We start from the raw sequence: 72,089 nt of genomic DNA, 5'->3' as shown, positions 1-72,089 counted from the left end.
GGATAGAGTCCTACAGTAGGAGGAGGGAGCCAGAAAGAGAGACATAGGGATAGAGATGGATAGAGTCCTACAGTAGGAGGAGGGAGCCAGAAAGAGAGACATAGGGATAGAGATGGATAGAGTCCTACAGTAGGAGGAGGGAGCCAGAAAGAGAGACATAGAGATGGATAGAGTCCTACAGTAGGAGGAGGGAGCCAGAAAGAGAGACATAGAGATGGATAGAGTCCTACAGTAGGAGGAGGGAGCCAGAAAGACAGATATAGAGATGGATAGAGTCCTACAGTAGGAGGAGGGAGCCAGAAAGAGAGACATAGAGATGGATAGAGTCCTACAGTAGGAGGAGGGAGCCAGAAAGAGAGACATAGAGATGGATAGAGTCCTACAGTAGGAGGAGGGAACCAGAAAGAGAGACAGTGAGATAGAGATGGATAGAGTCCTACAGTAGGAGGAGGGAGCCAGAAAGAGAGACATAGAGATGGATAGAGTCCTACAGTAGGAGGAGGGAGCCAGAAAGAGAGACAGTGAGATAGAGATGGATAGAGTCCTACAGTAGGAGGAGGGAGCCAGAAAGAGAGACAGAGAGATAGAGATGGATAGAGTCCTACAGTAGGAGAAGGGAGCCAGAAAGAGAGACAGAGAGAGTCGAGTCCTACAGTGGGAGGAGGGAGCCAGAAAGAGAGACAGTGAGATAGAGATGGATAGAGTCCTACAGTAGGAGGAGGGAGCCAGAAAGAGAGACAGAGAGAGTCGAGTCCTACAGTGGGAGGAGGGAGCCAGAAAGAGAGACAGTGAGATAGAGATGGATAGAGTCCTACAGTGGGAGGAGGGAGCCAGAAAGAGAGACAGTGAGATAGAGATGGATAGAGTCCTACAGTAGGAGGAGGGAGCCAGAAAGAGAGACATAGAGATGGATAGAGTCCTACAGTAGGAGGAGGGAGCCAGAAAGAGAGACAGAGAGATAGAGATGGATAGAGTCCTACAGTAGGAGGAGGGAGCCAGAAAGAGAGACAGAGAGATAGAGATGGATAGAGTCCTACAGTAGGAGGAGGGAGCCAGAAAGAGAGACAGAGAGAGTCGAGTCCTACAGTGGGAGGAGGGAGCCAGAAAGAGAGACAGTGAGATAGAGATGGATAGAGTCCTACAGTGGGAGGAGGGAACCAGAAAGAGAGACAGTGAGATAGAGATGGATAGAGTCCTACAGTGGGAGGAGGGAACCAGAAAGAGAGACAGTGAGATAGAGATGGATAGAGTCCTACAGTGGGAGGAGGGAGCCAGAAAGAGAGACATCGAGATGGATAGAGTCCTACAGGGGGAGGAGGGAGCCAGAAAGAGAGACATAGAGATAGAGATGGATAGAATAGAGTCCTACAGTGGGAGGAGGGAGCCAGAAAGAGAGACATAGAGATGGATAGAGTCCTACAGGGGGAGGAGGGAGCCAGAAAGAGAGACATAGAGATGGATAGAGTCCTACAGTAGGAGGAGGGAGCCAGAAAGAGAGACATAGAGATAGAGATGGATAGAGTCCTACAGGGGGAGGAGGGACGGCTCCTAATAAAAGTCTTCCTGTCTCTGTGTCCCAGTCTGTCCCAGCCTCCGCTGGGTTTTCACTGAGGCCTGGCTGACACCAATTAAACCTGTTCTGAGCCTTACTGCCCCCCGAGGACACACACCAGACAGCCTGCTGCTACATTCACTACAGAGGGATGCCCCTCAACAGATTTAGGCCATCACAGACACACACACACACACACATACACACACATACATACACACGCACGCACCTTCATGCGTTCACATTTATGCATGTACATACACACAAACACATGCACAGTGGACAGATGGATGGACGCACGCACACACATATTGTACACTGAGTATACAAAACATTATGAACAGCAGCCTTTTCCATGACGTAGACTGACCAGGTGACTCCAGGTGAAAGCTATGGAAGCTATGATCCCTTATTGATGTCACTTGTTAAATCCACTTCAATCAGTGTTGCTGAAGGGGAGGAGACAGGTTAAAGAAGGATTTTTAAGCCTTGAGACAATTGAGACATGGATTGTGTATGTGTGCCATTCAGAGGGTGAATGGGCCGGACAAAAGACTGAATTTCCTTTGAACGGTGTACGGTAGTAGGTGCAAGGTGCAGGTTTTTCAACTGTTGGACACAATGGAGTCAACATGGAGTCAATATGGAGTCAACATGGAGTCAACATGGAGTCAACATGGAGTCAACACGGAGTCACATGGAGTCAACATGGAGTCAACATGGAGTCAACATGGAGTCAACACGGAGTCAACATGGAGTCAACATGGAGTCAACATGGAGTCAACATGGAGTCAACATGGAGTCAACACGGAGTCAACACGGAGTCAACATGGAGTCAACATGGAGTCAACATGGAGTCAACATGGAGTCAACACAGAGTCAACATGGAGTCAACATGGAGTCAACATGGACATCCATGTGGAACGCTTTCGCCACCTCGTACATTTCATGGCCCGTCGACTCTTGAAAATGAGGCTGTTCTGGGGAAAGTCAATATTAGGAAGGTGTTCTTAATGTTTTGTATACTAAGTGCATATACACAAACAATCACACACACACAACAGCACACACAAGAGAACACACACACACATACACACATACACACACATACACACATACACACACATACACACATACACACACATACACACATACACACACATACACACATACACACACATACTCAAATACACACACATACACACATACACACATACTCAAATACACACACATACTCAAATACACACACATACTCAAATACACACACATACACACATACACACATACTCAAATACACACACATACACACACACACACACATACTCAAATACACACACATACACACACACACACATACTCAAATACACACACATACACACATACACACACATACTCAAATACACACACATACACACATACACACACATACTCAAATACACACACATACTCAAATACACACACATACACACATACACACAAACTCAGAAAGGGCAACAGATAGGGCAAATGTTGGGTTTGTCTGCTGTTTTACTCACCACGATCCCTCCCTCCCACACAAACATACACACACACACATACACACACACACACGTATATAGACTCTCTTTTTTTCTACTGTGTTATTGACTTGTTAATTGTTTACTCCATATGTAACTCTGTGTTGTCTGTTCACACTGCTATGCTTTATCTTGGCCAGGTCGCAGTTGCAAATGAGAACGTGTTCTCAACTAGCCTACCTGGTTAAATAAAGGTGAAATAAAAAAAATTAAAAACACACACACACACACACACACACACACACACACACTCTCACTGACAACACCTGACTTTCAGGTAGTCAAGCATATCACACAACACCTTCACATACAGTACATCTACCCTGTCCTATTTGTCTGTTTGTAGGTCTGTCTGTCTGTTTGTAGGTCTGTCTGTCTGTCTGTCTGTCTGTCTGTCTGTCTGTCTGTCTGTCTGTCTGTCTGTCTGTCTGTCTGTCTGTCTGTCTGTCTGTCTGTCTGTCTGTCTGTCTGTCTGTCTGTCTGTCTGTCTGTCTGTCTGTCTGTCTGTCTGTCTGTCTGTCTGTCTTGTCTGTCTGTCTGTCTGTCTGTCTGTCCGTCTGTCTGTCTGTCTGTCCGCCCATCTGTCTGTCTACGTGGGGGAGTCCCTGTCTCTTTGTGAGTGGAACCATGAAGCTAGAGACAAGCAGGGACACATCCTGATCAGTACCAAAGCTTTACCTGCTATTGTTACCAAATCCACATGTTATCGTGACGAGACAGGTTTCCTGTGGCTGCTGTATAACTGTGTGATCTACCTGTAGAGCGGACAAAAATAATTTCCCCAATAATCACATTATCAGGCTTATTGCTCCTTAATGACTGGGAGAATGTCAAATTCCAACAGATGCATCATTGTTAGTGGTTCCCAATGAATACAGACTACACACGGACAGACACTGACACACAGACGCGTAACACAAACACACACTTTTCACAATCTGCCTTTACAATGATAGGATTTTTGTATATGATCTCCCTCTTCCTTTCTACCCCTTTCATTCTCTCCATTCAACCTCTCCCCCTTTCCTCTCCCAGCTCTCTCCTGTCTCTCTAAACTACCGTCCTCTCCCCCTTTCCTCTTCCAGCTCTCTCCAGTCTCTCTAAACTACCGTCCTCTCCCCCTTTCCTCTCCCAGCTCTCTCCAGTCTCTCTAAACTACCATCCTCTCCCTCTTTCCTCTCCCAGCTCTCTCCTGTCTCTCTAAACTACCGTCCTCTCCCCCTTTCCTCTCCCAGCTCTCTCCTGTCTCTCTAAACTACCGTCCTCTCCCCCTTTCCTCTCCCAGCTCTCTCCAGTCTCTCTAAGCTACCATCTTCTCCCCCTTTCCTCTTCCAGCTCTCTCCAGTCTCTCTAAACTACTGCGCTCTCCCCCTTTCCTCTTCCAGCTCTCTCCAGTCTCTCTAAACTACCGTCCTCTCCCCCTTTCCTCTTCCAGCTCTCTCCTGTCTCTCTAAACTACCGTCCTCTCCCCCTTTCCTCTTCCAGCTCTCTCCAGTCTCTCTAAAATACCGTCCTCTCCCCCTTTCCTCTCCCAGCTCTCTCCTGTCTCTCTAAACTACCATCCTCTCCCCCTTTCCTCTCCCAGCTCTCTCCTGTCTCTCTAAACTACCGTCCTCTCCCCCTTTCCTCTCCCAGCTCTCTCCTGTCTCTCTAAACTACCGTCCTCTCCCCCTTTCCTCTCCCAGCTCTCTCCTGTCTCTCTAAACTACCGTCCTCTCCCCCTTTCCTCTCCCAGCTCTCTCCAGTCTCTCTAAACTACTGCGCTCTCCCCCTTTCCTCTTCCAGCTCTCTCATGTCTCTCTAAACTACCGTCCTCTCCCCCTTTCCTCTTCCAGCTCTCTCCTGTCTCTCTAAACTACCGTCCTCTCCCCCTTTCCTCTTCCAGCTCTCTCCAGTCTCTCTAAACTACCGTCCTCTCCCCCTTTTTTCTCATTCTCTTTTGCTGTCATTACATTGTTTTTCAATGCCCCTTTTCTCTAAAGCTTCTCTCTCTTTATTCCCTCTCCCTCTCCCACCTCTCTCTTTATTCTCTCTCCCTCTCCCACCTCTCTCTTTATTCCCTCTCCCTCTCCCACCTCTCTCTTATTCTCTCTCCCTCTCCCACCTCTCTCTTTATTCCCTCTCCCTCTCCCACCTCTCTCTTTATTCTCTCTCCCTCTCCCACCTCTCTCTTTATTCTCTCTCCCTCTCCCACCTCTCTCTTATTCTCTCTCCCTCTCCCACCTCTCTCTTTATTCCCTCTCCCTCTCCCACCTCTCTCTTATTCCCTCTCCCTCTCCCACCTCTCTCTTTATTCCCTCTCCCTCTCCCACCTCTCTCTTTATTCCCTCTCCCTCTCCCACCTCTCTCTTTATTCCCTCTCCCTCTCCCACCTCTCTCTTTATTCCCTCTCCCTCTCCCACCTCTCTCTTTATTCTCTCTCCCTCTCCCACCTCTCTCTTTATTCTCTCTCCCTCTCCCACCTCTCTCTTTATTCCCTCTCCCACCTCTCTCTTTATTCTCTGATCCTCTCCCACCTCTCTCTTTATTCTCTCTCCCTCTCCCACCTCTCTCTTTATTCTCTGATCCTCTCCCACCTCTCTCTTTATTCTCTCTCCCTCTCCCACCTCTCTCTTCATTCTCTGATCCTCTCCCACCTCTCTCATTATTCTTTGACCCTCTCCCACCTCTCTCTTTATTCCCTCTCCCTCTCCCACCTCTCTCTTTATTCTCTCTCCCTCTCCCACCTCTCTCTTTATTCTCTCTCCCTCTCCCACCTCTCTCTTTATTCTCTCTCCCTCTCCCACCTCTCTCTTTATTCTCTCTCCCTCTCCCACCTCTCTCATTATTCTTTGACCCTCTCCCACCTCTCTCTTTATTCTCTCTCCCTCTCCCACCTCTCTCTTTATTCTCTCTCCCTCTCCCACCTCTCTCTTTATTCTCTCTCCCTCTCCCACCTCTCTCTTTATTCTCTGATCTTCTCCCACCTCTCTCTTTATTCTCTGATCTTCTCCCACCTCTCTCTTTATTCTCTGATCTTCTCCCACCTCTCTCTTTATTCTCTGATCTTCTCCCACCTCTCTCTTTATTCTCTGATCTTCTCCCACCTCTCTTTATTCTCTGATCCTCTCCCACATCTCTCTTTATTCTCTGATCCTCTCCCACCTCTCTCTTTATTCTCTGATCCTCTCCCACCTCTCTCTTTATTCTCTGATCCTCTCCCACATCTCTCTTTATTCTCTGATCCTCTCCCACCTCTCTCTTTATTCTCTGATCCTCTCCCACATCTCTCTTTATTCTCTGATCCTCTCCCACCTCTCTCTTTATTCTCTCTCCCTCTCTGACCTCTTTCTGTATTCTCTTCTCCTCTCCTCCTCTCCCACCTCTCTCTCTATTCTCTCCTCCTCTCCCTCTCTCCCACATCTCCTCCCCTTCCCCTCTCCCACCGCTCTCTATTTTCTCCTCCCCCTCTCCCACCTCTCTCTCCTCATCTCCACTTCTCCCACTGTCTATACCCCCCCCCCCCCCTCTCTCTTGTGTGTGATTCTTTTACATTCCTGGAACATTCCAGGAGGATTAGCCTCTAGCATTCTCAGGGGTCCTGAGGGGCCTGAGGGGCCACCAATAGCCCCCCCACTGTGCCGTTGTCAATGTGGGGTTGAGGTGGGGGAGGGGGGGGTGATACCCTCTGTCAACGCTGGTGGAGGGCCACACCCCTAGTATCTTGTTCTGTTCCCACTTAGGTAGTTGAAGGAAGCAGGCTAGGTATCATACATCTCTCACACATGCCTGCATGGAGTTGACAACAAACTCCTGATCTATACATCAAACCCCTTTCACTTTCTTTTGTATTGTCCCCCTACAGCTTCACACAGTACTTGCTGGATTAATGTTTAACCCACAACCTAATGACAACCTCCACACAACCCTTCCACCCCTAATGACCACCACAGACACAGGGGGTCCCCCTTATTGTCTTCCCCTCCCACTGTCTATCACCAACTACCAACTGACCAGGACCAATGGGACAGCCTCACGCCTGAACCAACCCACATACAAGGTAATTGATCCCTGATCCCCCCCACTGTTTCATGTCCAGTGGTATCTCCCTCATTGATCAGGTTTTATCATTAGGTTTGATGGATGCATTGCATGTACCTTCTATCTCCCATACGGACTAATGGTTAAAAGACATCTTGGTCTTGGTATCATCCACTATCTTCAATTGTGACAGAGAGACAGAGACACAAAGAGACACACATACACAGAGAAGAGAAAGAGGGAGAGAGAAAATGAGTAGTTCTTCAGTCTCTGAACCATCCACTCTGGATCAGAGACGAGGGTCTTTAAGACAGGGACTTGCTTTCACTGATACTTATAGGTTAATTACAGATGTAGGATCTTAATTTGATCACTCTTTTGTTGATGAGAATTTTCCTGCAGGAGGAAAATGCAAACTTGTAGTATAGTCAAGGACTTGATATGCCCTGACGTAAAATATATCAACACCTACAAACAACATGCACTAATTATAATCCACGTAATAATTCACATTTCTTGTTAGTGCAGGATTACTTTCCTGCTGTAGTAAACAGTTTTAAATGAAGATGATTCACCAGTAAGCATAGGACACACACTCATGCATGCCTGCATGTACAGGGAGGAGGGAGAGGGAAGGAGATGCACCCCTTCTCTCCATTCGTCGTCCCCTTTTCTCCATGCTCCTCCAATCCCCTTTTCCTCCTTTTCACTCTTTTTATGGGTTAACCGTGAGCTAGTGAGAGGTAATCCTCTGCTTTTTATGGGTTAACAGTGAGCTAGTGAGAGGTAATCCTCTGCTTTTTATGGGTTAACAGTGAGCTAGTGAGAGGTAATCCTCTGCTTTTTATGGGTTAACAGTGAGCTAGTGAGAGGTAATCCTCTGCTTTTTATGGGTTAACAGTGAGCTAGTGAGAGGTAATCCTCTGCTTTTTATGGGTTAACAGTGAGCTAGTGAGAGGTAATCCTCTGCTTTTGCCTCTTTTTCCTGTTTGCGGCTCCCTCTCTGAGGAGCCTTTGTGTGGTGAGAGTGAGAGAGAAAGAGAGAGAGAGAGAGAGTTACAGGCCAAACCAGTAGCACAGGCAGACCTACTGCATGTGGAAACATTCACATCACCACCTATGACAAGAGCTTGGCAGGGGGAGCTATAGGGAGAGAGGGGGGGCACAGGAAAAGGCAGAGGTAGTGATGGGAGAGCAGGCAGGCAGAGAGAGAGAGAGAGAGAGAGAGAGAGAGGTAGTGATGGGAGAGCAGGCAGGCAGAGAGAGAGAGAGAGAGAGAAGGCAGGCAGAGAGAGAGATAGAGACAGAGAGAGAGAGAGACAGAGAGAGAGAGAGAGACAGAGAGAGAGAGAGAGAGAGAGACAGAGAGAGAGAGAGAGAGAGAGAGAGAGAGAGAGAGAGAGAGAGAGAGAGAGAGAGAGAGAGAGAGACAGAGAGAGACAGAGAGAGAGAGAGAGAGAGAGAGAGAGAGAGAGAGAGAGAGAGCTCGTAAACTTTCCCCCCACTCTGGATGTGGGTTGAGGCCACTCTCACCTTGTCTGGATCCATCTGTATATGTCCTGCAGTGATGACGTATCCAAGGAATGAGATAGGGGATCGATGGAACTCAGACTTTGCCGCTTTAACGACAATCTGGTTCTCCAGGCGACACTGAAGGACTTGTCAGACATGGAGGACGTGTACTTGATCTGACTGGGAAAAGACCAGGATGTTGTCCAGGTACACAAACACAAACAGGTTCAGCATGTCCTGGAGCTCATAGTTGACCAGGTCCTGGAACACAGCGGGAGCATTGGTCAGCCTGAATGGCATAACTAAGGACTCATAGCGCCCACTAGACATGTTAAAGGCAGTCTTCCATTCATCTTCTTCCCGTAAAGGAACCAGATGGTAGGCCTTTCCCGAAGGTCCATCTTGGAGAAGATGGTCACTCCCTGAAGAGGTTTGAAAGCCGAGGAGATGAGTGGTAGAGGGTAATGTTTTTTTACTGTGATGTCATTAAGGCCCCTGTAGTCGATATACAGCCGCAGGGTTTGGTCCTTCTTCTCCACAAAGAAGAATCCTGCACCGGCGGGGGAGGTCGATGGACGAATACTCCCTACAACGAATGAGTTCTCAATGTACTCCTCCATAGTCTTGGTCTCTGGCCCTGACAGGGAGTAAAGCCGCCCCCGAGGGGGTTTAGTGCCCGGGAGAAGGTCAATGGCGCAGTCATAGGGTCGATGCAGAGGGAGAGAAGTAGCACGGGCCTTGTTGAAGACAAGGAGAGAGGTCCAGATACTCAGCAAAATGGTGGAGAGGTCTGAGGCTTCTCTCAAGGCTGCAGGGAGATGTCCCGGAGCAGACTGAGCCGACTTGAGACAATGAGCATGGCAGATAGCACCAGTAGCCCCATCGATCCGGGGATTGTGCTTCTGGAGCCGTGAATATCCCAAAACCATGAATACATGGGGAGATTCGATGAGAGGGAACTGCATACACTCACTGTGATACATGTAGGTCGATAGGAATTGTATTGCGGGTGACTCGGCCAATAGAACGCCCATCCAGCGCTCTGACGTCCTTGGGAATGGAGAGGGGCTGATACCAAGCTCCGCTACCAAGGTAGCATCGACAAAGCTTTCATTGGCCCCAGAGTCAATGAGCACCTTGAGTGATTTGACCTAGTCACCCCATAACAGGGTGGCATGGAGAGGGGCTGAGTGGTGATACCAAGCTCCGATACCAAGGTAGCATCGACAAAGCTTTCATTGGCCCCAGAGTCAATGAGCACCTTGAGTGATTTGACCTAGTCACCCCATAACAGGGTGGCATGGAGAGGGGTGTGAGTAATGGGAGATTGGAAAATTATCTTTATGGCTCACCAGAGTACTCGTGCCTAGTGATAAGCCTGGTGAAATATAATGTCCTGTAGTCCCACAATACAGACAGCTCCTGGTGTTCAATCTGGGTAAACATTAATCCGGAGACAATCGAGCCCTTCCCAGTAGCTTGGGCTCTGGAGGAGGCGAGTCGACCTCCCTTTGGCGATTCCCCTGAGCACTCGGTGACGTCGGAGTCTCTATGAAATGGGTTTCTGGCATTCCTCGGAGTCGAGGTGGGTATCGAGGGCGAGCGAAGGGGACAGATTCCCTCCTACGTTCTCGTACCCACCCATCAGTCAAAGCTATGAGGGAATCGAGGTCCAAGGGCAACTCCCGGGCTGCGAGCTCATCTTTGATCAACTCCGATAATCCGTGAAGGAACATGTCGAACAATGCTTTCGGGTTCCAGGCACTCTCAGCTACCAACGTGTGAAAATCCATTGCGTAGTCTACCACACTACGGGCGTCTTGATGTAGCTGGAGCAGTTTATGAGCAGCCTCTCTCCCAGACAACGGAGAATCAAACACCTTCCGTACTGCCACCACAAACTTCTCCAGACTGAGGTAAACAGCGAACTGTTGCTCCCACACCACCGTAGCCCAGGCGAGTGCCCTCCTGGATATCAGCGTTATGATGTACGCTATACTCGATCGCTCCGAGGGGAACGAAGAAGGCTACAGCTCGAAGACGAGGGAGCACTGGGAGAGAAAGGCCCGGCATGTTCCATAATCTCCAGCGTAACACTGCGGAGGAGGTAAGCAGGGTTCTCGGGACACTGGGGTAGGCTGGGAAGAAGCGCCACTGGTGGTGGGTTGCTGAGAGTTACTGGTGTGGCTTGCTGCCTAGTAGGGAATCCACAGACTTTATTCAGCAATGTATCGAAAGCCTGGTCATGGCGTTACACCAGGGTATGGAGTCCCTCCATAAGGCATTGCAGCAACTCATTGTCTCTTCCAATGGTGGCTCCTTGCTGGGTGACAGCATTGTGGAGCTGGTCTGAGTCTGCTGGGTAAGTCATGGCCAGTTCGAACTTTCAGAACTCAAGATAAGACCCAGATGCAGACAGCTAGAATCCCGGATATTTATTTATTGACCCAAACATGGGGCAGGCAAAAGAAGGCAAGGGAAGGCAGAGGTCCGTAATCCAGGGCAAAGTAAATTAGGTACCGAACAGCAGGTAGGTTCTGTGTCAGTGCTGGCAGAGATTTGTAATCGGGTCAGAGTCAGGCAGGTACAGAACGGGAGGCAGGCTCAGGGTCAGAGCAGGCAGAATGGTCAGAACCTGGGAAACAGAAACTGGAGAAAGCAGGAAGACGGGAAAGCACACTGGTAAGACCTGACAAGACAAGACGAAATGACAACAGACAAACAGGAAACACAGGTATAAATACACAGGGGATAATGGGGAAGATAGGCGACACCTGGAGGGGGGTGGAGACAAGCACAAAGACAGGTGAAACCGATCAGGGTGTGACACCTATAGCCCAGCTCTTGGCAATAGTACTGTAGACTACTTTATCACTGACTTCAACCCAGAGTCTCTTAGAGCATTCACAGTCAGTCCACTGACACCCATATCAGATCACAGCAAAATCACACTCTACTTGAACAGAGCTATGCTCAATCAGGAGGCATCAAAGCCAAAGGAACTAAATAATATTAAGAAATGCTATAGATGGAAGGAAAATCGTGTGGAAATCTACCAAAAACAAATTCAATCCCTTCTAGACAATTCCATGGACAAAATATTTCCCTGTAATAGTGAAGCTGTAAACTTGGCAGTAGAAAACGTTAACAGTATATTTGACCTCTCAGCTTCCCTATCAAATATTTTTTTCAAGCAGACAACCTAAGAAAATTAACAACAATGACAAATGGTTTGATGAAGAAGGCAAAAACCTAAGAAAGAAATGGAGAATCCTTTCCAACCAAAAACAGAGACCCAGACAACCTGAGTCTACGCCTTCACTATGGTGAGTCACTAAAGCAATATAGAAATACACTACAGAAAAAGAAGAGACAGCACGTCAGAAATCAGCTCAATGTAACTGAAAAATCCATAGAATCTTACCATTTCTAGGAAAATTGGAAATCTCTAAACAAACAACATCACAAAGAGTTATCTATCCAAAACGGAGATGTATATGGATAAACCACTTCTCCAATCTTTTTGGAAAAGACAGAACAGCAAAAACATTTACATGATCAAATACAAATCTTAGAACCAACTATTAAAGACCAGAACCCACTGGATTCTCCAATTACCTTGAATGAGCTACAGGACAAAATAAAAACCCTCCAACCCAAAAAGGCCTGTGGAGTTGATGGTCCCCTAAATGACATGATAATGATTATACAGACCACAAATTCCAATTGGTTATACTTAAACTTTTTAACATCATCGTCAGCTCTGGAATCCCCCCCAATATTTGGAACCAAGGACTGATCACCCCAATCCACAAAAGTGGAGACAAATTGCATCCCAATAACTACGCAACTTTGAGAAAATCCTCTGCATTGTCAATAACAGCCATCTCTTACATTTCCTTTGTGAAATCAATGTACTGAGTAAATGTCAAATGGACTTTTTTTTACCAAATTACTGTATGATAGACCACGTATTCACACTGCACACCCTAATTGACAAATAAACAAACCAAAACCAAGGCAAAGGGTTCTCGTGCATTGTTGATTTCAAAAAAAGCTTTTGACTCAATTTGGCATGAGGGTCTGCTATACAAATGAATGGAAAGTGATGTTGATGGAAAAACACATGACATTATAAAATCCATGTACATGAAGTGTGTGGTTAAAAATGGCCAAAAAAACACATTTCTTTCCACAGAGCCATGGGGTGAGACAGGGATGCAGTTTCCACAGAGCCGTGGGGTGAGACAGGGATGCAGTTTCCACAGAGCCGTGGGGTGAGACAGGGATGAAGTTTCCACAGAGCCGTGGGGTGAGACAGGGATGCAGTTTCCACAGAGCCGTGGGGTGAGACAGGGATGCAGTTTCCACAGGGCCGTGGGGTGAGACAGGGATGCAGTTTCCACAGAGCCGTGGGGTGAGACAGGGATGCAGTTTCCACAGAGCCGTGGGGTGAGACAGGGATGCAGTTTCCACAGAGCCGTGGGGTGAGACAGGGATGCAGTTTCCACAGAGCCGTGGGGTGAGACAGGGATGCAGTTTCCACAGAGCCGTGGGGTGAGACAGGGATGCAGTTTCCACAGAGCCGTGGGGTGAGACAGGGATGCAGTTTTCTTTAAAAGCCCCACCCTTTCAACATATATATCAACAAATTGGCGAGGGCACTAGAACAGTCTGCAGCACCTGGTCTCACCCTACTAGAATCTGAAGGCAAATGTCTACTGTTTGCTGATGATCTGGTGCTTTTGTCCCAACAGAGGAGGGCCGACAGCAGCACCTAGATCTTCTGCACAGATTGTGTCAGACCTGGACCCTGACAGTGAATCTAGGTAAGACAAAAAATAAGGGTGTTCCAAAAAAGGTCCAGTTTCCAGGACCACAAATACAAATTCTATCTAGACACCGTTGCCTTAGAGCACACAGCAAAATGTTACATACCTCGGCGCCACAGGTAACTTCCACAAAGCTGTGAACGAGCTGAGAGACAAGGCAAGAAGGGACTTCTATGACATCAAAAGGAACCTAAAATTCAATATATCAATTAGGACCTGGCTGAAAATACTTGAATCAGTTATGTAACCCATTGCCCTTTATGGTTGTGAGGTCTGTGGTCCGCTCACCAACAAAGAACTCACAAAATGGGACAAACACAAAACTATGACTATGCATGCAGAATTCTGCAAAAATATCCTCTGTGTACAACTAAAACACCAAATAATGCATGCAGAGCAGAATTAGTCCGATACTCACTAATGATCAAAATCCACTAAACTCTACAACCATCTAAAAGGAAGCGATTCCCAAACCTTCCATAACAAAGCCATCACCTACAGAGAAATGAACCTGGAGAAGAGCCTCCTAAGCAAGCTGGTCCTGGAGCTCTGTTCACAAACACAAACAGACCCCACAAAGCCCCAGGACAGAAACACAATTAGAACCAAATCATGAAAAAACTAATATATAATTATTCGACACATTGGAAAGAATTTACAAAAAAACTGAGCAAACTAGAATGGCCCAGAGAGTACACAGTCACAGAATACCTGACCATTGTGACTAACCCAAAACGAAGGAAATATTTGACTATGTACAGTACAGACTGAGTGGGCATAGCCTTGTTATTGAGAAAGGCCTCCGAAGGCAGACCTGGCTCTCAAGAGAAGACAGGCTATATGCACACTGCCCACAAAATGAGGTGGTAACTGAGCTGCACTTCCTAACTTCCTACCAAATGTGTGACCATATTAGAGACACATATTTCCCTCAGATCACACAGACCCAAAGAATTCGAAAACAAATCCAATTTTGATAAACTCCTGTATCTATTGGGTGAAATACCACACTGTGCACGAAAAGGGCAACCAGTGAAGAACAATTACCATTGTAATTACAACCTATATTTATGTTTATTTATTTTCCCTTTTGTACTTGAACTATTTGCACATTATTACAACATTGTATATAGACATAATATGACATTTGAAATGTCTTCATTCTTTTGGAACGATGTGAGTGTACTGTTCAATTTTGATTGTTTATTTCACTTTTGTTCATTATATATTTGACTTGCGTTGGCAATGTAAACATATGTTTCCCATGCCAATAAAGCCCTTTGAATTGAGTGGGGGTGGGGAGAAAGAGACCCAACCGTCACAAGTATTTCCTTACCTCAGCCAAAATAAAAGTGAGAGCGGAGCCAAACTCTCTCAGCTGTTTCCTCATTTTCTCCTGCCAACAAGAGTAATCTCACCTCCCTTCCACTCCCTCTCTCCTCTTTCCCCTCCCTCTCTCATTCTCTTCCCCTCCCTCTCTCCTTCTCTCCCCCCCTCTCCTTCCCTTCCACTCCTCTCTCCTTCTCTTCCCCTCTCCTTCTCTTCCCCTCCCCCTCTCCTCTTCCACTCCCTCTCCTTCTCTTCCACTCCCTCTCTCCTCTTCCCCTCCCTCTCTCCTCTTCCACTCCCTCTCTCCTTCTCTTCCCCTCCCTCTATCCTCTTCCACTCCCTCTCTCCTTCTCTTCCACTCCCCCTCTCCTCTTCCCCTCCCTCTCTCCTTCTCTTCCCCTCCCCCTCTCCTTCTCCTTCTCTTCCCCTCCCTCTCTCCTCTTCCCCTCCCTCTCTCCTTCTCTTCCCCTCCCTCTCTCCTCTCCCCTCCCTCTCTCCTTCTCTTCCCCTCCCTCTCTCCTTCCCTTCCCCTCCCTCTCTCCTTCCCTTCCACTCCCTCTCTCCTTCTCTTCCACTCCCTCTCTCCTCTTCCCCTCCCTCTCTCCTTCTCTTCCCCTCCCCCTCTCCTTCTCCTTCTCCCCTCCCTCTCTCCTCTTCCCCTCCCTCTCTCCTTCTCTTCCCCTCCCTCTCTCCTTCTCTTCCCCTCCCTCTCTCCTCTTCCCCTCCCTCTCTCCTTCTCTTCCCCTCCCCCTCTCCTTCTCTTCCCCTCCCTCTCTCCTTCTCTTCCCCTCCCCCTCTCCCTTCTCTTCCCCTCCCTCTCTCCTTCTCTTCCCTCCCTCTCTCCTTCTCTTCCCCTCCCCCTCTCCTTCTCTTCCCCTCCCTCTCTCCTTCTCTTCCCCTCACCCTCTCCTTCTCTTCCCCTCCCCCTCTCCTTCTCTTCCCCTCCCCTCTCCTTCTCTTCCCTCCCCCTCTCCTTCTCTTCCCCTCCCCCCTCTCCTTCTCTTCCCCTCCCCCTCTCCTTCTCTTCCCCTCCCTCTCTCCTTCTCTTCCCTCCCTCTCTCCTTCTCTTCCCCTCCCTCTCTCCTTCTCTTCCCCTCCCCCTCTCCTTCTCTTCCCCTCCCCCTCTCCTTCTCTTCCCCTCCCCCTCTCCTTCTCTCCCCTCCCTCTCTCCTTCTCTTCCCCTCCCTCTCTCCTTCTCTTCCCCTCCCTCTCTCCTTCTCTTCCCCTCCCCCTCTCCTTTCTCTTCCCCTCCCTCTCTCCTTCTCTTTCCCTCCCTCTCTCCTTCTCTTCCCCTCCCCCTCTCCTTCTCTTCCCCTCCCTCTCTCCTTATCTCTCCCTCCCTCCCTCTCTCCTTCTCTTCCCCTCCCTCTCTCCTCTTCCCCTCCCTCTCTCCTCTTCCCTCCCCCTCTCCTTCTCTTCCACTCCCTCTCTCCTTCTCTCTCCCTCCCTCTCTCCTCTTCCCCTCCCCCTCTCCTTCTCTTCCACTCCCTCTCTCCTTCTCTCTCCCTCCCTCTCTCCTCTTCCCCTCCCCCTCTCCTTCTCTTCCCCTCCCTCTCTTCTTCTCTTCCCCTCCCTCTCTCCTTCTCTCTCCCTCCCCTTTCTGTTCCCCCTTGTAATCATTCTCTGTCTTTTGTTCTGTCTCCATACCTACCTAGTCTTTATCTTTCCATCTCCCTCCATCGCTCTGTCCCTCTAAACCTCTTTCCCTCCCTCTGGGTTTACATCTATATCCTCTCTCCCTCTCTCGGCTCATGTTGCCTCTCTCCCTCTCTTCCTATCCCCCTCTCTCTCCCACTGCATATCTCCCTCTCTCCCTCTCTCTCAGCTCATGTTGCCTCTCTCCCTCTCTCCCTATATCACTCTCTCTCCCTATCTCACTCTCTCTCCCCCTCCATATCTCCCTATCTCACTCTTTCTTCCTCTCTCAGCTCATGATGCCTCTCTCCCTATCTCTCCCTCCCTCTCTCCCTCTCTCTCCCTCTCCCTCCCTCTCTCCCTCTCTCTCTCAGCTCATGTTGCCTCTCTCCCTCTCTCTCCCTATCTCCCTCTCTCTCCCCCTCTCTCTCCCCCTCTCTCCATCTTTCCCTCTCTCCCTCTCCCTCCCTCTCTCCCTCTCTCTCTCAGCTCAAGTTGCATCTCCCTCTCTCCCTCTCCCTCCCTCTCTCCCTCTCTCTCTCAGCTCAAGTTGCCTCTCCCTCTCAATTCAATTCAAGGGGCTTTATTGGCATGGGAAAGTGAAACGAAGAAGACCATTTAAATAAACAACAGAAAGTGGCAGTAAATATTACACTCACACAAGTTCAAAAAGAGTAAAGACATGTCAAAGGTTATATTATGTCTATATACAGTCTTGTAGTGATGTGCAAATAGTTAAAGTACAAAAGGGAAAATAAATCAACATAAATATGGGTTGTATTTATAATGGTGTCTGTTCTTCACTGGTTACCCGTTTCTTGTCACAACAGGTCACACATCTTGCTGCTGTGATGGCACACTGTGGTGTGCCATCTCTGTTTAGGGACAAATATCATTCTTCTTTGCTCAGGTTTTTTTGTTAATTCTTTCCAATGTGTCAAATAGTTATCTTTTTGTTTTTTCATGATTTGGGTCTAATTGTGTTGCTGTTCCTGGGGCTCTGTGGGGTCTGTTTGTGTTAGTGAACAGAGCCCCAGGAACAGCTGGCTTAGCCTCCCTCCCTCTCTCTCAGCTCATGTTGCAGTCCTTTTATATCACTCCGTTCCTCACACATCAATCTGATTGCCTTCTGTCATATTGAGCTGCTATATGGGGTCTCCGGGCCTACTCACACACACACACACACACACACACACACACACACACACACACACACACACACACAAACACAAACACACACACACACACACACACACACACACACACACACACACACACACACACACACACACACACACACACACACACACACACACACACACACACACACACACACACACATCCTCTCTTCCCTTACTACCCCACTGATCAGAGTCTAGCTTGTCTACCCCCCACCCCCTCACACAAAGCCTCTCTTTACATCTAAACATCTGTCCTTCCCATTAGACCCTCCACCATCCACCCAACCATCACCAAACTCCTCCCAACCATCACCACCCTCCCCCCAACCATCACCACCCTCCTCCCATCACCATCACCACCCCCAACCATCACCACACTCCTCCCAACCATCACCCCCTTCCCCCCAACCATCACCACCCCCAACCATCACCACCCTCCTCCCAACCATCACCACCTTCCCCCAACCATCACCACACTCCTCCCAACCATCACCACCTTCCCCCCAACCACCACCACCACCCCCAACCATCACCACCCTCCTCCCAACCATCACCACCCTCCCCCAACCACCATCACCACCCCCAAACATCACCACCCTCCCCCCAAACCCACCACCCTCTCCCAACCATCACCAACCTCTCCCAAACACCCACCACCCTCCCCCAACCACCATCACCCTCCTCCCCCCAAACACCATCACCACCCTCCCCCCAACCACCATCACCCTCCTCCCCCCAACCACCATCACCCTCCCAATGGCAATAATACTGGGATTCTAGGAAGAATGGGAATTACAGTGCCTTGCGAAAGTATTCGCCCCCCTTGAACTTTGCGACCTTTTGCCACATTTCAGGCTTCAAACATAAAGATATAAAACTGTATTTTTTTGTGAAGAATCAACAACAAGTGGGACACAATCATGAAGTGGAACGACATTTATTGGATATTTCAAACTTTTTTAACAAATCAAAAACTGAAAAATTGGGTGTGCAAAATTATTCAGCCCCCTTAAGTTAATACTTTGTAGCGCCACCTTTTGCTGCAATTACAGCTGTAAGTCGCTTGGGGTATGTCTCTATCAGTTTTGCACATCGAGAGACTGAAATTTTTTCCCATTCCTCCTTGCAAAACAGCTCGAGCTCAGTGAGGTTAGATGGAGAACATTTGTGAACAGCAGTTTTCAGTTCTTTCCACAGATTCTCGATTGGATTCAGGTCTGGACTTTGACTTGGCCATTCTAACACCTGGATATGTTTATTTTTGAACCATTCCATTGTAGATTTTGCTTTATGTTTTGGATCATTGTCTTGTTGGAAGACAAATCTCCGTCCCAGTCTCAGGTCTTTTGCAGACTCCATCAGGTTTTCTTCCAGAATGGTCCTGTATTTGGCTCCATCCATCTTCCCATCAATTTTAACCATCTTCCCTGTCCCTGCTGACGAAAAGCAGGCCCAAACCATGATGCTGCTGCCACCACCATGTTTGACAGTGGGGATGGTGTGTTCAGGGTGATGAGCTGTGTTGCTTTTACGCCAAACATAATGTTTTGCATTGTTGCCAAAAACTTCAATTTTGGTTTCATCTGACCAGAGCACCTTCTTCCACATGTTTGGTGTGTCTCCCAGGTGGCTTGAGGCAAACTTTAAACGACACTTTTTATGGATATCTTTAAGAAATGGCTTTCTTCTTGCCACTCTTCCATAAAGGCCAGATTTGTGCAATATACGACTGATTGTTGTCCTATGGACAGAGTCTCCCACCTCAGCTGTAGATCTCTGCAGTTCATCCAGAGTGATCATGGGCCTCTTGGCTGCATCTCTGATCAGTCTTCTCCTTGTATGAGCTGAAAGTTTAGAGGGACGGCCAGGTCTTGGTAGATTTGCAGTGGTCTGATACTCCTTCCATTTCAATATTATTGCTTGCACAGTGCTCCTTGGGATGTTTAAAGCTTGGGAAATCTTTTTGTATCCAAATCCGGCTTTAAACTTCTTCACAACAGTATTTCGGACCTGCCTGGTGTGTTCCTTGTTCTTCATGATGCTCTCTGCGCTTTTAACGGACCTCTGAGACTATCACAGTGCAGGTGCATTTATACGGAGACTTGATTACACACAGGTGGATTGTATTTATCATCATTAGTCATTTAGGTCAACATTAGATCATTCAGAGATCCTCACTGAACTTCTGGAGAGAGTTTGCTGCACTGAAAGTAAAGGGGCTGAATAATTTTGCACGCCCAATGTTTCAGTTTATGATTTGTTAAAAAAGTTTTAAATATCCAATAAATGTCGTTCCACTTCATGATTGTGTCCCACTTGTTGTTGATTCTTCACAAAAAAATACAGTTTTATTTCTTTATGTTTGAAGCCTGAAATGTGGCAAAAGGTTGCAAAGTTCAAGGGGGCCGAATACTTTCGCAAGGCACTGTATATCTGAGAGAATGGCGGCGTTCCCTCAAAGCCCCCTGATTATATGACCCAGCTGGCTGAGAGATGTCTGGAGTCATGGCATTCTGAGGAATACCAAAGTTTTGGAAGTTTTCAACATGGGATGGTTAAGTTCCTATAAAGAACTGTTACAGTGATCTGTGTGAAGACTAAGAACACCAGAAAGACATGCCTTGGACTCAGCCATTTGGGTCATTTGGATGGAATGTTGAGTCCGGAAACAGACAATGGATGTTATAGAAAATGGACATGAAATGTGGACTGTGTCCCAAATTGCACCCTATTCCCTATATACAGCACTACTTTTGACAGGAGCCTAAAGGTGTAGTGCACTATGTAGGGAATAGGGTGCCATTTGGGATGCATGGTGTTTTATGGTTGGCTCAGTTAGTTCCCAGTATTACTCCAATGTGGGCGTCTGCAGATGAAAAGGGATGGGAATGTGGATGATAACTATGATAATGATGATGATTGATGATGGCGAGGAGGATGAAGAATGCTAGCAGTCGCCTAATTGGGGTGAGATGAGTTAGAGATGGGGAAGGTAGCCCTGCTACACACACACCCATAGAGGTGGGAAGGACTGTAGAAAGATGGACCATCAGCAGTCAGTGAGGCATGAACAGAGACCAGCAGAAGCCAATAGTCTGTGTACCAGCGTGACATTGATGGAAGAGGAGGGAGGTTGTTTGTGGTCTAGAACGACAAACAAACACCCAGAGTGCCACTGGAATGAAGGATGCCCAAACATTGGTGACGAACTGGGGACAGATGGACCATCTATCATCCATCGCTTATTCATACCAAGCGATCACCAGATACACTAGAAACCTCTAGAAATTAGCTATTGAAAATAACCTTATATCAGGATAGTGTCACAACTTATCATAACCCCAACCTTATATGAGGGTAGTGTCATAACGTATCATAACCCCAACCTTATATGAGGGTAGTGTCATAACGTATCATAACCCCAACCTTACATCAAGGTAGTGAACCCCAACCTTACATCAAGGTAGTGTCATAACGTAACACAGCCAACCCCCGATGGTGCCCCATGGCCCTTTGACCCTTTGAACTCTGCGTGTTCAGTGGTGAGGTGGAACTAAACGGGTGGCTCCGGCGGCTTCATGAGATTGAGGCCCTCGCCTTGTCATTCGTGTAGAATGCGTATCAGGGGATTGAGGAACTCTGCTGCCAAGGGGAGAAAAGAAGAAAAGGCACAGACGGCACACAGACGGCACACAGACGGCACACAGACGGCACATAGACGGCACACAGACGGCACACAGACGGCACATAGACGGCACACAGACGGCACACAGACGGCACACAGACGGCACACTCTGCACACATTGTTGAAACAGAAGACAGCTCACTTACACAAGACACCAGTGTGTGTGTGTGTGTATGTGGGGGGGTGATGGGTTTGGGTGTGTCCTGGTCGTGTGTGTGTGTGTTCAGAAAGTAAACATAATTAGCCCAAGCAAATGACCCCTCATTACTCAATAGGCCACAATCTCTCAGGTGGAGGGTCAGGGTGTTCATGCATGTGTTGCTGCCTGCATTGCCTGCATGTCGGATTGTGTGTGTATTTGTGCATGTTTGCCTATGTGTCTCATTTGTCATGTGTGCTTTGTTCTTGCTCCTCTCTCTCTCTCTCTCTCTCTCTCTCTCTCTCTCTCTCTCTGTGTGTGTGTTGATTTTATTTGATTAGGATCTCTTTTAGTCCCCATTTGGACTAATCTTCCAAAAGTTATTGCCCTAAATCTAAATATTATTTTGCCGATTTCTCTTTTCTGTCTGTATAACGCATAGATGGTGGACAATCTATTCCTAGTATTTACTGAATGTCTGTCTCTTACCAACTGAATACCGTTGTGAATACAACTTGGCCATTTTAAAATATGTATATTATGAAATAAAATAAGCTTGTTCCTTTCAATTATCTTATCGATTGATGACCAACCAAGAACATTGCGCATGACTGCAACAGAAGAACCATATCTCTGTCAACAGCGAAGAAGCAACTCTGGGATGCTGACATTCTAGGCAGAGCTGCAAGGAAAAAGTCGTGTCTCAGACTGGCCAATGAAAAGAAAAGATTAAGATGGGCAAAAGTACACAGACACTGGACAGAGGAACTCTGCCTAGAAGGCCAACATACCAGAGTCGCCTCTTCACTGTTGATGTTGAGACTGGTGTTTTGAGGGTACTATTTAATGAAACTGCCAGTTGAGGACTTGTGAGACGTCTGTTTCTCAAACTGGACACTCTAATGTACTTGTTCTCTTGCTCAGTTGTGCACCTGGGCCTCCCACTCCGCTTTCTATTCTGGTTAGAGACCGTTTGCTCTGTTCTGTGAAGGGAGAAGTACAAAGCATTTTACAAGATCTTCAGTTTCTTTGCAATGGAATAGCCTTCATTTCTCAGAACAGAACGTTCTTCTGACGAGTTTCAGAAGAAAGTTATTTGTTTCTGGCCATTTTGAGCCTGTAATCGAACCCACAAATGCTGATGCTCCAGATACTCAACTCGTCTAAAGAAGGCCCGTTGTATTGCTTCTTTAATCAGAACAACAGTTTTCAGCTGTGCTAATGTAACAGTATAACTTTAGACTGTAGACTTTTGACCTCCACCTTTTCCGCAGCAACCAGTGATCCGGGTCAACAGCATCAATGTAACAGTATAACTTTAGACCGTCACCTCGCCCATACCCGGGCTCGAACCAGGGACCCTCTGCACACCTCAACAACTGACACCCACGAAGCATCGTTACCCATCGCTCCACAAAAGCCGCAGCCCTTGCAGAGCAAGGGGAACCACTACTTCAAGGTCTCAAAGCGAGTGACGTCACCGATTGAAATGCTATTAGCGCGCACCACCGCTATCTAGCTAGCCATTTCACATCCGTTACACTAACATAATTGCAAAAGGGTTTTCTAATGATCAATTAGCATTTTAAAATGATAAACTTGGATTAGCTAACACAACTTGCCATTGGAACAAAGGAGTGATGGTTGCTGATAATGGGCCTCTGTACACCTATGTAGATATTCCTTAAAAAATCTGCCGTTTCAAGCTACAATAGTCATAACAATGTCTACACTGTATTTCTGATCAATTTGATGTTATTTTAATGGACAAAAAAAACCAATGGACATTTCTAAGTGACATTTCTAAGTGATTTCTAAGTGACATTTCTAAGTAAACTATTGAACGGTAGTGTATATAACATGTTTTAATAATTTGTAAGCCACATCCTGTCTAGACACACCAACACACCTGTTTGTGTGTGTGCATCTGGCGTGTGTGTATGTTTTTCTGTCTAGCTGATTCCCACTTAACACACTGCTGGTATACTGTAACAGCCTATCAAATATTTAGACTAAACTGTTCATACTGAGACACATGTTCTGGCAGGGAGCTCCTAGACTCTCACAGCTTTATGAAACTATTATATAATCATAATCCATTGGTAATTAAAATAGTGGTTTGTTGTTGACTCAGGGGTATATTAGGAGGGCATTGTGTGTATGTGTGTGTTCACACATGTGTGTATGATATTGTTTATTACAAAGGGAAAATTGAACCAGTATGTGTGTATGGCTAGTTTGTTAACTGGCAGGATAGAAGGCAAATTTTGAGTGTTGGCACAAAGCTAGGTTGTTACCATGAATACTGCAGAAACACTAACTACTGCCTCTCCTCTTCCTTGACTCCTTTTCCTTCTCTCTAATCTCATCATCGTGTGTCCCTCTCTCTCGCTCTCTCTCTCTCTCTTCTCTGTTTAGATGTGTTACATCTGGAGCCTCAAGGAGGAAGAGAGGATGACAAGAGAGAAAAGGAAGAGGATAAGAGACACGGATGAACCAGAAAAACAGGGAATTTTGTCAGAGAAGCAAGTGCTGAAATAGTCCAGGAGGAGGAAGAGGAGAGAGAGAGAAACAGAGAGAGAGAAACAGAGAGAGAGAAACAGAGAGAGAGAAACAGAGAGAGAGAAACAGAGAGAGAGAAACAGAGCCCTCCTTGGATCCCATTGTCCAAACTCCTGCTCTCACTGCCGTTCATCCTTCATCCTCCCCTTCCTTCTTTCCTTCCTTCCTTCTTTCCTTCCTTCCTTCCTTCCTTCCTTCCTTCCTTCCTTCCTTCCTTCCTTCCTTCCTTCCTTCCTTCCTTCCTTCCTTCCTTCCTTCCTTCCTTCCTTCTTTCTTTCTTTCCTTCCTTCCTTCCTTCCTGCCTTCCTTCCAGAATTAGGCCCTATTCCCACTATGAGAAAGGAAGGAGAAGAATGGAGTAGCAAAAGAGATGTCTACTTTTCAATTCACATGGCATCCTTACCTTACCTTTCGTTGTGACTGGCAACGCCACATTCTTGGTCCACAGCTCAAATTGACCGTAAATATCAGTAGTCACTACCCAGTAAGCACAAACTATTCAACAATGACAGAAACATTTCTTCTAAAACACATTACACTATTGAATAATGCAACAAAACCATATTACACTCTTGAATAATGCAACAATCCACAAGCATGTGGAGACAATTAAAGGGTTTATTTTCTCGTCTGTAGGCTACACTCATTACATTTTAGCTTCAAGACAAAAGCACAGTTGATAACAGCATGTCTTCAAGTAATGTTAGCCTATATAATATGAAGGATTACGCCTCTCATGCCAATATTACAGTACAGTAGGCCTACATTACAACATTACAACAAACCTGTCTTCATTTTTAAGAATATCATGCAAATTCTGGTAGAAGCAAACTGCAACTGAAAACTTGAGTATAAGCGAATTGATTGTGATGAGCTGTTTTATACAGAAGCCCATACCCGCCACCCAATGTTTTTATAAAATACCTCACGATTGGTCAACATGCATAATTCGTCTGTGCTTCGTTCTGATTAACTGTGTCCAGTGGAGGACTTACCATTAGGCAGAAGAGGCATTTGCCTCAGGCCTTACATCATCAAAGGGTATAATACAAAAAGAATAATACTCTGTTTGAGCCCTCATGCTCTACTGGCATGTCATACTCTTTTTGTCCAGACGGCATCAGATATATGGGCTACATATAGTAAGACAGAGGGGCGCTGTTTCGCTCGATCAGATGCTTTCTCCGGTGAGGGCCACTTGCGAATTGAAGGGAAGTTGGAGTGTGAACAGTGCACTGTTCAGATGCTTGAACTATTTTGGATGAACGTGTGAAGATAACTTACCTTTTGAAGTGACTTGTTTGACAATCAGATGAAAACATCATGACTAGTTGTGTTCATGTCACATTAAAAGTTTATACAATTTTTATTGTTAAATTACATGTCTTTACTATAAAACCCATATAAATGGCCTCGGTCACTAATTCCGCCCCTGATTGTAGCCTACTGATAACAACCACAGCTGCAGATAATCTAAAGAAGTTGATGCACTCTGATCCCATCTGGGAAGACCTACACCAGCGTTTCTCGATCCTGGGGCCCCCAAGGTGTACACTTTTATTATTTTTCCCAACACAGCAGATTCATTATTTGAATCACCTGTGCAGTGCTAGGGCCAAAACCTTGGGGTCCCCAGGACTGAGTTTGGGAAGTGCTGGCCAACACACTGCAACCTTGCATAGAGCGAGCTCAAATCTATTTGTTTTATTGTCCAATCGCAGTTGTTGTCTCTGTCTGTGTAAAGGGTTTTAATGTTTTCATCCTCCCCAGGGCCAGGAGTTTTTCCATTAGTTTAAAAAATATATAATAATCTGGTCCAATCATAGCCAATCATTTTTTTTTTTCAGCTGATGTATTACTATGTCATACACTACAACTAGGGTCCAGAGTTTTACCTGGTTAGGTTAGCCTACCAGGCAAACACTCTGGGCTCCAGGAAAACTATTTCCCCCCAATCACTCTGGGACCTTTATTGCCACCTCTGCAATCAGCACACAATGTTACAAATGAAAAAACATATCCTATTTGTACGATCTACACTTGACATGTTTTTGGTGGTGGGGATGTGCTTCCATACGTTTACGTCTGTCCGGTCATCAGCCCCAGTAAGCCCACTACACATGCCCCCTCTGCCCTCCGTGGCCTGGAGGTCCTTGGGTTGGTCCCTAACAATGCCCAAGCTTCCCTCCTCCGCTCGGGTCTGGGCTCTCTCCATTACAGTTCCACGCCACTCCCCTACCCACTTCCTGCAGACTGCTTTATCACCACATCTCCCTTCCACTTTCCTGACAAGCTCCCAGAGTGTGTGTGTGTGTTTATGTGTGTATGTGTCTGTGTGTATGTGTCTGTGTGTGTGTGTGTGTGTGTGTGTGTGTGTGTGTGTGTGTGTGTGTGTGTGTGTGTGTGTGTGTGTGTGTGTGTGTGTGTGTGTGTGTGTGTGTGTGTGTGTGTGTGTGTGTGTGTGTGTGTGTGTGTGTGTGTGTGTGTGTGTGTGCGTGTGTGTGTGCGTGTGTGTGTGCGCGTGTGTGTGCGTGTGTGTGTGCGCACGTGTGTGTCTCTGTGTTTATGTGTCAGTGTGTTGGCACTGCAGCCTGAAATAGACTAGAGTGTATCCGTCCTTTCTTTGCGTGTTCTCTCTCCTACCCATGTTTTTCATCTGCCTCTCTATTCGTCCATCACAGAGTGACCGGCACGTCCTGTCTGTGTGGCCGTGGTGATGGGTACCCAGCCAATAAAAAGTCAAACAGGAAACCGAGCGGAGAGCCTCTAATTGTTCCTGAGTTGTCTGGTCCGGGAGTCCCCCACCAACACATCCGCCATTTTCTTTCCCTTTTACCTGTTCACACACACACACACGCACACACACACGCACACACACACTCACACTCGCACGCACGCACACACGCGCACGCACACGCACACACACACACAGAGGATGCATTGCTTCCTGAGAATTGGCTCAGTGCATTCTGAGAAAAAAGGGTTCCGAAAGGGTTCTTCAGTCTTTTTGTGGTTCTTTTGCTGTCTGTCTGTTATGATTGTCCCTCCATCCCTTCGACACCTAACAACATAAACATGTGTGTCTGTCTCTCTGTGTGTGTGTGTACTTGGTTGTTATGATGTTGACTCTACAGAATCTGCTAGTGTATGGGTTGTGTTTGTCATCAATTAGGACTTCTGTAAGAGGATTTTCTCTCTCACTAGGTGGCTCTTAAGTGTGTGTGTGTGTGTGTGGGGGGGGGGGGGGGGGGTCATTCTTGAATAGAGGCAGTAAATGCTGTGTCTTGACTTTGGCACCAGGTACAAACATTTTAAAATGACAAAAAGTTAAGACATGTAAGTCCTTTATACTGCCAAACATCTGTTTGTATGCATTGTGGAAACCACTGTGGGCTTGTCCCACTGGTTATGTGTAGAGGTGTAATGACAATGTTTCTGGGGATTTAGAGATATCTGTCTGTTATTTTGAATGCTAGACCGTGAACAAAAATATTCAATATATTGATGACAAAGATTACAAAGATATACAAGGAACTTGTGCATTCTTTCCAGTGTCAAACTGAAATGATTAGCTAATCACACCCTTTTAGTTCGTCATACATTTGAGAATTCTATTGATAATTTGGGGTGTCTAAATCCAAAGTGCACACCTGGTGTTACTCAATTTTAAATTAAGGGAAATAACATTGTGAGCAAAATGACTGATCATATCACTTTAGTTAATTATGTTTAAAGGATGGATGATTTTAGATTTGAGCATTTGTGGCCTCTATTTCAGAAAATCCTAATTTATCAAAAATGTGTGTTTTCGTCACCGGTGTTGCCGTCACTGGTGTTACTACTCCTACTGGTGGCACAATGTTATCTTAATGGTAAAACATATTTAAAAGAATTAAGCTACCATATTTGTTTATTTAGAATGGGAAGATGTACCCAAATACAAATCCAGAAAAATGAAGTGTGTGTGTGTTTATTAATGTGTGTGTGTTTATTAATGTGTGTGTGTTTATGTGTGTGTTTATTAATGTGTGTGTTTATGTGTGTGTTTATTAATGTGTGTGTGCAATAACATCTCACAGTCTCACATCAGAATCCGACGTAAACGTCAACAGATTACGTTTAGGCACTAATTCCGAATAGTTAAGTTAAGGGTTAATGTAATGGTTAATGTAATGGTTAAGTTAAGGGTTAATGTAATGGTTAAGTTAAGGGTTAATGTAATGGTTAATGTAATGGTTAAGTTAAGGGTTAATGTAATGGTTAAGTTGAGGGTTAATGTAATGGTTAATGTAATGGTTAAGTTAAGGGTTAATGTAATGGTTAAGTTAGAGGGTTAATGTAATGGTTAAGTTAAGGGTTAATGTAATGGTTAATGTAATGGTTAAGTTAAGGGTTAATGTAATGGTTAAGTTGAGGGTTAAGGATAGGGTTAAGTTAAGGGTTAATGATAGGGTTAAGTTAAGGGTTAATGTAATGGTTAAGTTAAGGGTTAATGTAATGGTTAAGTTAAGGGTTAATGATAGGGTTAAGTTAAGGGTTAATGATAGGGTTAAGTTAAGGGTTAATGTAATGGTTAAGTTATGGGTTAATGTAATGGTTAAGTTAAGGGTTAATGATAGGGTTAAGTTAAGGGTTAATGATAGGGTTAAGTTAAGGGTTAATATAATGGTTAAGTTAAGGGTTAATGTAATGGTTAAGTTAAGGGTTAATGATAGGGTTAAGTTAAGGGTTAATGTAATGGTTAAGTTAAGGGTTAATGTAATGGTTAAGTTAAGGGTTAATGATAGGGTTAAGTTAAGGGTTAATGATAGGGTTAAGTTAAGGGTTAATGATAGGGTTAAGTTAAGGGTTAATGATAGGGTTAAGTTAAGGGTTAATGATAGGGTTAAGTTAAGGGTTAATGATAGGGTTAAACAAACAAAATGAAACAAAATTAAACGAGTCAAACACTGGGATTGAGCATGTGACCCTCGGAGTCGAGCTGACAGTTTATGCCCATCCACCATCCCCGTCCACAACACCCAAGCAAACTGCAAGCCGACTTGATGATTATAGTGCTCATTGTTGCCCCTAGTGGCAGGTTTTGAAGTCATCTCTTGACATCCTGGGGACCTGAACAGATGTCGAATTTAACCTTGGATCTGGAGAGACCTGGCTGGTGTGTGTGTGTGGGATTTATTTACTCTTTATTTACACAGTGAGGGCAAGGTATGTCATCTCCTTATCCCTCTGTTTTTGCAACACAGCAATATTGACACACACACACACACCTCGTAACTCCTGCAGTGTTTATAACATTCACACTTTGATAAATGTGTGTGTGTTTGTGTTGAGATGTTGAGTGCTGTTTGAATTTACGTTTGTGAGTGTGTGTGAGTGTGTGTGAGTGTGTGTGTGTTTGTGTGTGTTTGTGTGTGTTTGTGTTGGGGTGGGGGGTGCTGTTTGAATTTACATTTGTGTGTGTGTGTGTGCATGTGTGTGTTTGTGTTGGGGTGGGGGTTCTGTTTGAATTTACATTTGTGTGTGTGTGTTTGTGTTGGGGTGGGGGTGCTGTTCGAATTTACATTTGTGTGTGTGTGTTTGTGTTGGCGTGGGGGTGCTGTTCGAATTTACATTTGTGTGTGTGTGTGCATGTGTGTGTTTGTGTTGGGGTGGGGGTGCTGTTCGAATTTACATTTGTGTGTGTGTGTGCATGTGTGTGTTTGTGTTGGGGTGGGGGTGCTGTTCGAATTTACATTTGTGTGTGTGTGTGCATGTGTGTGTTTGTGTTGGGGTGGGGGTGCTGTTCGAATTTACATTTGTGTGTGTGTGTGCATGTGTGTGTGTTTGTGTTGGGGTGTTGAGTGCTGTTTGAATTTACATTTGTGTGTGATGAATCACCATATTGTGTGTATTCCTATTCCCATATCAATTCCCATTCTTATTCCCATTACCGTGTTCCCAGCAGACTTCCCAGTAATCAGTGTTTAATGAGGGAGCTGAAGTCAGTAGAAGCTCTGGGGATTACAGAGAGAAACAGCCGGAGCTTGGGTAACAGGGACTGTGACTGCAGCATACCAAACCAAACCAATACGCCTGCTTGCAATTTGGGGATTATATAGTAGGGTGGGTAAGATGATAAGTTGTAAACTTTTTTATAAATGCACCACATTTGGCAGAGATGTAGATTTATGTACCCTGAAAAGAGAGAGAGGGGGAGAGAGAGAGAGAGAGGGGGAGAGAGAGAGAGAGGGGGAGAGAGAGAGAGAGAGGGGGAGAGAGAGAGAGAGGGGGAGAGAGAGAGAGAGAGGGGGAGAGAGAGAGAGAGAGGGGGAGAGACACACACACGCACCACATTTGGCAGAGATGTAGATTTATGTACCCTGAAAAGAGAGAGATATGGAGCCAACTCAGATATTGCCCCTGGGTGGCTTGGCAGCTATTTTCTTTTTAAATGGCCATAGACAGTAATAGAATTCTACAGTTCCAAAGTCCTATTTTGAGGTAAACATGCCACATTAGGCACAGAGGTACATTTAAGTAGCCTAAAAACATGTAGATATGGCCCCTGTAGCCTAAAAACACCACAGATTTGGCCCCTGGAGCCGTCATCTTACGAAATGGCCCCAGACTCTACCACTATTTTACAGAGCTTTAATCTACAAAAAGTAATGGTTTATACTTCTTGGCCGGGATCTCCTGAAAACTAAAGGGTTTAATACATTGAGTACAGAAGGAAGTAGTCGTGTTTCGGAGGTGAGCTAGAACGTTCTATTGACGAGGTAGCCCTGCCTGCCACTTTAAACCAGCCTTGGCCCGCAATGGAATATTTCATTTTTGTCTACTGGGTCTACTGTTTAAGACGTTGGGTTCCTGAGCGGAAGACTGGGGTTCACATCCTACATGAGCATTTAAATTAACTACAGCTGTACCTGGGAAAATATCCCAGCCATTGAGTTGGAATCGTTCACAATTGCTGTGGACGATTTTTTAAGCTGTGCTTCAGTCAGACAAGAACTGTGAACGGCACACATGATCTCTTACTCAACCCGTTTCATGAACAAAAGTATGACGCATTAGTTTTTCTACTTGCAGTTGAATATAATGTTTTGTTATTTCAACAAAGTAAAGTCTATTCCAAAAAAACAGTGTTACAGTCAGGGGCCATTTTGAAAAATTGCTGCCACGCCCCACAGCGGCCAAATCGGGGGTGGCTGCATATCTAAATCTTTTCAGGGCACATAAATCTACCTATGTACCAAATGTTGTGCTTTTATAACTATTGAGTCAAATTTGGCAGTTTAGCTGCTCCGCTAATATGGAGTGGCATGCATGCTTTTTTGGGGGGGATGGGCTCCCTTCCTTCTACCTCCCCTTTTAGAAAACACGCCCCTGCCACCAGCCCTTAATGCCACTCCAAACACACATTGACAAGAGCACATTCCTTAGAACATTTCAAATGATGCTCTCTCTCTCTTTTTCTCTCTCGCTCTCTCTCTCTCTCTCTCCCTCTCTACCTCTTCCTCTTTTTCACTCACTCACTCACTCACACACACACACACACACACACACACACACACACACACACACACACACACACACACACACACACACACACACACACACACACACACACACACACACACACACACACACACACGCTAACTGTTTTTATCATCTACCACACGTCGTAAACATCTAAGCCTCTCTGCTTGAGTTCTATTTTCAGAGCACTTATGAACAGGCAAACTCTAGGGATCAGAATTAATAAAACATAATACAACTCTCTATTATATGTAATCATCTTAGGGTCTTTTAATTCAACAGAATAATATTTTAGCTCATATTAACGTGGTAACGCCTTGTGTGTGTGGGGGGGTGGTTATTCCATTACATCATGACCCTGTTTGAGTGGCTAATTAGCATACTATTTAGGATCATTACCTCGTTAGTTAATTGAGTGCACCTCGTTAGCGGAGGGTTTCGAAGCAGATTAGAGGCGCTGTGTGTGTGTGTTAATTAGTCTGGTTGATCAGGAATTATGGCACGTAGGGAAAACGTCTTGGCAACGGAATGAAAACCTTTTGTGGGAACGAGTCTCAGATGAGCTAAACAACTCTCTCACACACACACACACACACACACACACACACACACACACACACATACGCTGTCTGTCCGTCCGTCTATCCATTAAAACCAAACAATGACTTTGAAGTCTTGATTTTCTCCACAACCCAAGTGCATCATGGGTAAAATGCAATTTTCCAACTCTGTAAATAATTTGATGTGCACTGCTAAGTAAATACTTCATGGTTCCTGGATTGAGTATAGTCTTGATTATGTAATAGATAGCAGGGTCCTATTCAGCGTCTGCAAAAAAAACTGCCAAAAAAACATATGGGGCTGAGGGGAAGAGAGAGGTTTTTCTTCAAACCAACAGAAACACAGCAAAATAACAACAAACACCAGCTCCCTTGTTCAAACGACCTCCCCATTAGCTTGAAGTGGCTTGTGGTTTTATGGAAGAGGAGGGCCTGAGGAAAAGGGAGGAGGAGTGGGAGGATAGAGGAGGGGGTTGTTCTTTTGGGTTAATTTGGCCCTATTTTGTCGGTGATTGTGTTAAATCGCTGCGTGGCCTTACACACACACACACACACACACACACACACACACACACACACACACACACACACACACACACACACACACACACACACACACACACACACAGGAAACACTGGTAGCACTCAAGAGAAATCTAAATAAACAATTTGGGCCCAAATGATTCACAGGTGAGGGAAGGAGGACAAGCCATAGGACCACTGTCATCTGCGACAGGCTCTGTGGTGGTGACGGTGACACCCAACTAGTGGCGCAATCCGCAGTGTAGTTTGAGGACGCTTATGTAATCTCTTCAGCTGTCGGTAGAGCTCAGGCTACACAACGAGGGTGGGGGGATAGGGTGGAGGGAAGATGGTGGTTGGTGAAGCCTGTTCAGAACTTGTACAAAATCAATCGAGGAAAAAGGGGGGGGGGGGGGGGGGTATAGGAAAGTTCCTTTTGTTCAGGATACGGCTGTTCATAGCTCTCAGATTCCATGTTGCTTTTTAAGTTTAGGGGGAGAGGGGGGTGGGTGGAGGAGGGCTGCTGCAAGGTGTCTGTTGTCAGTTATATTGTCTGTGTCTGAAATGGCACCCTAGCTCCTTTATAGTGTACTACTTTGACCAGAGCTCTAGTCATTTCAGACACAGACAATATGCCCATGTAGAAAGGCCAGAAGGGGAACTTGGCTGAGGGGCTGTCTAAAAAAAAGATTCAAAAGAAAACATTTTCTTCAGCGTGTAAATCAGCTAGAAAGATGTGTCGGCATCGAGTAATTGTCTCTGGCCCCCTCCCAGTTAGGGGGAGTGATGAGCTCTACAGTAGAGTCTCACAACTCAATCGCTGGTTGAAAACTGTTTTCTGCCCCTCCCTAAAGATAGAATTTGTAGATAATTGGACCAAGCCTGGCCTGCTGAGGAGTGACGGACTCCATCCTAGCTGGAGGGGTGCTCTCATGTTATCTACCAACATAGACAGGGCTCTAACTCTTCTAGCTCCACAATGAAATAGGGTGCAGCAGGCAGCAGGCTAGAGTTCAGTGTGTCAAATCGGAGGGTCTGCTGTCCGGACCTCTGGCAGTCTCTATGGGGGTGCCACAGGGTTCAATTCTTGGACCGACTCTCTTCTCTGTATACATCAATGAGGTCGCTCTTGCTGCTGGTGAGTCCCTGATCCACCTCTACGCAGACGACACCATTCTGTATACTTCCGGCCCTTCTTTGGACACTGTGTTAACAACCCTCCAGGCAAGCTTCAATGCCATACAACTCTCCTTCCGTGGCCTCCAATTGCTCTTAAATACAAGTAAAACTAAATGCATGCTCTTCAACCGATCGCTACCTGCACCTACCCGCCTGTCCAACATCACTACTCTGGACGGCTCTGACTTAGAATACGTGGACAACTACAAATACTTAGGTGTCTGGTTAGACTGTAAACTCTCCTTCCAGACTCATATCAAACATCTCCAATCCAAAGTTAAATCTAGAATTGGCTTCCTATTTCGCAACAAAGCATCCTTCACTCATGCTGCCAAACATACCCTTGTAAAACTGACCATCCTACCAATCCTCGACTTTGGCGATGTCATTTACAAAATAGCCTCCAATACCCTACTCAACAAATTGGATGCAGACTATCACAGTGCAATCCGTTTTATCACCAAAGCCCCATATACTACCCACCATTGCGACCTGTACGCTCTCGTTGGCTGGCCCTCGCTTCATACTCGTCGCCAAACCCACTGGCTCCATGTCATCTACAAGACCCTGCTAGGTAAAGTCCCCCCTTATCTCAGCTCGCTGGTCACCATAGCATCTCCCACCTGTAGCACACGCTCCAGCAGGTATATCTCTCTAGTCACCCCCAAAACCAATTCTTTCTTTGGCCGCCTCTCCTTCCAGTTCTCTGCTGCCAATGACTGGAACGAACTACAAAAATCTCTGAAACTGGAAACACTTATCTCCCTCACTAGCTTTAAGCACCAACTGTCAGAGCAGCTCACAGATTACTGCACCTGTACATAGCCCACCTATAATTTAGCCCAAACAACTACCTCTTTCCCAACTGTATTTAATTTTAATTTATTTATTTATTTTGCTCCTTTGCACCCCATTATTTTTTATTTCTACTTTGCACATTCTTCCATTGCAAAACTACCATTCCAGTATGTTACTTGCTATATTGTATTTACTTTGCCATCATGGCCTTTTTTGCCTTTACCTCCCTTCTCACCTCATTTGCTCACATTGTATATAGACTTGTTTATACTGCATTATTGACTGTATGTTTGTTTTTACTCCATGTGTAACTCTGTGTCGTTTTATCTGTCGAACTGCTTTGCTTTATCTTGGCCAGGTCGCAATTGTAAATGAGAACTTGTTCTCAACTTGCCTACCTGGTTAAATAAAGGTGTTCTCAACTTGCCTACCTGGTTAAATAAAGGTAAAATAAAATAAAATAAATAAATTAGCGAGCCTGCCACCTTAGTGGAGTCTGCCACTAGCACAGTCAGTGTAGTCAGCTCAGCTATCCCCATTGAGACCGTGCCTCGACCTAGGTTGGGCAAAACTAAACATGGCGGTGTTAGCCTTAGCAATCTCACTAGGATAAAGACCTCCTCCATTTCTGTCATTATTGAAAAAGATTGTGATACCTCACATCTCAAAATAGGGCTACTTAATGTTAGATCCCTTACTTCAAAGGCAATTATAGTCAATGAATTAATCACTGATCATAACCTTGATGTGATTGGCCTGACTGAAACATGGCTTAATCCTGATTAATTTACTGTGTTAAATGAGGCCTCACCTCCTGGTTACACTAGTGACCATATCCCCTGTGCATCCCGCAAAGGCAGAGGTGTTGCTAACATTTCCGATAGCAAATTTCAATTTACAACAAAAAACAGACGTTTTCGTCTTTTGAGATTCTAGTCATGAAATCTATGCAGCCTACTCAATCACTTTTTATAGCTACTGTTTACAGGCCTCCTGGGCCATATACAGCGTTCCTCACTGAGTTCCCTGAATTCCTATTGGACCTTGTAGTTATAGCAGATAATATTCCAATTTTTGGTGACTTTAATATTCACATGGAAAAGTCCACAGACACACTACAAAAGACTTTCAGAGCCATCATCGACTCAGTGGGTTTTGTCCAACATGTCTCTGGACCTACTTACTGCCACAGTCATACTCTGGACCTAGTTTTGTCCCATGGAATAAATGTTGTGGATCTTAATGTTTTTCCTCATAATCCTGGACTATCGGACCACAATTTTATTACATTTGAAATCGCAACAAATAATCTACTCAGACCCCAACCAAGGAGCATTAAAAGTCGTGCTATAAATTCTCAGACAACCCAAAGATTCCTTGATGCCCTTCCAGACTCCCTCTGCCTACCCAAGGACGTCAGAGGACAAAAATCAGTTAACCACCTAACTGAGGAACTCAATTTAACCTTGCGCAATACCCTAGATGCAGTTGCACCCCTAAAAACTAAAAACATTTCTCATAAGAAACTAGCTCCCTGGTATACAGAAAATACCCAAGCTCTGAAACAAGCATCCAGAAAATTGGAACGGAAATGGCACCACACCAAACTGGAAGTCTTCCGACTAGCTTGGAAAGACAGTACCGTGCAGTATCGAAGAGTCCTTACTGCTGCTCGATCATCCTATTTTTCCAACTTAATTGAGGAAAATAAGAACAATCCAACATTTATTTTTAATACTGTCGCAAAGCTAACTAAGATGCAGCATTCCCCAAGTGAGGATGGCTTTCACTTCAGCAGTAATACATTCATGAAAAAATCATGATCATTAGAAATCATGATCATTAGAAAGCAAATTACGGACTCCTCTTTAAATCAGCGTATTCCTTCAAAGCGCAGTTGTCCTGAGTCTGCACAACTCTACCAGGACCTAGGATCAAGAGAGACACTCAAATGTTTTAGTCCTAAATCTCTGGACACAATGATGAAAATAATCATGGCCTCTAAACCTTCAAGCTGCATAGTGGACCCTATTCCAACTAAACTACTGAAAGAGCTGCTTCCTGTGCTTGGCCCTCCTATGTTGAACATAATAAACGGCTCTCTATCCACCGGATGTGTACCAAACTCACTAAAAGTGCCAGTAATAAAGCCTTTCTTGAAAAAGCCAAACCTTGACCCAGAAAATATTAAAAACTATCGGCCTATATCGAATCTTCCATTCCTCTCAACATTTTTAGAAAAGGCTGTTGCGCAGCAACTCACTGCCATCCTGAAGACAAACAATGTATACGAAATGCTTCCGTCTGGTTTTAGAACCCATTATAGCACTGAGACTGCACTTGTGAAGGTGGTTAATGACCTATTAATGGCATCAGACCGAGGCTCTGCATCTGTCCTTGTGCTCCTAGACCTTAGTGCTGCTTTTGATACCATCGATCACCACATTCTTTTGGAGAGATTGGATACCCAAATTGGTCTACACAGACAAGTTCTGGCCTGGTTTAGATCTTATCTGTCGGAAATATATCAGTTTGTCTCTGTGAATGGTTTGTCCTCAGTCCATCAACTGTACATTTCGGTGTTCCTCAAGGTTCCGTTTTAGGACCACTATTGTTTTCACTATATATTTTACCTCTTGGGGATGTCATTCGAAAACATAAAGTTAACTTTCACTGCTATGCGGATGACACACAGCTGTACCTTTCAATGAAACATGGTGAAGCCCCAAAATTGCCCTCGCTAGAAGTCTGTGTTTCAGACATAAGGAAGTGGATGGCTGCAAACGTTCTACTTTTAAACTCGGACAAAACAGAGATGCTTGTTCTAGGTCCCAAGAAACAAAGAGATCTTCTGTTGAATCTGACAATTAACTTTGATGATTGTACAGTCGTCTCAAATAAAACTGTGAAGGACCTCGGCGTTACTCTGGACCCTGATCTCTCTTTTGATGAACATATCAAGACTGTTTCAAGGACATCTTTTTCCATCTATGTAACATTGCAAAAATCAGTAACTTTCTGTCCAAAAAGGATGCAGCAAAATGAATCCATGCTTTTGTTACTTCTAAGTTAGACTATTGCAATGCTCTACATTCCGGCTACCTGGATAAAGCACTAAATAAACTTCAGTTAGTGCTAAATATGGCTGCAAGAATCCTGACTAGTACCAAAAAATGTCATCATATTACTCCAGTGCTAGCCTCCCTACACTGGCTTCCTGTCAAGGCAAGGGCTGATTTCAAGGTTTTACTGCTAATTTACAAAGCATTACATGGGCTTGCACCTACCTATCTTTCCGATTTGGTCCTACCGTACATACTAGAGGTCGACTGATTAATTAGGGCCGATTTCAAGTTTTCATAACAATCAGAAATCTGTATTTTTGGACTATTTTGCCGAATTTTTTAAAATATTTTTATTTTTTTACAACTTTATTTAACTAGGCAAGTCAGTTAAAGAACACATTCTTATTTTCAATGACGGCCTTGGAACGGTGGGTTAACTGCCTTGTTCAGGGGCAGAACGACAGATTTTTACCTTGTCAGCTCAGGGATTCAATCTTGCAACTTTACGGTTAACTAGTCCAACGCTCTAACCACCTGCCTCACAAGGATCCTGCCTGTTACGCGAATGCAGTAAGAAGCCAAGGTAAGTTGCTAGCTAGCATTAAACTTATCTTATAAAAAACAATCAAACATAATCACTAGTTAACTACACATGGTTGATGATATTACTAGTTTATCTAGCGTATCCTGCGTTGCATATAATCGATGAGGTTATATCGATATTTTAAAACCTGCATATTTATCTAAAAGAAATGTTATCAGGCAATATTAACCAGGTGAAATTGTGTCACTTCTCTTGCGTTCATTGCAAGCAGAATTAGGGTATATGCAACAGTTTGGGCTGTCTGGCTCATTACGAACTAATTTGCCAGAAATGTCCTTATTATAACATAACATTGAAGGTTGTGCAATGTAACAGCAATATTTAGACTTAGGGATACCATCCGTTAGATAAAATACGGAACAGTTCCATATTTCACTGAAAGAATAAACGTTTTGTTTTTGAAATGATAGTTTCCGGACTTGACCATATTAATGACCTAAGGCTCGTATTTCTGTGTGTTATTATGTTATAATTAAGTCTATGATTTGATAGAGCAGTCTGACTGAGCGATGGTAGTCACCAGCAGGCTCGTAAGCATTCATTCAAACAGCACTTTCGTGCGTTTTGCCAGCAGCTCTTCGCAATGCTTCAAGCATTGCGCTGTTTATGACTTCAAGCCTATCAACTCCCGAGATTAGGTTGGTGTAACAGATGTGAAATGGCTAGCTAGTTAGTGGGGTGCGTGCTAATAGCGTTTCAAACATCAGCCGCTCTGAGACTTGGAGTAGTTGTTCCCCTTGCTCTGCATGGGTAACTCTGCTTCAAGGGTGGCTGTTGTCGTTGTGTTCCTGGTTCGAGCCCAGGTAGCGGCGAGGTGAGGGATGGAAGCTATACTGTTACACTGGCAATACTAAAGTGCCTATAAGAACATCCAATAGTCAAAGTTATAGGAAATACAAATCATATAGAGAGAAATAGTCCTATAATTCCTATAATAACTACAACCTAAAACTTCTTACCTGGGACTATTGAAGACTCATGTTAAAAGGAACCACCAGCTTTCATATGTTCTCATGTTCTGAGCAAGGAACTTAAACGTTAGCTTTCTTACATGGCACATATTGCACTTTTACTTTCTTCTCCAACACTTTGTTTTTGCATTATTCAAACCAAATTGAACATGTTTCATTATTTATTCGAGGCTAACTTGATTTTATTGATGTATTATATTAAGTTAAAATAAGTGTTTATTCAGTATTGTTGTAATTGTCATAAAAAAATTGGCCGATTAATCGCTATCTGCTTTTTTTTTTGGTCCTCCTATATTCGGTATCGGTATCGGCGTTGAAAAATCATAATCGGTCGACCTCTAGTACATACCTACACGTACGCTATGGTCACAAGACGCAGGCCTCCTAATTGTCCCTAGAATTTCTAAGCAAACAGCTGGAGGCAGGGCTTTCTCCTATAGAGCCCCATTTTTATGGAATGGTCTGCCTACCCATGTGAGAGACGCAGACTTGGTCTCAACCTTTAAGTCTTTACTGAAGACTCATCTCTTCAGTAGGTCATATGATTGAGTGTAGTCTGGCCCAGGAGTGTGAAGGTGAACGGAAAGTGTCTGGAGCAACGAACCGCCCTTGCTGTCTCTGCCTGGCCGGTTCCCCTCTTTCCACTGGGATTCTCTGCCTCTAACCCTATTACAGGGGTTGAGTCACTGGCTTACTGGGGCTCTTTCATGCCATCCCTAGGAGGGGTGCGTCACTTGAGTGGGTTGAGTCACTGATGTGATCTTCCTGTCTGGGTTGGCAGCCCCCCTTGGGTTGTGCCGTGGCGGAGATCTTTGTGGGCTATACTCATCCTTGTCTCAGGATGGTAAGTTGGTTGTTGAAGATATCCCTCTAGTGGTGTGGGGGCTGTGCTTTGGCAAAGTGGGTGGAGTTATATCCTTCCTGTTTGGCCCTGTCCGGGGGTATCATCGGATGGGGCCACAGTGTCTCCTCGCTGTCTTCTTTGCCCTCTGATCCCTCTAACTCTAGAGTCTAACAAGAGGTCAGTCCTCCAGTCGCCTTCCCAGCATGCTTTGGAGGGAGTGGCCAACCCCTCGGAGCATAGAAGCCAGGGCTGATTTTACCCACCATTAGTTCCTTCAATAAGCAGCCATCAATGTCCTATCAGCGCCCTCGGACCTGGCCTGATCCCTAGTGTTCACACGTGACCCCTAATTACTTCAAGTGACCTCGGCGGGGGTCACTACTGGGGGGTGGGGGGGGTTGAGGTCCTGAGGAGTCAGAGGGGAACAGAACAAAGTGAATGGTGGGAAAATAAGGACCAGGAAATTGAGTGTTGGGCGGCCCTGATCCATCCAGATGATAACCTCAGGATTACCTAATAAGCTGTGTGTGCATCCATTTTCTTTACTCATGAATACAGACACACACACAAACATACACTGCGTCTCCCCGGAGGTCAACTCAGTGACACCTGACCACTTTAACCAGAAAACCTCAGAACCACTTTCTCCTTACAAAAGACCAATTCTTCCTTGATACGGTGATTCACACAGTCACACACACACAGTCACACACACAGTCACACACACAGTCACACTAGCAGTCACACTAGATGTCACACACAAAGCCCATATAGTGGAGCCAGCCAGAGAAGCCTAAATCCAAACAATCACCTTTTCTTATTTGTTAGAGAGGGGGAGAGTGGAAAGACTCATGGGAGATTATGGCTCTGCTGGCAGTCGTTAGGCCTGAACAAGGCCGCAGCTGTTTGACAGGAAGTCACCTTCGCCCTCGCCGGGTGAGTGCGGTCGGCGGAGGGCTAGATGGTAGCCTGGTCGGCAGAGTGCTAGATGGTAGCCTGGTCGGCGGAGTGCTAGATGGTAGCCTGGTCGGCAGAGTGATAGATGGTAGCCTTGTCGGCGGAGGGCTAGATGGTAGCCTGGTCGGCGGAGGGCTATAGATGGTAGCCTGGTCGGCGGCGCGCTAGATGGTAGCCTGGTCGGCGACGCGCTAGATGGTAGCCTGGTCAGCTGGAAGCCCCTTGGAGGAGGAAATTCAAAACTGACATAACAAAGTCTACAAGGCATCAAGAAAGCACCATGTGTCCTCTGAGTGTGGTGTGTGCAGGGGTGTGTGTCTATGAGAGAGAGAGAGAGAGAGAGAGAGAGAGAGAGAGAGAGAGAGAGAGAGAGAGAGAGAGGGAGAGAGAGAGAGAGAGAGACAGAGACAGAGACAGAGAGACAGAGACAGAGACAGAGACAGAGAGAGACAGAGACAGAGACAGAGAGAGAGAGAGAGAGACAGAGACAGAGACAGAGACAGAGACAGAGACAGAGACAGAGACAGAGAGAGAGAGAGAGAGAGAGAGAGAGAGAGAGAGAGAGAGAGAGAGAGAGAGAGAGAGAGAGAGAGAGAGACAGAGAGACAGAGACAGAGACAGAGACAGAGACAGAGAGAGAGAAGGGGGTGTGAGAGAGATAGTTATTTTCCCTTTTATACAGCCTCCCGAGTTGCACAGTGGTCTAAGGCACTGCATCTCAGTGCACAAATCGAATCCAGGCTGTATCACTTCCGGTTGAGATTGGGAGTCCCATAGGCTGGCGCACAATTGGTCCAGCGTCGTCTGGGTTTGGCTGAGGTAGGCCGTCATTGTAAATAACAATTGGTTTTTAAGTGACTTGTCTGGATAAATAAAATACTTTAACTAGTTGCACAATATGTGACATTTGAAATGTCTTTATTCTTTTGGAACTGTTTTCAGTGTAATGTTTAATGTACATTTGTATTTTTTATTTCACTTTTGTTTATTATCTACTTCATTTGCTTTGGCAATGTTCACATATGTTTCCCATGCCAATAATTTCATTGAATTGAGAGAGGGGAGCCATAGAGAGACCATAAAAGAATTTGAAAAACATTGATTAACTACCATATCTGTCAGGAAAAATACCTTAGTGTGCAGTCACAGCAGCAAGATTTGTGGCCCGTTGCCATGAGAAAAGGGCAACCAGTGAACAAACAACATTGTAAAAACAACGTATATGTTTCTGTTGAATTCATTTCCATATCATACTTCAACTACTTGCACATTGTTACAACACTGTACATAGCTAATAATATAACATTTGAAATGTCTATATTCTTTTCAAACTTTTGTCAGTGTAATATTTACTAATGTTTCCCTTGTTTATTTCCCTTTTGTCTATTCCATTTGCTTTGGCAATGTAAACATGTGTTTCCCATGCCAATAAAGCCCTTTGAATTGAATTGAATTGAATTGAATTGAGAGAGAGAGAGGGAGAGAGAGAAATAGGGTAGAAAGAGGTCAGAAAGTGAGAAGGAGAGAGAGGGTGTGTGAGAGAGTGAAGGGAGAGAGAGGGGAGACAGAGAGAGAAAGAAGACAGAGGGCAGAAAGTGAGAAGGAGAGAGAGAGGGTGTGTGAGAGAGTGAAGGGAGAGAGAGGGGAGACAGAGAGAGAAAGAAGACAGAGGGCAGAAAGAGAGGCATAGGGTAAGGGAGACAGAGAGAGAAATAGGGTAGAAAGAGGTCAGAAAGTGAGAAGGAGAGAGAGAGAGAGGGTGTGTGAGAGAGTGAAGGGAGAGAGAGGGGAGACAGAGAGAGAAAGAAGACAGAGGGCAGAAAGAGAGGCATAGGGTAAGGGAGACAGAGAGAGAAATAGGGTAGAAAGAGGTCAGAAAGTGAGAAGGAGAGAGAGAGAGGGTGTGTGAGAGAGTGAAGGGAGAGAGAGGGGAGAGAGAGAAATAGGGTAGAAAGAGGTCAGAAAGTGAGAAGGAGAGAGAGAGAGAGAGGGTGTGTGAGAGAGTGAAGGGAGAGAGAGGGGAGACAGAGAGAGAAAGAAGACAGAGAGCAGAAAGAGAGGAGGCATAGGGTAAGGGAGACAGAGAGATGGGGCAACAGAAAGACACACTGCTTTCACATAGGATTTACAGATTTTTACCAGTACATATTTTCTTCTTCATATGACCCCCCCCCCCTTACAAACAGGCCCATTTTTTATCACATTCTTGCCTGCATAAGCTTGTATTACCTCTTGTGCTCATGCTGGCATGCCCAGGGACGATTGGTAGTAGTGGTGTGCAGATGTGGGTGGGTGTCTATTTTAATTCATTTTGTTGAATACTCACCACCAACAATAAATCCATTATTAATTTGTTTAGGCAGGTCCTAAGAAACAGTCTAAGTCTAAGACAGAATGTCCAGAGTCCTGAGCTTGATGACGAGCTTGGAGGGGACAACGGTGTTGAACAGCATTGAAGATCATGTTGTTTACTTCCACGTTTCATCTCTTTCCTACCCTCACTCCACTTTGTTAGAGAGCAGGCGTAGGGTCGTACATTGAGAGTATCCTCATCGTGATTCCCGTAGAAAATAATAGCAGTCCTATTTTTAAAAGCACGTGAGTCTCGTGTTCATATTTCACAAACCTCCGCAGGCTTTTAGAGCTGCCTACACGCGACCGAGGAAAACAATAGACCAGCTGTTGATTTAGACCACGTTATTGCATTGTTTAATCAAGACGAGTCCCTGAGCATGTCATAAAGCAGGCATTTACACACGTTTACCCTTCATTAGATGATTCTGAAGAGATGAAGAGAGGAAACCCCCTAAAACCCCAGTATTCCACACACCACGTAGCAGACAAGCTGTATTTGTGGTGGTCAGCTATCTCTAACCTCAATGGCCTTCTTTACAACATGATAAAATACCGCCGAATAATGTTATTCCGAATCGCAATCTCTCTCTCTGTTTCCCGCTCACCCCTAACCCTCATTTCCCAGCTCGGTCTGTCCATCTGTCCAGCTTCTAGTATGTCCTTCCCTTTGAAGTGTCCGTTCCCTCTGTCACAACGTCCAGTGCTCTGACAGACGACCCTGTGACCTCGTCCTTCACGGGGCCAAGTGATCAATAACTACAAGGGCTGATCTACAAACAGGCTATTCTGATCTCACCCCGCCTCAACCCAGCCAGTCAAACAAACTAATTCTCAGATTAACAATGTGTTTGTGTGTTTCTTATGTGCATGTCTGTGTCTGTATCTGGCTCAGCCTGTGTGTGTGTGTGTGTGTGTGTGTGTGTGTGTGTGTGTGTGTGTGTGTGTGTGTGTGTGTGTGTGTGTGTGTGTGTGTGTGTGTGTGTGTGTGTGTGTGTGTGTGTGTGTGTGTGTGTGTGTGTGTGTGTGTGCATGCGTGCGTGCATGTTTGTGTGTGCGTGCGTGCGTTTGTGCGTGTGTGCGTGTGTGTCCAACTGGAGAGGATTCTGTGAGAAGCAGGGGATCGATACCTGGGCGTTCCTGATAATTAGAATTAAACATGTCTATTGATTAGTAGGATCTGGGCTATAGATTCTCTGTTCCATATCACTGTCTGTTTAAACATATGGCATTTTAATCTATGGCCCTATACACATACTATTAACAAATAAGGGTACAAGTCCAACCTAAAAATTTCTAAACTGTTATCTAGCTGAAAGGTCAACTCTTTAATCTCTGTTCAACTCTTTAATCTCTGGTCAACTCTTTAATCTCTGGTCAACTCTTTAATCTCTGGTCAACTCTTTAATGTCTAGTCAACTCTTTATTCTCTGGTCAACTCTTCATTCTCTGGTCAACAATTTATTCTCTGGTCAACTCTTTAATCTCTGGTCAACTCTTTATTCTCTGGTCAACTCTTCATTCTCTGGTCAACTCTTCATTCTCTGGTCAACTCTTCATTCTCTGGTCAACTCTTTAATCTCTGGTCAACTCTTTAATCTCTGGTCAACTCTTTAATCTCTGGTCAACTCTTCATTCTCTGGTCAACTCTTTAATCTCTGGTCAACTCTTTAATCTCTGGTCAACTCTTTAATCTCTGGTCAACTCTTTAATCTCTGCCCAAATCTTTATTCTCTGGTCAATTTTTCGGACAAAACGACACTGATTCCTCTTTGAATTGTCATCGGCTGTGAGGAAAAAAACTAGTTTTATGTTTCGTCACCAATTAAGTTTTTCAATGGGTTTTTCAAAAAGAAAATACAGTATGATATGGCAGACTTGACCTCATTGTCTTCTGTACAGTATTAAATGGCAGACTTGACCTCATTGTCTTCTGTACAGTATGAGATGGCAGACTTGACCTCATTGTCTTCTGTACAGTATTAAATGGCAGACTTGACCTCATTGTCTTCTGTACAGTATGAGATGGCAGACTTGACCTCATTGTCTTCTGTACAGTATGAGATGGCAGACTTGACCTCATTGTCTTCTGTACAGTATTAAATGGCAGACTTGACCTCATTGTCTTCTGTACAGTATGAGATGGCAGACTTGACCTCATTGTCTTCTGTACAGTATTAAATGGCAGACTTGACCTCATTGTCTTCTGTACAGTATTAAATGGCAGACTTGACCTCATTGTCTTCTGTACAGTATGAGATGGCAGACTTGACCTCATTCCCCCATTGTCTTCTGTACAGTAATAAATGGCAGACTTGACCTCATTGTCTTCTGTACAGTATTAAATGGCAGACTTGACCTCATTGTCTTCTGTACAGTATGAGATGGCAGACTTGACCTCATTCCCCCATTGTCTTCTGTACAGTATTAAATGGCAGACTTGACCTCATTGTCTTCTGTACAGTATGAGATGGCAGACTTGACCTCATTGTCTTCTGTACAGTATGAGATGGCAGACTTGACCTCATTGTTTTCTGTACAGTATGAGATGGCAGACTTGACCTCATTGTCTTCTGTACAGTATGAGATGGCAGACTTGACCTCATTGTCTTCTGTACAGTATGAGATGGCAGACTTGACCTCATTGTTTTCTGTACAGTATGAGATGGCAGACTTGACCTCATTGTCTTCTGTACAGTATGAGATGGCAGACTTGACCTCATTGTTTTCTGTACAGTATGAGATGGCAGACTTGACCTCATTGTCTTCTGTACAGTATGAGATGGCAGACTTGACCTCATTGTTTTCTGTACAGTATGAGATGGCAGACTTGACCTCATTGTTTTCTGTACAGTATGAGATGGCAGACTTGACCTCATTGTCTTCTGTACAGTATGAGATGGCAGACTTGACCTCATTGGACAACTGTATAGTGTTAGAATGGCACAGCAGGGAATGACGGACGATTTACGGGATCCTGACCAACTGTGCTATTTTTATTTTTTTAGATAACTTTTTTTGCACATAAATTTTGTGTTAAAATGCCCTTTTATTATTTAGAAAATATTTCTCTTACTTGTTCACTCTGAACTTTTGGGAATGGGAGCTTGAGTTAGCGTTTCAATGTCTACACTGGTTGTATTCGGCGCATGTGACCAATACAATTTAATTTAATTTAGTTGACACATTGATACGTTTTCATATGTAAAGCCATTGTATGTCAACTTTCTCTGTCCTACCTGAAATACACGTAGGCCTTACGATCTTTGTTCTAATGACCTGCTTCTTTGCAAATTGCATATCAATGTTATGCACTGTGGTTTTGGCATATGATACATAATCAAGGAGTATGTGTTATAATCACATCCCTATGTGTTATAAGACTTGGATCTCTTTTGCAATATCTACCTCTATGCTTTTCAAAGTTATTATTACAAACAATAAAACTAGCATAAAAACAGTTTATTTTGATGAAATACTCTTATGTTTAATGGTTGTTATATTGAATTGGTCACCTGACCTGCTATCACACAACGTGTTCTTACGCTACCGGGAACCATATCACACCGGCAAAAAAATCCCATCACGGCCTGTGTGGGCAAACACTGGTTACTGATGACAGGCTTTCGGGAGCTGGGGGAGATGGGACTTTCATCCCGAGTTGTTTGTATGTAGATTCATCTCAAGCCTTATAAGACATTATTAAAGCCCACACCTGCTCATACATTTATAACAAGTTATGAAACATTATACTATGGGCTTTAATAACTAGGCTAAGCTAGGCTGAAAACAATTTATTATTTTTCAAATAGTCTTTTTTTCATCCATATCCCATTCCAACAACTCAATGATACTTCAAGAACTGAAATGTTTAAAGGAACTTATCGTTACAATAATTGTTAGGATGTTATCTTTAGGGTGTCATCTTTAGGGTGTTATCTTTAGGGTCTCATCTTCTTTAGGGTGTCATCTTTAGGGTGTTATCTTTAGGGTGTTATCTTTAGGGTGTCCTCTTTAGGGTGTTATCTTTAGGGTGTCATCTTTAGGGTGTCCTCTTTAGGGTGTTATCTTTAGGGTCTCATCTTCTTTAGGGTGTCATCTTTAGGGTGTTATCTTTAGGGTGTTATCTTTAGGGTGTCCTCTTTAGGGTGTTATCTTTAGGGTGTTATCTTTAGGGTGTCAGCTTTAGGGTGTCAGCTTCAGTGTGTCATCTTCAGGGTGTTATATTTAGGGTGTCATCTTCTTTAGGGTGTCATCTTCTTTAGGGTGTTATCTTTAGGATGTTATCTTTAGGATGTTGTCTTTAGGGTGTCATCTTTAGGGTGTAATCTTTAGGGTGCCATCTTTAGGGTGTCATCTTTACGGTGACATCTTTAGGATGTTATCTTTAGGGAGTTATCTTTAGGGTGTTATCTTTAGGGTGTTATCTCTAGAGTGTTATCTCTAGGATGTTGTCTTTAGGATGTCATCTTTAGGGTGTCGTCTTTAGGATGACACCCTAAAGCTGAGCTGTAAGTCAATGAACAGCATTTTCACATAGATGTTCCTATTTTCTAGGTAGGAAAGGGAAGTGTGGAGTGCAATAGAGGTTGCGTCATCTGTGGCTCTGTTGGGATGGTATTCCAATTCGAGTGGGTCCAAGGTGTCTGGGATGATGGTGTTGATGTGAGTCATGACCCGCCTTTTAAAGTGTTATTCGGCACAGGGACAATGGTGGTCTGCTTGAAACATGTAGGTATTACAGACTGGGTCAGGGAGAGGTTGGAAATGTCAATGAAGACACTTGCCAGCTGGTCAGCACATGCTCTGAGTATGCGTCCTGGTAATCTGTCTGGTCCCGCGGCCTTGAGAATGTTAACCTGTTTAAAGTTCTTATTCACATTGGCAAGTGAGAACGTGATCACACAGTCGTCCAGAACAACCTGTGCTCTCATGCGTGGTTCATTTTGTAATCCATGATAGTTTGCAAGCCGTGCCACATCCACATCACATTGTAGATAACACTGAAATGATAACAGAACTAGAATGAGATTCGATTTCTACGGAAGTAACTAGGTGGAATGACGTGGTTATCAATTATGTGATTATCTGTTATTTGCCCATCGACAGCAGAGTAAATTACAGAGTGGGAATGGATTAGAGTTACAAGGGCCTGTTAACACTCACCCCTCTTAGTGCATTCCAATGCTTCTCCCAATACACACCCACACATACACAGAGACACATACACACACACACTCACAATTCTACAATGGCTGACACCGTAGGACAACACATTTCACTGTGCTTATTTGGTGTATGTGACATTACAACAAAAACAAACACACACACACACACACAAATAACAACACGCTCCACATATATTCTGTTTGAAAAACCGGAGGACAGCTGTATCAAAATGAAGTCAATACTAAATGAATAAATGAATAAACAAATGTGTAAATGAACAAGGGAGCAGATAAATGAATGCATAAATGAATGAAACGGTTAAGAGGGGCCTTCTGTGCATCACCCATCAGTAGTCAGAAGACTGGCGGTGTGGTATTGATGAGAGGCCAGTAGGGAAATCAGTGGTGACGCGTTAAACATCTCATGCAGTCAAATAGTCTCCATTGATGGACAGTTTCCTTTCAACCGGTTAAATACCGCTACACACACACACACACACACACACACACACACACACACACACACACACACACACACACACACACACACACACACACACACACACACACACACACACACACACACTCTATTTCTCTCTCTCATACAGAAAAATCTACAATATATAGCACTGGTCACTGGTGGTTCTAAGCCTGGACATCGTTACAGTGCTCGGGTGCTTGACCTCTCACCCCTGACCCCTGACCCCAATGTGCTGTTGCGTGGTGAGCAACTAAGGTGGAGGGTAAGTCTCAGGAGAAAGAGACACTTAGAAAGAGGGGGGATGGAGATGTGTGTCTGAATAGAAGAGGGGATCAAAAGGTATAGATAAAGCTGAGAACCCACACTTAACACACACACACACACACAGACACACACATACACACACATACACACACATACATGTGCACGCAGGCACGCATGCAGGGACGAGCACAAACACACAGAAACACACACACATTGATCCCCTGTTTCTCACAGAACCCACACCAGGTGGACACACACCCACATGAGAAACAGGAGATGTACAGAAGCCCAGAAACATCCACTTCTGAGAGAATTGCTGAGGTGTACCTAATGGATATCAACATGCATCTCCACAGACACACACATGGACACACGCACACACAGACAGTAGCACACACACGCATGCACACACACACACCCACACACCCACACACACACACACACACACACACACACACACACACACAAATACACGCACACGCACACACACGCACATACACGCACCATGGGAAACAACAACATAGAATTTCAACCCTAGATAGGTCCTAGCTGACGTTTGTTTTTACATCTGACTCTGAGAAAAAAGGGTGAGATGTTGACTAACACTGTGACCTGAGTGAGGCCAGTACGTTGTCACACATAGTTCTCAGCTATAGTTTGAATCACAGTTTCATTATTTGTTTACATTGTGTATATTTTGGTTGGTCCGGTTACTTTCTTGTTGCCAAACGAACTAAAATGCCTTGACAACCACGTGTTCAAATAATTTGTTTTATTGGAGGAAAACATCACGCTAAATCCATTCTATGATTATCAAGAAGAATATCTTGTGTCCCAAAACATCATTAGTTTGGCTTTGGTCTTCCACAACATGCGGGAGAAAACCATAGCTGCTGTAACCGCTAGTGAACAGGCTAGATTCTGTAGCCTATATCCCTGGCAGGTTATAGCACCCTCTCCCCTAATCTGCATCAGATGCCTCAAAATGCGCTGCTACAGACAAAATGTTTCAGAGATATTAAGTTAAGGAAGGCTACTGCATTTCATCAAATGTTCGAAGTCAAACAAGCAATAATACTGTGCGCCTCATGTTCTTTTGCTGTGTTTGTTCCCGACTTCGTTGTCAGCTGCAGCGAACCCCGAGACCATCCTTTTTGAGCGAACGTTTAGTGCGCTCCTGACAAAGTGTTCACACGAGTCCAAACAAACTGAACTAAGGGGGAAAACACTACAGTTTGGAAAAACAGCTCTAAACCAATTTGATGTGAAAGACCCCTTAATTAAGCAAACATCTTAACAACCTCAACCAAATGTCTTATCAACCTCAAACTATTGTCCAATAAACTCTCCACTTGAGGATCACTCTGAGGGTCATCCCTCCCATTGAGGAAGTCAGTGAAGAGGGGAGGGTGTTATCCTTCCCATTCTGGAAGTCAGTGAAGAGGGGGGTGGGGTTATCCCTCCCATTGAGGAAGTCAGTGAAGAGGGGAGGGTGTTATCCTTCCCATTAAGGAAGCCAGTGAAGGGGTGGGGTGGGGTTATCCCTCCCATTCAGGAAGCCAGTGAAGGGGGGGGGTTATCCCTTCCATTCAGGAAGCCAGTGAAGAGGGGGGTGGGGTTATCCCTCCCATTCAGGAAGCCAGTGAAGAGGGGGGTTTGGTTATCCCTCCCATTCAGGAAGCCTGTGAAGGGGGGGTGGGATTATCCCTCCTATCCAGGAAGCCAGTGAAGAGGTGGACAAGGGGTTGGATCCAAACACTCTAACATACCAGAGCTAACAGCTCTGTTGAGATCGCCCTCACGACCAACAAGATCTCACGGTTTAACCAATTTGACTTCAGATTCTGACATTTATCCATGTTTCTCAAAACATTTTGAAGTTGATCCAAACGTCAAATTTCGGAGTTAAGGGTTAAGGTTTTGGGTAAGGTTAAACATGACTTTGAAGCATTCATTCTGAATGGTTAAGTCACTACTCTCTCACACTGAGTGATAACAGTGTATTAACAACATGTAGACTCCTCTCTCTTTTCTTATTTGTGGATGGGCAGGGTTCTACATGGAATCTTCATTGGAAGGTTCTAACGTTTGGTTACCAGCTACAGTACATTTTGAATTTGGATCCCACTACGCTGTTATCCTCAGCTGGTGGGATTGCTATATCTCTCCAGAGATCCTTCCAACCAAAAGTTTGAAGAGCAGCTTTGCATAGCAGCTAGTCTAGCTGCTAACTAGTTATCCAACTAACAAGGCTTCCTTGAGAGCTTGAACACAGCCCGCAAAGAGGTTAGCCCTTGTGGCTGGGACTGTTGATTGTCCCTGGTTTGTGGCTGTCTAAATTTCTGCTGTTTGTCGCTGTTTAAATCTTCCCTGTGACCTGCCCTGTCTGGAACTGCGTGGTGTACCAGCATTAGCCTACATTGCTACCATGACATCAAAAGCCAAAGGTGGAAGTAATGGAGAGGCTAGTGATTCTCTATCACAGGTGAAGGATCTTTCAAACAAACAAAAGGGGTTCTACAAGCAGTTCTTACAACAATAGGACAATAGCTTCAAGAGCTTTGTCCAAACACTGATGGACTCAACTAACAAAATAATGGACGATCTGACCAGAAAGGACCAAGACCCTAAGATTAGTTTGCAGTTCTCCCAGGGAGAGGTGGATGTCATTGTCATAGAGAGGCTTTTTATTCTCTATTTTGGTTAGGCCAGGGTGTGGGTGGGCATTCTGTGTTCTTCTCTGTTTTTGTATTTCTTTGTTTTTGGCCGGGTATGGTTCTCAATCAGGGACAGCTGTCTGTCGTTGTCTCTGATTGAGAACCATTCTTAGGTAGCCTTTTCCCACCTGTGTGGTGTGGGTAGTTGCTTTCTGTTTTTGTGTCTGCACCAGACAGAACTGTTTCGGTTGTTCTCTTTGTTGTTTTTTATTCAGTGTACAGTTCAAAATAAAAAGATGAACACGTACGACGCTGCACCTTGGTCTTCACCTTCTTCCACCAACAGCCGTTACAGAACTACCCACCACCAAAGGACCAAGCAGCGTGGAAGAATGGACTCCTGGACATGGGAGGAAATCTTGGACGGCAAAGGACCATGGGCACAGCCGGGAGAGTATCGTCATCCTAAAGAGGAGCTGGAGGCAGCCAGAGTAGAGCGGCGATGCTATGAGGAGTTGGCTCGAGGAAAAGTGCATGAGAGGCAGCCTCACGGGGAGATTGGCAGAGTCAGGTAGGAGACCTGAGCCAACTCCCCGTACTTACCGGGTGGAGCGTCGTACTGGTCAGGCACCGTGTTATCTTCAGTGCACGTTCACAGCCTGGTACGTTACATCGCAGCTCTTCGAATCGGCCGGGCTAGAGTGGGCATTGAACCAGGAGGGATAAAGCCGGCTCAGCGCATCTGGACTCCAGTGCATCTCCTCGGCCCGGGTTATACCGCACCAGCCCTACGCACAGTGTCCCAGGTTCGCCAGCACAGCCCAGTGCGGCCTGTTCCAACTCTCCGCACTTGCCGGGCTACAGGGCGTATCCATCCAGGACGGGTTGTGCAGGCTCGTTGCTCGAGACCTCCAGTGCGCCTCCACGGCCCAGTGCATCGGGTGCCTCGGCCAAGGAAGAGGCCCCCTGTAGGTCTCCCCAGCCTGGTGAGTCCTGTGCCTGCTCCCAGAACCAAGTCTCCCTCCAGTCCGGATCTGCCAGAGCAGATCACACACACACACACACACACACACACACCTTGGAAATAAGGGGGAGGTGTTGCTGTGTATTTTCAGATATATATCTTTGAAACGCTTACAGAGGATCTCATGTCAAATATTGAAGTGTTGTTTTTGCAAGTTCACCTGCCTCATCTGAAGCATCTTCTTTTGGGGTGCTGCTATAGGCCACCAAGTGCTACTAAGTCAGGATGTAGATGCAATGCTTGATAACATGTGGGATATTATTTAAATTACCAAACAAAGATCAGTTACATAAAACACAATGTAAAACACAATGTAAAAAGACTTTGGAGCACCTTAAATTATATAATGGGCAGAAAACACAATTAATCTCCATTGTTCATTAAAGTTGATGGGTCATTTATAACAAAATCTTTTGATGTTGCCAATCATTTCAATGACTATTTCAAAGTAAAAAAACTCAGAAGTAAAATTACAACACTGAACCATCTGAACCATATTTTGTTATAAAATATTTAATAATGAAAGAAAAATAATGCTGTTTTGAATTTGGTCAAGTTAGTGTGGAAGAACTATTGTTAGCCATGAATAATGATCAGCCATCAGGTACAGACAACCTTGATGGGAAACTATTGAGAATAAGCAGACTGTATTATAGACAACCTTGATGGGAAACTATTGAGAATCAGCAGACTGTATTATAGACAACCTTGATGGGAAACTATTGAGAATGGTAGCAGACTGTATTACCACCAGGTATAGACAACCTAGATGGTAAACTATTGAGAATGGTAGCAGACTGTATTACCACCAGGTATAGACAACCTAGATGGTAAACTATTGAGAATGGTAGCAGACTGTATTACCACCAGGTATAGACAACCTTGATGGTAAACTATTGAGAATGGTAGCAGACTGTATTATAGACAACCTTGATGGGAAACTATTGAGAATGTTAGCAGACTGTATTATAGACAACCTTGATGGTAAACTATTGAGAATGGTAGCAGACTGTATTACCACCAAGTGCAGACAACCTCGATGGGAAACTATTGAGAATGGCAGCAGACTGTATTATAGACAACCTTGATGGGAAACTATTGAGAATGGTAGTAGACTGTATTACCACCAGGTATAGACAACCTTGATGGGGAAACTATTGAGAATGGTAGCAGACTGTATTACCACCAGGTATAGACAACCTTCATGGTAAACTATTGAGAATGGCAGCAGACTGTATTACCACCAGGTATAGACAACCTTCATGGTAAAATATTGAGAATGGTAGCAGATTGTGTTACCACCCCTATTTGCTATATATTTAACCAAAGCCGAAAGGAGTGTGTGTCCACAGGCGTGGAAGGCAGCTAAAGTAATTCCACTGCCTAGAAATTGTAAAGCACCCTTTGCTGGCTCTAACAGCCGCCAATCACTTTGCTGCCTGTTCTTAGTAAACTGATGGAGAGGATTGTGTTTGACTAAATAAAATGCTATTTTTCAGAGAACAAATTAACTACTGACTTTCAGCATGCATATAAAGGTAATTCAACTGTTACTGCGTTGACTCAGATGACAGATGATTGGTTAAAATAAATGGATAATAAAGATGATAGTTGGAGCCGGCCTGTCAGATTTCAATGCAGCCCTTTGAAGTTATTCATCATAAATTGTTATTGAAGAAACTAATTTGCCATGGCTTTACATCACCTGCCATCACACGGTAGAGAGTTATTTATCCAATAGAACCCAGAGCGTATTCTTCAATGGAAGCTTCTCTAACATCAGATATGTACAGTGCGGTGCCCCTCAGGGCAGTTGCCTTTGGCTGTTACTCTTCTCAATTTTTACAAATGATTTGCCACTGGTCTTACACAAAGGTAAAAAATATATATATATATTTTACCTTTATTAAACTCGGCAAGTCAGTTAAGAACAAATTCTTATTTTCAATGACGGCATAGGAACAGTGGGTTAACTGCCTTGTTCAGGGGCAGAGCGACAGATTTTTACCTTGTCAGCTCGGGGGTTTGATTTGATGATTTTTTTACACAAAGATCAACTGTACCAGATGTTCAGACTTTGATCTTGTCCCATCTTGATTACTGTCCGGTAATATGGTCAAGTGCAGCAAAGAAAGACCGAGCAAAGCTGTAGCTGGCTCAAAACAGAGCATCACACCTTGTCCTTAACTGCACATACAGAACTCACATCAACAAAATGCATGCCAGTCTTTCCTAGTTGAGGGAGGATGTGAGATTATTGTGACGAAAAAATGTCAGATTCTCTACATAATCAAATAACATTCAGCTCAGACATCCATACATACCCCACAAGACATGCCACCAGGGGTCTCTTCACAGCCCCCAGGTTCAAAACGAATTCACAGCAACGCACAGTACTATACAGAGCCATGATCACATGGAACTCCCCTTCCATCTCCAATTAATCAAGCAAACATCTGTGGTTGATGAAGTGGTCAGCGGTCCAGTTAAATTGGATGAGGCTTTAAAAGGAATTCCTCTATTTTATGGATAGGTGACTGGGCTCTGTTCTAATGAGGGCCACATTAAAGGGCCATCAAGCTTTGATAATTTGAATCAGCTGTGTAGTGAGCCTCGAGGACCAAGTTTGGGAAACGCTGAGTTAATGTGAAATCAGTAGGAGGTGGTCAAAATCTCTCTCTCTCTCTCTCTGCTGCAAATGGATGCAGTCCACAGATAACTAACTTAAGACTTCCGCTTTCAAATAGGATTTTGCCATCAATCCCATACACATCTCATATGATTTACATGAATGTTGAAGTTAAACGTGCACATGCATTATGCTAAGGTTAAATTAATTTATAGTTGATGTAAATATTGATTATGTTCCATCAATATCCCATTTCTATTTGCATACACATTTCCCATACAAGATCAACTTACTTCTGAATGAAAGACAGCCAAATTCTTTGGAACTACAAAAGAATCCTTCAAGAGAATCTCATTTGAACTGGAAAGGAACGAACTGACTGACTGACTGACTGAATGACTGAGTGAAATTTGAACTAATATGGAAGTGAAAGAAATGACAGACAGATTGATATTTCAATTGAAATGGAAATGAAGGAACTAACTGACTGACAGACAGATTGTTGCACAGCTACACTACATGACCAGAAGTATGTGGACACCTGCTCGTCGAACATCTCATTCCAAAATCATGGGCATCAATATGGAGTTGGTCCCCACTTTGCTGCTACAACAGCCTCCACTCTTCTGGGAAGGCTTTCCACTAGATGTTGGAATATTGCTGCGGGGACTTGCTTCCATTCCGCAAGAGCATTAGTGAGGTTGGGTACTGATGTTGGACGATTATGTCTGGCTCGAAGTCAGCGCTCCAATTCATCCCAAAGTGGTTCTTGGTTCTGTGCAGGCCAGTCAAGTTCTTCCAATCCGGAACGATTAGCTTTTAATATAAAACGTAATAAATATGACTAGATCTAATGTAGGATAAGGATAAATAATTACAGAATTAAAAACCTGCCTAGGTTCTCTATTGGAGTCGGCCTATATGATCCTAAAATAATTGGTGTCATTATCCGTTTACAATGTAAAGGATATATTATTGTTCCGATACACACCGGCAAATGGATTAGGTATTGTCAACAGGGTTGTTGTCTCTATTAATGTGTGGCAGGCTGGTTAGCACTGAGATTAACTGTATAACTAATACAATAACTGGTTTATGGAAGCACTTCTCTAAGCGAGAGAGTTATATTTTAGATTTCCATATAAGCTATTTGGGCTACCTTTATTATTCTTGATGCTAATTTTAAAGGCCTAGGTGTAAAACAGGTGATAGAGCAACGACCTTGGAATAAAAACTAAATGTTTGTGGGTGGAGAGAGGGTTGTTTTTACAGGTTTACTCGCTCTGGATTGTCAGTACTGCATGTATTCTTGGCTGTCGTGCCATGGCTGTGTCAGAGTCGATTGTAAATTCAACTTAGGTTATCCTTTATACCCAGTGTGATGCACAAGACACATTTTTACTGGCAGTTTTACTGGCGGTCAATAGCTGCCGTTAGACTCCATGTTCCTTCTTCCTTTTTTGTGGGAATAAAACAGAATATAATGAAGACTACATGAAATACGTCTGGCATGTAATGGACATAAGGAACTGCCCTTGCGATATATATATATAGGGTGTTCTCTCTTAATTTAAAAATGTTTTTTTTCTAACAATTGGATCCAATGAACTGAACAGGCTTGGCTGACATGCTTATAGACTTGCTAGGACTTTATAAATATGAGCATGAATTTATAATATTGTGCTGTTATTATTTTTAGCAATATGATCTATTATTATTATTTTAAAAAGTCTGACTGTTTTCCCTGTTATTTGGTTGGTTCTCTTAAAAAGCACCCTTATAGATATGCAATAGACCTACGGGGCTTTGAATGTGTTAGTTAAGGGTGGCAGTATTGAATTCTGTTATCATGGGACTGCCCATATTTCCCTCTGACCGACGCCAATTGGAGATGGTCTTAGTGACAAAAGACCTAGATATGGGGGAGGTTTTAGTGGGTGAAATATTAAGACAATTTGAGGTTTTCAAAGTTGCAGCTACAGTATGCTTAACAGTGCAAATTATGGTACAGCCACAGTATATGGACACTTAATCAACATGGTGCGTTTTAATGGTAAGTTTACAAACATTGCTTGTGATAAGTATAATTGAAACTTCGGCATCATTATGGTAAGTGGGGAAATAAGTATAGCCAATTACAATTGCAATGACTTAGCAGGTCCTAAAAAAACAAGATACATTTTTAGAACTAGTGGATATATGGAGATATACTGTACATAGAAGAGGCTTAACCCAAGCTAGCTGTCTTGATTACTTCCTGGACTCATTCTTGCTGGCATCAAAAGTTTAAAAAAAGTATTAATAGGAGAACGAATGCGATCGGACCACCATCTAATTGGCCTCCATATAACTCTTACAGAATTTCCACGTTGACTGGGATATTGTAAATTTAATCAAAGCCTATTGGATGACAATTTGTTCTTAACTAAGACAAAATAATTCATAATTAACTTTTTCTGCACAACATGGGTATGACATAGATACATAGGTATTGGGTATGGGTATGACATAGATACATAGGTATTGGGTATGGGTATGACATAGATACATAGGTATTGGGTATGGGTATGACATAGATACATAGGTATTGGGTATGGGTATGACATAGATACATAGGTATTGGGTATGGGTATGACATAGATACATAGGTATTGGGTATGGGTATGACATAGATACATAGGTATTGGGTATGGGTATGACATAGATACATAGGTATTGGGTATGGGTATGACATAGATACATAGGTATTGGGTATGGGTATGACATAGATACATAGGTATTGGGTATGGGTATGACATAGATACATAGGTATTGGGTATGGGTATGACAAAGATACATAGGTATTGGGTATGGGTATGACATAGATACATAGGTATTGGGTATGGGTATGACATAGATACATAGGTATTGGGTATGGGTATGACATAGATACATAGGTATTGGGTATGGGTATGACATAGATACATAGGTATTGGGTATGGGTATGACATAGATACATAGGTATTGTATGGGACACTTTTAAATGTACTTTTAGAGGCCATTCAATACAATACTCATTAAAACAAAAGCAGTTTAGGTCAAAAGAGATGAGACTAATAAAGGACAAAATAGGTTCGAAGAAAAACAAAAAGAAATGGAGGTACTTATTCAAGATCGATCAAGTTAAAGCGAATTGGATGGAAATTGTGAAAAATGCACAAAATGTTTCTTCAATCTTGAACACAGAAATGTTACTCAAAATAATATACATAAACTTGTTACAAAGGATGGAGTCATCCATGATTCACCAAATTATATTTTGAAGGAGGAAGCAAAATATTTATCTTCGATCTCCACTCAATGATGTTAAGTGTAAGGATTTATTTCCTTATAATAATAATAATAATAATGTAAAATTAACACATTTACAGAAAGACCTGTATGAAGGCCAACTTAGAGAAGAGGAACTTTGAGGCAATTCAATATTTTCAGACTGGAAAAACACCAGGGCTTGATGGTATACCGGTAGAGGTACAGTGCCTTGCGAAAGTATTCGGCCCCCTTGAACTTTGCGACCTTTTGCCACATTTCAAGCTTCAAACATAAAAATATAAAACTGTATTTTTTTGTGAAGAATCAACAACAAGTGGGACACAATCATGAAGTGGAACGACATTTATTGGATATTTATTGGATACTTTTTTAACAAATCAAAAACGGAAAAATTGGGCATGCAAAATTATTCAGCCCCCTTAAGTTAATACTTTGTAGCGCCACCTTTTGCTGCGATTACAGCTGTAAGTCGCTTGGGGTATGTCTCTATCAGTTTTGCACATCGAGAGACTGAATTTTTTTAACATTCCTCCTTGCAAAACAGCTCGAGCTCAGTGAGGTTGGATGGAGAGCATTTGTGAACAGCAGTTTTCCGTTCTTTCCACAGATTCTCGATTGGATTCAGGTCTGGACTTTGACTTGGCCATTCTAACACCTGGATATATTTATTTTTGAACCATTCCATTGTAGATTTTGCTTTATGTTTTGGATCATTGTCTTGTTGGAAGACAAATCTCCATCCCAGTCTCAGGTCTTTTGCAGACTCCATCAGGTTTTCTTCCAGAATGGTCCTGTATTTGGCTCCATCCATCTTCCCATCAATTTTAACCATCTTCCCTGTCCCTGCTGAAGAAAAGCAGGCCCAAACCATGATGCTGCCACCACCATGTTTGACAGTGGGGATGGTGTGTTCAGGGTGATGAGCTGTGTTGCTTTTACGCCAAACATAACGTTTTGCATTGTTGCCAACAAGTTCCATTTTGGTTTCATCTGACCAGAGCACCTTCTTCCACATGTTTGGTGTGTCTCCCAGGTGGCTTGTGGCAAACTTTAAACAACACCTTTTATGGATATCTTTAAGAAATGGTTTTCTTCTTGCCACTCTTCCATAAAGGCCAGATTTGTGCAATATACGACTGATTGTTGTCCTATGGACAGAGTCTCCCACCTCAGCTGTAGATCTCTGCAGTTCATCCAGAGTGATCATGGGCCTCTTGGCTGCATCTCTGATCAGTCTTCTCGTTGTATGAGCTGAAAGTTTAGAGGGACGGCCAGGTCTTGGTAGATTTGCAGTGGTCTGATACTCCTTCCATTTCAATATTATCGCTTGCACAGTGCTCCTTGGGATGTTTAAAGCTTGGGAAATCTTTTTGTATCCAAATCCGGCTTTAAACTTCTTCACAACAGTATCTCGGACCTGCCTGGTGTGTTCCTTGTTCTTCATGATGCTCTCTGCGCTTTTAACGGACCTCTGAGACTATCACAGTGTAGGTGCATTTATACGGAGACTTGATTACACACAGGTGGATTGTATTTATCATCATTAGTCATTTAGGTCAACATTGGATCATTCAGAGATCCTCACTGAACTTCTGGAGAGAGTTTTCTGCACTGAAAGTAAAGGGGCTGAATAATTTTGCACGCCCAATTTTTCCATTTCTGATTTGTTAAAAAAGTTTGAAATATCCAATAAATGTCGTTCCACTTCATGATTGTGTCCCACTTGTTGTTGATTCTTCACAAAAAAATACAGTTTTATATCTTTATGTTTGAAGCCTGAAATATGGCAAAAGGTCGCAAAGTTCAAGGGGGCCGAATACTTTCGCAAGGCACTGTATATCAGACCTTTTTTGATGTATTCAAAGATCCATTATTAGCATGATTTAATTACTCCTATAAAAATGGTAGACTTTCAGGTACTCAACAAGAAGGTCTGATTTCCTTACTACTAAAACAAGACCCAGTGAAAAGTATAAAGATCCAGTCCATTTAAAAATCTGGAGGCCTCTTACACTTCAATGTTGTGATGCGACAATCCTGGCGAAATGCATAGCCCATAGAATAAAAAAGGTTTAACCAGATATTGTTCATCCTGATCAGACAGGTTTTTTACATGGACAATATATAGGAGATAATATACGACAATTACTTGAAAGAATTGAACATTATGAAACATCAAAGATACCAGGCCAGGTCTTCATAGTATGACTATAATTTATATATAAATGCCTTTAAATTACTTTTATTTCGGTGAATCTCTTATACAATGGGTTAAAGTTATGTGCAGCAACCCCAGATGTAAAATAATAAATAATGGTTACTGCTCAGAAAGTATTGAGCTTTTAAGAGGAGTTAAACAAGGCTGTCCGTTGTCTCCATATCTATTTATTATGGCCATTGAAAACAAAAGTGTCAATGTATGCCGATGACTCAAGTTTTTGTCCGCAGTCTGGATCCCTGCATAGTCTCATTGAGGATCTTGATCACTTTTCTAGCCTCCCCAACTAAAACCATATTACGTATTGGATCGCTAAAAGACAGCGGTTACACTATCTAGTTTACACTACTAGTTTACCAATAAAATGGGCGGATGGTGAAGTAATGTGAATCTCAAAAAATATAAATGAACTTACCAGAATATATTTCAATAGAAAGTTTGCAAAAATAGATACGATTCTGCAACTATGGAGAGGTAAATACTTGTCTATTTATTGAAAATTCACTCATACAGAAGTTATACTTAAACCCAAAATGGTTCTCCAGTAGATTATTAAGAAAGGCTCATCCTTTGTTCAAAAATGGCCTTTTTTGCCTTCATACAGATTGCAACCTCTAATTTCCGACTAATTTAAAAGTATCGACCATACAAAGTAACCAGCCATACAAAGCTGGTTACAATTTCAGTTTTATCCTCCACAAAATATCCAGAACAAATACTACAACAAATGTTGTGGTTAAACTCAAATATACGGATGAATAAAAAAGCATTCTTCATGGAAAAAATGTTTGAAAATGTTATTATATTTATTTATGATAGTATTAATAGAAACGGTGGAGTTATGTCACATATGCGACTATCGGAAATAAATGGGAAAGTCTGCTCAATCCAAACTTACATTTAACTGATTGCAGCATTACCACAAAAAAGGAGGAGGCAAGTGGAAAATGGAGAAGGTAGGGAACTTGTTTGCCTGCAATTTATTAAAGATACAAATTGGCTGAAAGGAATTGTCATAAATAGACAAATATACCAGTTTCATTTGAGGACAAAAATGTTGACAGCTGTGCCATACAGGTTGCAAAACAAATGGGAAGAGATTTTCGATATACCGATTCCATGGCACATGGTTTATGAACTGGTACAAAAAACAACACTTGATTCAACACTTCACGTTTTTCCATTTAAATGATCATACAAATTTCTTGCCACCAACAGAATGCTATACATATGGGGGTTACAACATTCTCGGTTATGTAGATTTTTCTGTGAAGAGACAGAATCACTAGATCATTTATTCTAGTAATTCAAGGCCTACCTTCAAACTCAGTGCCTCTTTGCTTGACATCATGGGAAAATCAAAAGAAATCAGCCAAGATCACAGAAAAAAAAATGGTAGACCTCCACAAGTCTGGTTCATCCTTGGAAGCAATTTCCAAATGCCTGAAGGTACCACATTCATCTGTACAAACAGTAGTGCACAAGTATAAACACCATGGGACCACACAGCCATCACAACGCTCAGGAAGGAGACACGTTCTGTCTCCTAGAGATGAACTCACTTTGGTGCGAAAAGTGCAAATCAATCCCAGAACAACAGCAAAAGACCTTGTGAAAATGCTGGAGGAAACAGGTACAAAAGTATCTATATCCACAGTAAAACGAGTCCTATATCGACATAACCTGAAAGGCGGCTCAGCAAGGAAGAAGTCACTGCTCCAAAACTGCCATAAAAAAGCCACACTACAGTTTGCAACTGCACATGGGGACAAAGATCGTACTTTTTGGAGAAATAGAACTGTTTGGCCATAATGACCATTATGTAATGACCGTTATTATAATGACCGTTATGTTTGGAGGAAAAAGGGGGAGGCTTGCAAGCCGAAGAACACCACCCTAACCGTGAAGCACGAGGGTGGCAGCATCATGTTGTGGGGGTGCAATGCTGCAGGAGGGATTGGTGCACTTCATAAAATAGATGGCATCATGAGGCTGGATAATTATGTGGAAATATTGAAGCAAGACATCAGTCAGGAAGTTAAAGCTTGGTAGAAAATTTGTCTTCGAAATGGACATTGACCCCAATCATACTTACAAAGTTGTGCAAAATGGCTTAAGGACAACAATGTCAAGGCGTTGGAGTGGCCATCACAAAGCCCTGACCTCAATCCTATAGAAAATGTGTGGGCAGAACTGAAAAAGCGTGTGCGAGGAAGGAGGCCTAATATCCTGACTCAGTTGCACCAGCTCTGTCAGGAGGAATGGGCCAAAATTCACCCAACTTATTGTGGGAAGCTTGTGGAAGGCAAAAAAAAAACATTTGACCCAAGTTAAACAATTTAAAGGCAATGCTACCAAATACTGATTGAGTGCATGTAAACTTCAGACACACTAGGAATGTGATGAAAGAAATAAAAGCTGAAATAAATAATTGCCTCTACTATTATTCTGTCATTTCACATTCTTAAAATCAAGTGGTGATCCTAACTGACCTAACATAGGGAATTTTTACTATGGTTAAATGTCAGGAATTGTGAAAAGCTGAGTTTAAATGTATTTGGCTAAGGTGTATGTAAACTTCCGACTTCAACTGTATGTATGTATGTATGTATGTATGTATGTATGTATGTATGTATGTATGTATGTATGTATGTATGTATGTATGTATGTATGTATGTATGTATGTATGTATGTATGTATGTATGTATGTATGTATGTATGTATGTATGTATGTATGTATGTATGTATGTATGTATTAATTAGAAACCAGTTCTGTATGGACCTCGCTTTGCGCACAGGGGCATTGTTATGCTGAAACAGGAAAGGGCCTTACCCAAACGGTTGCCACAAAGTTGGAAGCACAGAATCGTCTAGAATGTCATTGTATGCTGTAGCATTAAAAAATGTCTTCACTGGAACTAAAGGGCCAAGCCTGAACCATGAAAAACAGCCCCAGACCACTATTCCTCCTCCAACAGTTGGCACTATGCATTGGGGCAGGTAGCGTTCTCCTGGCATCCGCCAAACCCAGATTGGTTGGTCTCCCTAGTGGCGCAGCGTTCTAAGGCACTGCATCTCAGTGCTAGAGGCATAACTACAGACTGTGGTTAGATTCCAGGCTGTATCCCAACCGACTGTGTTTGGGTGTCCCATAGGCACAATTGGCCCAGTGTCGTCCGGGTTAGGGTTTGGCCGGGGTAGGCCGTCATTGTACATAAACGTTTGTTCTTAACTGACTTGCTTAGTTAAATAAAGGTTAATTAAAAAAATTCTAATAAATAAATGGTGACGAGGCGTTCATCACTCCAGAGAATGTGTTTCCAGAGTCTAACGGCAGTGAGGTTTACACTACTCAATCTGATGCTTAGCATTGCGAATGGGGAACTTGTGAGCATCTGCTCAGCCATGGAAACCCATTTCATGAAGATAATTTGACAGGGTGTCCACATTCTTTTGTATATATAGTGTATATTCTTCCTGTGTTGAGTCATGGCATGCGGCCGATCAGTCTCTGAAGTTCTTAGGCAGCCTCTTTTACTGAGTGGTAATCTGATGTGTCACACACCACGTCCAAGCCAAGACCAAGCTCTCCAAACAGCACCATGCCCAGGGAGGCAAAGACGGAGGCAGGGGGAAATTGAATTTCCCACTGTCCCACCGTCAACGACCAGAGCCCCAATCCCCATCAACACAAGCTTAGAAAGTCCTGCAAGCCCTTCTGTCCACCAGGTTCCATCTACTACGGTTGTCTAACCAATCAGAGATATCAACGACCTTTGGTTCTGGTTACAAACATTTACTGTAGGAAATAAGTACTTACAGTGGAGGTCAACATTTTTGAAGGACCCGCACTGATGGCCAAATTCAACATCATGACCGATTCTGGATAAATCTGATATGTTTTTACCCACAAATAGGATATAATTAAGGGCAGTTTCACTGGTCGTGTCACCTGTGGATATTCCTCCCAGCCCTGGCCTGACTAAAGTGTTTCTCCCTGCATGGGCATCCGGGTCAGTGACCCCTGCCCCACCCTGAGTGCCACTGGTCCTGTGTTCATGGACCCAATATATCTCCAAAATAAATGGAAACAGCTTGGATACAGATGTAGGATCTTAATTTGATCACCCTGTTGCAAGACAACTTTCCTGCAATGCAAGACATTTGAAACTTATAGAGTATTTGATGTTTAAAAAGGCTTCTGAAATTTGGGAATTCCACTCAGAAATGTCAAACTTGATTGTCCCTTACCATCAATCACAAACAAAATCCCTTATTGATAATCCACATAATAATTCACATTTCCCGTTGCTGCAGGATTATTTTCCAGCTGTAGCAAACTGGCTCATATTAAGATCCTACATCTGTATCACTTTTAGGAGTTATGGCACCAAGAACCCCTCCCCCCCAATCTCAACACCCTACTGCATGCCCTAACAATGGTCCTCAACTCCTGAGCTGTGTTTGAATACTCATACTATCCGCAGTAAGCATACTATTTGTGATGTAAAGTGAGTATTTAGTATGCTTTTTGGTCATAGTATGGATTTAGTTAGTATGCCAAACGTTCCCGGATTTATTTATTTATTTTATTTTTATTTTACCTTTATTTAACCAGGTAGGCAAGTTGAGAACAAGTTCTCATTTACAATTGCGACCTGGCCAAGATAAAGCAAAGCAGTTCGACAGATAAAACGACACAAAGTTACACATGGAGTAAAAACAAACATACAGTCAATAATGCAGTATAAACAAGTCTATATACAATGTGAGCAAATGAGGTGAGAAGGGAGGTAAAGGCAAAAAAGGCCATGATGGCAAAGTAAATACAATATAGCAAGTAAAATACTGGAATGGTAGTTTTGCAATGGAAGAATGTGCAAAGTAGAAATAAAAATAATGGGGTGCAAAGGAGCAAAATAAATAAATAAATAAAAATTAAATACAGTTGGGAAAGAGGTAGTTGTTTGGGCTAAATTATAGGTGGGCTATGTACAGGTGCAGTAATCTGTGAGCTGCTCTGACAGTTGGTGCTTAAAGCTAGTGAGGGAGATAAGTGTTTCCAGTTTCAGAGATTTTTGTAGTTCGTTCCAGTCATTGGCAGCAGAGAACTGGAAGGAGAGGCGGCCAAAGAAAGAATTGGTTTTGGGGGTGACTAGAGAGATATACCTGCTGGAGCGCGTGCTACAGATGGGTGATGCTATGGTGACCAGCGAGCTGAGATAAGGGGGGACTTTACCTAGCAGGGTCTTGTAGATGACATGGAGCCAGTGGGTTTGGCGACGAGTATGAAGCGAGGGCCAGCCAACGAGAGCGTACAGGTCGCAATGGTGGGTAGTATATGGGGCTTTGGTGATAAAACGGATTGCACTGTGATAGACTGCATCCAATTTGTTGAGTAGGGTATTGGAGGCTATTTTGTAAATGACATCGCCAAAGTCGAGGATTGGTAGGATGGTCAGTTTTACAAGGGTATGTTTGGCAGCATGAGTGAAGGATGCTTTGTTGCGAAATAGGAAGCCAATTCTAGATTTAACTTTGGATTGGAGATGTTTGATATGGGTCTGGAAGGAGAGTTTACAGTCTAACCAGACACCTAAGTATTTGTAGTTGTCCACGTATTCTAAGTCAGAGCCGTCCAGAGTAGTGATGTTGGACAGGAGGGTAGGTGCAGGTAGCGATCGGTTGAAGAGCATGCATTTAGTTTTACTTGTATTTAAGAGCAATTGGAGGCCACGGAAGGAGAGTTGTATGGCATTGAAGCTTGCCTGGAGGGTTGTTAACACAGTGTCCAAAGAAGGGCCGGAAGTATACAGAATGGTGTCGTCTGCGTAGAGGTGGATCAGGGACTCACCAGCAGCAAGAGCGACCTCATTGATGTATACAGAGAAGAGAGTCGGTCCAAGAATTGAACCCTGTGGCACCCCCATAGAGACTGCCAGAGGTCCGGACAGCAGACCCTCCGATTTGACACACTGAACTCTATCAGAGAAGTAGTTGGTGAACCAGGCGAGGCAATCATTTGAGAAACCAAGGCTGTCGAGTCTGCCGATGAGGATATGGTGATTGACAGAGTCGAAAGCCTTGGCCAGATCAATGAATACGGCTGCACAGTAATGTTTCTTATCGATGGCGGTTAAGATATCGTTTAGGACCTTGAGCGTGGCTGAGGTGCACCCATGACCAGCTCTGAAACCAGATTGCATAGCAGAGAAGGTATGGTGAGATTCGAAATGGTCGGTAATCTGTTTGTTGACTTGGCTTTCGAAGACCTTAGAAAGGCACGGTAGGATAGATATAGGTCTGTAGCAGTTTGGGTCAAGAGTGTCCCCCCCTTTGAAGAGGGGGATGAACGCAGCTGCTTTCCAATCTTTGGGAATCTCAGACGACACGAAAGAGAGGTTGAACAGGCTAGTAATAGGGGTGGCAACAATTTTGGCAGATAATTTTAGAAAGAAAGGGTCCAGATTGTCTAGCCCGGCTGATTTGTAGGGGTCCAGATTTTGCAGCTCTTTCAGAACATCAGCTGAATGGATTTGGGAGAAGGAGAAATGGGGAAGGCTTGGGCGAGTTGCTGTTGGGGGTGCAGTGCTGTTGTCCGGGGTAGGAGTAGCCAGGTGGAAAGCATGGCCAGCCGTAGAAAAATGCTTATTGAAATTCTCAATTATGGTGGATTTATCAGTGGTGACAGTGTTTCCTATCTTCAGTGCAGTGGGCAGCTGGGAGGAGGTGTTCTTATTCTCCATGGACTTTACAGTGTCCCAGAACCTTTTTGAGTTAGTGTTGCAGGAAGCAAATTTCTGCTTGAAAAAGCTAGCCTTGGCTTTTCTAACTGCCTGTGTATAATGGTTTCTAGCTTCCCTGAACAGCTGCATATCACGGGGGCAGCTCGATGCTAATGCAGAACGCCATAGGATGTTTTTGTGTTGGTTAAGGGCAGTCAGGTCTGGGGAGAACCAAGGGCTATAGCTGTTCCTGGTTCTAAATTTCTTGAATGGGGCATGTTTATTTAAGATGGTTAGGAAGGCATTTAAAAAAAATATCCAGGCATCCTCTACTGACGGGATGAGATCAATATCCTTCCAGGATACCCCGGCCAGGTCGATTAGAAAGGCCTGCTCGCAGAAGTGTTTCAGGGAGCGTTTTACAGTGATGAGTGGGGGTCGTTTGACCGCTGACCCATTACGGATGCAGGCAATGAGGCAGTGATCGCTGAGATCTTGGTTGAAGACAGCAGAGGTGTATTTAGAGGGGAAGTTGGTTAAGATGATATCTATGAGGGTGCCCGTGTTTAAGGCTTTGGGGAGGTACCTGGTAGGTTCATTGATAATTTGTGTGAGATTGAGGGCATCAAGTTTAGATTGTAGGATGGCTGGGGTGTTAAGCATGTTCCAGTTTAGGTCGCCTAGCAGCACGAACTCTGAAGATAGATGGGGGGCAATCAGTTCACATATGGTGTCCAGAGCACAGCTGGGGGCAGAGGGTGGTCTATAGCAGGCAACGGTGAGAGACTTGTTTTTAGAGAGGTGGATTTTTAAAAGTAGAAGTTCAAATTGTTTGGGTACAGACCTGGATAGTAGGACAGAACTCTGCAGGCTATCTTTGCAGTAGATTGCAACACCGCCCCCTTTGGCAGTTCTATCTTGTCTGAAAATGTTGTAGTTTGGAATTAAAATGTCTGAATTTTTGGTGGTCTTCCTAAGCCAGGATTCAGACACAGCTAGAACATCCGGGTTGGCAGAGTGTGCTAAAGCAGTGAATAGAACAAATTTAGGGAGGAGGCTTCTAATGTTAACATGCATGAAACGGTTACAGAAGTCGTCAAAAGAGAGCGCCTGGGGAATAGGAGTGGAGCTAGGCACTGCAGGGCCTGGATTCACCTCTACATCGCCAGAGGAACATAGGAGGAGTAGAATAAGGGTACGGCTAAAAGCTATGAGAATTGGTCGTCTAGAACGTCTGGAACATAGAGTAAAAGGAGGTTTCTGGGGGCGATAAAATAGCATCAAGGTATAATGTACAGACAAATGTATGGTAGGATGTGAATACAGTGGAGGTAAACCTAGGTATTGAGTGATGAAGAGAGAGATATTGTCTCTAGAAACATCGTTGAAACCAGGAGATGTCATTGCATGTGTGGGTGGTGGAACTAATAGGTTGGATAAGGTATAGTGAGCAGGACTAGAGGCTCTACAGTGAAATAAGCCAATAAACACTAACCAGAACAGCAATGGACAAGACATATTGACATTAAGGAGAGGCATGCTTAGTCGAGTGATCAAAAGGGTCCGGTGAGTGGAGAGGTTGGTTGGTGATTTAGACAGCTAGCCAGGGCATCGGTAGCAAGCTAGCATAGGATGGAGGTCTGTTGTTAGCCACCTCTTGCGTTCCGTCAGTAGATTAGTGGGGTTCCGTGTGGTAGAGGGGATTAATCCAAATTACACAACAACAACAAAAATAAAAACAATAGATATAGTTATAGAGGCCCAAGAAGAAAACATAATAATAATAATAATAATAATAATAAAAATAAAAATAAAAAATTGTCCGAATGTCTATTCAGATAGCAGCCGGTAAGACAGCTAACGGTTAGCAGGCCACAGATGGGCGTTCAGGTAACGTCGCGACGGAGGAGCCAGCCGGATAACTCCTTCGGGTAGATAACGTCGGCAGTCCAGTTGTGAAGGCCCGGTGGGGCTCTGCGAAGGCAGTAAAACGGGTCCGGATAGGTGACTGCAGCCCAGGTGTGATTGATGGAACTCAGGAGTGATTGACGGAGCTTGCTAGCTAGGATGTCATACTACAATCCCCAAAATACAAAGTATATAAGCTGTGGACACTATTTCCGTGGCTTTAGGGCTCATAATGCAATTCTTCAGAAAACGGGCGTGGCTTCACAACATTTTCAGATTTTAAGAAAATGGAGGAAAATATGCAGCTGAAGTCCCACGAGAGCGGGAAACAAATTCATTGCTTTAAATAATTAGGACAAATCTTAAGAAATGTAATAAAGTAGTGACTGACAATTTGTTAGCTATGCTAGCTCTTCGAACCCCATAGCTTATCATTACAGCAGTTGCTTGTATGTTCCGTGCCAGTATGTTAACTATACGCTATCTAACTAACTACCCAACATTTATTTACTTGATTATTCACGACATTCTTAGCTTAGCTAAGTGGTATAGTTGTTGTGTGTTCTCAATGCACATTGTTAATGACGTCATAAGATGTCTAGCTAGTAATTTGTTATGCAAACAAGCTAGCATCAAGTTGCATAGCAACAGTATCAACCTCCGGTATACAAGCACTAGTACACTCAACTGAAAGGATACCGTTTGTTTACAGTATACTAAACTAATAGTATGTAGTATATACTCATAAAGTATGTAGTATACAATCAAATGTATTTATAAAGCCCTTTTTACATCAGCAGATGTTCCAAAGAGCTATACTGAAACCCAGCCTAAATCCCCAAACAGGAAGCAATGCAGATGTAGAAGCACGGTGGCTAGGAGAAACTCCCTAGAAACGCAGGAACCTAGGAAGAAACCTAGAGAGGAACCAGGCTCTGAGGGGTGGCCAGTCCTCTTCTGGCTGTGCTGGGTAGACATTATAGGAGTACATGGCCATTAAGGCCAGATTGTTCTTCAAGATGTTCAAACGTTCATAGATGACCAGCAGGATCAAATAATAATCACAGTGGTTGTAGAGGGTGCAACAGGTCAGTACCTCAGGAGTAAATGTCAGTGGGCTTTTTATCACCAAGAATTCAGAGGTCGAGACAGCAGGTGCAGTAGAGAGAGAGAGAGAGTCGAAAACAGCAGGTCCGAGACAAGGTAGTGCGTCCGGTGAACAGTTCAGGGTTCCCTAGCCGTAGGTAGAACAGTTGAAACTGGAGCAGCAGCATGACCAGGTGGACTGGGGACAGCCAGGAGTCATCAGGCCAGGTAATCCTGAGGCATGATTCTAGGGCACAGGTCTTCCAGGAGGGGAGGGAAAGAGCGAATTAGAGGGAGCATACATAAATTCACACAGGACACCAGATAAGACAGGAGAATTACACCAGGTATAACAGACTGACCCTAGCCTCCCGGCACATAGACTATTGCAGCATAGACACTGGAGACTGAGACAGGGGTGGGTCGGGAGACACTGTCACCCGTCCGACAATACCCTTGGACAGGGCCAACCAGGCAGGATATAACCCCACCCACTTTGCCAAAACACAGCCCCACACCACTAGAGCGATATCAACGGACTACCAACTTACTACCCTGAGACAAGGCTGAGTATAGCCCATGAAGATCTCCCCCACTACACGAGACCTTGGGCGCTCAAAACAGGACAGGAAGATCATGTCTGTGACTCAACCCACTCAAGTGATGCACCCCTCTTAGGGAAGGCATGGAAGAGCACTAGTAAGCCAGTGATTCAGCCCCCGTAATCAAAATCAAATCAAATCAAATCAAAGTATATAATCTGGTCAGAGGCAGAGAATCCCAGTGGAGAGAGGGGAACCGGCCAGGCAGAGACAGCATGGGCAGTTCGTCACTCCAGTGCCTTGCCGTTCACCTTCACACTCCTGGGCCAGGCTACACTCAATTATAGGACCTACTGAAGAGATGTGTCTTCAGTAAGGACTTAATGGTCGAGACCGAGTCTGCGTCTCTCACATGGGTAGGCAGATCATTCCATAGAAATGTTGCTTTATAGGAGAAATCCCTGCCTTCAGCTGTTTGCTTAGAAATTCTAGGGACAATAAGGAGGCCTGCGTCTTCTGACCGTAGTGTATGTGTAGGTATGTACGGCAGGACCAAATCAGAGAGATAGGTAGGAGCAAGCCCATGTAATGCTTTGTAAGTTAGCAGTAAAAACTTGAAATCAGCCCTAGCTTTAACAAGAAGCCAATGTAGAGAGGCTAGCACTGGAGTAATATGATCACATTTTTTGGTTCTAG

This window comes from Oncorhynchus kisutch, linkage group LG12 (assembly GCF_002021735.2).
Source record: "Oncorhynchus kisutch isolate 150728-3 linkage group LG12, Okis_V2, whole genome shotgun sequence".
Classification (NCBI taxonomy): domain Eukaryota; kingdom Metazoa; phylum Chordata; class Actinopteri; order Salmoniformes; family Salmonidae; genus Oncorhynchus; species Oncorhynchus kisutch.
The sequence above is the reverse complement of the archived record's forward strand: the minus strand, read 5'-3'. Positions refer to the sequence as shown.